Source organism: Erinaceus europaeus, chromosome 2, assembly GCF_950295315.1.
Source record: "Erinaceus europaeus chromosome 2, mEriEur2.1, whole genome shotgun sequence".
Lineage (NCBI taxonomy): Eukaryota > Metazoa > Chordata > Mammalia > Eulipotyphla > Erinaceidae > Erinaceus > Erinaceus europaeus.
In genome coordinates, this window is record NC_080163.1 from 131744541 (window position 1) to 131816629 (window position 72089).

A 72089-nucleotide genomic window follows, 5' to 3' on the forward strand; every position below is an offset into this window, starting at 1 on the left:
GGGTCTTCAGTACAGGGAAGCCTGGCCGGCATCCTGATGACATCTGGAACCTGGTGACTGAAAAGAGAGTTAACATACAAAGCCAAACAAATTGTTGAGCAATCATGGACCCAAAGCTTGGAATAGGGGAGAGGAAGTGTTAGGGGGATACTCACTGCAAACTCTAGTGTACTTCTGCTTTCAGGTATATATTTTGCAGTAGTTTATGGATATGTGTGAACATATGCTCTCTCTCACAGAAACTGGTGTATATTCTCTATCCCTCTGGGAGCATGGATGCAGGGTCGTTGTGGGTAGCAGAAGGTGGAAGGTCTGGCTTCTGTAATTGCTTCCCTGCTGAACATGGATGTTGACTGGTTGGTCCATACTCCCAGTTCGCCTCTCTCTTTCCCTAGTAGGGTGGGTCTCTGGGGAAGCGGAGCTCCAGGGCACATTGGTGGGGTCTTCAGTCCAGGGAAGCCTGGCTGGCATCCTGATGGTATCTGGAACCTGGTGACATTTCCCGTCGATGTGGTCAGAGCTCAAGCCACTAGCAGCTGCTCAGTCCACCATCTTCCAGAAACCTCTATAAATATTTATTTTTTAAAAATAGCATTAAATGGCATAAACCATGGTAAGGTCTTGTATGGAACCTCTGGGGCTTTGCTCATTTTCCTTCATGCTTCTTTTAATCCATACCATGTGATAGTACATCTGCTGCTCTCAACCACATCAATGCAACCAGTACCACTTTGACATGTATCACTTTGTACAGTGTCCAGAGACACCAGGCCTGTGATATCAATGCTCCAGCTCCAATACTCCAATACTCAGGTGAGACCTTTCCTAGCTCATAGGACACTTCAAATCCATTTCAGGTAGCACACCTCCAAACAAATTTATAGACCAGGGCCCATGAGATAGAGCACATGTGCACGTGTCCCTAATTAAAAATATGATGAGCCTAGACCTCTAACAGATCCCTCTTTACACCATCACTGGGCATCTCATCATAAACCCTTTTCTTTTTTTTTTTTAATTTTTTTTTATTGGGGAATTAATGTTTTACATTCAACAGTAAGTACAATAGTTTCTACATGCATAATATTCCCCAGTTTCCCATATAACAATACAACCCCCACTAGGTCCTCTGAATCCTTCTTGGATCTGTAATCTCCCCACTTTGGTGCGATACGCCAATTCCATTTCACGTTCTACTTGTGTTTTCTTTTCTGATCTTGTTTTTCAGCTTCTGCCTGAGAGTGAGATCATCCCATATTCATCCTTCTGTTTCTGACTTATTTCACTTAACATGAATTTTTCAAGGTCCATCCAAGATCGGCTGACATGAACCCTTTTGTGGGCCTCTAAAGGTCCTTGCCCTCAATGTAGAGTAACAGCAGTAGAAATTGCCCCACTTTTATTGTCAACCGTAAAACATTAATCCCTCAATAAAGAAATTTTTAAAAATTGCCCTACTCTCCAAAGGGTGGCTGGGTCAACATACTCTACCACTCAAGGAAGATTGGTCCTAATGAGTGCAGCCTAGAATGTTCCTAGTATGACCATGAATGTGAGCTCAGATTGACAGAGATGCAGAGATTATACAGGCTGCTGGGCTGAATATGAATAGACATGGGCCCCAAGTCAGATTGATGGGCTTTATAGTTAATGGTATTTATATACTTCTCCCATATTTGGGAACTACTACTCTCTGCCCTGATCCAGCCTTCTGGTAATTTTCCCAGCTCTGACACAATCCTCTCAGACAATACTTTTAGCCCATCTGCACGTTAGCTATCAAGCTCATGCAAAAATTAGTAGTCATGGGCTCCTTGGAATATACCTAAAATAAAACTTACTAGCTTCTTCCAATATGAAGACCCCAAATCTCATATACTCTATTCCTACCTTTAGGTTCCTGCTTATTAAACAATTTGTTCTCCTTTATATCTTAATGCTTTTCAGCCAACAAGTTGCAGATGCTACCATGACCCCAATCTGACTTCCCTGGGCAGATAACTTCACCAATCTGTCCTGGAACCCAACTTTCCCAAGTCCCTGACTAGGGAAAAATAGAAGCAGGCTAGGGGTATGGATCAACCTGTCAAAGTCCATGTCCAGTAGAGAAGCTATTATAGAAGCCAGACCTCCCACTTTCTGCACCCCATAAAGAGCTTTGATCCATACTCCCAGAGGGATAAAAAATAGGGAACCTTCCAATGAAGGGGATGGGATGTGAAACTCTGGCGGGAGGAATTGTATGGAATTGTACCTCTCTTATCTCACAATCTAATCAATCATTATTAAATCACTAATAAAAATGTAATGATTTTCTTTTGGGATTAAATGTCTAATGCAAACTCAAAGTAAATAAAAATTTGAAACCAATATACAAATGAAATTAATTCAGATTAGACACAAAGGAGGTGGTGATGTTTTCTTTTTTAATCTGATTAATAAACTCAATGGTTTTAGAAGAAAAGGCAAGGCAACAGTATGTACTGGAATTTGTCACTGTACCTCCAAGAGCTTCTTAGAAACTATTTCTTCTCTTAAAGAGTCCAGAAAAGCAATAAATTTAGTAAAACACAGGAAAACATTTAGGAGTTCAAGAATATAAACCACTTGCTAGAGCAGAGTAACACTAAGAAATACCTGTTCTTACCTTTTATTGCAGATAAGATTCTTCAGCAATGACAGATATTTTTTTAATCTGTAACCAGTCACAAATAATTCCAATTTAGAACCAAGGTGAGGGCTTGGATCCTCAACTACTCTACATAATGAAGTATTTTTCAGATTTGTTTCTATGATAATCCTTTGTCATAGAAGTAATAAGAATTGTTCCCATGGGCAATGGATATCTTCTGTGAAAATAAAGTTTATATGCATGCTCTGTCCTTATCCAGATTCTTAAACACTAACCATTCCTCTCAAAATTGTTAAAGATATTGCAAACTTTGTCATGTTAACATAGGAGTTGAGAAGCTTCTTGAAGTTTTGTCTGTTCCAAAGTGTCACATTTACAAGTTAATATGGAAAGGTGATGAGACTCTGTTTCTGGGAATGTCTGTATGTCAGCAACCCCAGTTCTCAGAATCCATAAGTGTCTAGGGCTGCCATAGCAAGCACCAAAGGATAAATAATAGAATTTTATTTCCTGACAGTTTTGGAAACTGGAAGCCCAAAATCAAGGTGTTAGCAAGGTTGATCTTCTGAGGTATCTCTCCTTGACTGTACATGACCATTTTCTCCCTATTTCTTCACATGTTCAGACCTCTGTATACACCTATGTCCAAATCTACTCTTTCTATAAGGTCAGCACTTATACTGGATGAGCATCTACCTTAGTGGCTTTTTTAGAAAAAAAAAATATGTATTTAATCTATTTATTCCCTTTTGTTGCCCTTTTGTTGTTTTTTTTTAATGTTTTATTTAAGAAAGGATTAATGTTTGCAGTGAGTACCTTTTGTTGTTTTATTGTTGTTGTCATTGTTGTTGTTGGATAGGACAGAGAGAAATGGAGAGGGGAGGGGGAAAACAGAGGGAAAGAGAAAGATAGAGGCCTGCAGACCTGCTTCATGGCTTGTAAAGCGACTCCCCTGCAGGTGGGGAGCCAGGGCTCGAATTGGGATCCTTAGCCGGTCCCTGTGCTTTGCGCCACCTGCGCTTAACCCGCTGCACTACAGACCGACTCCCAAGGCTTTTATTTTATTTTATTTTTTTTATTTAAGAAAGGAGACATTAACAAAACTGTAGGATCAGAGGTGTATAGCTCCACACAATTCCCACAACCCGATTTCCATATCCCATCCCCTCCCCTGATAGCTTTCCCATTCTCTATCCCTTTGGAAGTATGAGCCCAGGGTTGTTGTGGGTTGCAGAAGGAGGCTCTCTTCAATAAATGGTGCTAGGAAAACTGGGTTGTAACATGCAGAAAAATGAAATTGAACCACCTTATCTCACCAGAAACAAATATCAACTCCAAATGGATCAAGGACTTGGATGTCAGACCAGAAATTATCAAATACCTAGAGGAAAACATTGGTGGAACATTTTCCCACCTAAACCTCAAGGGCATCTTTGATGAAACAAACCCAATTGCAAGGAAGACTAAAGCAGAGACAAACCAATGGGACTACATCAAATTGAAAAGCTTCTGCACAGCCAAAGAAACTGTCATACAAAGAGACCCCTCACAGAATGGGAGAAGATCTTCACATGCCAACGTCAGACAAGAGACTAATCACCAAAATATACAAAGAGCTCAGCAAACAGCACTAAAAGCAAATCACCCTATCCAAAAATGGGCAGAGGATATGAACAAGACATTCACCTCAGAGGAGATCTAAAAGGCTAACAAACATATGAAAAACTGCTCCAGGTCGCTGATTGTCAGAGAAATGCAAATAAAGACAACATTGAGATACCACCTCACTCCTGTGAGAATGGCATGCATCAAAAAGGACAGCAGCAACAAATGTTGGAGAGGCTGTGGGGACAGAAGAACCCTTCTGCACTGCTAGTAGGAATGTAAATTGATCCAGCCTCTCTGGAGAGCAGTCTGGAGAACTCTCACAAGGCTAGGCATAGACCTTCCATATGGCTTTTTTTTTTTACCAGGTGGCATGAAACTATATTTATAATGTCTTTTTCTTTCTTTCTTGGGGAGATTAATGGTTTACAGTCAACAGTAAAATACAGTAGTTTATATATGCATAACATTTCTCAGTTTTCCACATAATAATCTAACCTCCCCCAAGGTCCTCCTCTACCATCATGTTCCAGGACCTGAATACCACCACCACCACACCCAGAGTCTTTTACTTTGTATATGTGCTGCCGAAGCAAGCACCAGAGCCTTTTACTTTGGTGCAATACACCGGCTCCAGTCCAAGTTCTGCTTTGTATTTTCCCTTCTGTTCTTACTTTTCAACTTCTGTCTGTGAGATTACCCCATATTCAACCCCCTAATGGCTTCTTAAAGACCCTACATTCTAGAGACCAGGAACTGACTCAGCATAGAAAGTGTGTGCCCAGTCATGCATTAGGTCTAATTCCTAATACCATATAGGAGCACCCTGGATGGCACCAAAGGAAACTTAATGGATGGTGGGATGAATGGTACTTTGATGTTTCTCACTCTCTCCTCTTCTCACTCAAAAAAAAAGTAGAATTTTTTAATTAAAAAATTGTAAAAGGGGCTAAGGAAACAGGGTAATGACTATGCAAAAGACTTTCACGCGTGAATCTTTGAGGTCCCAGGTTCAGTCCCCAGTATGACTGTAAACCAGAGCTAATCAGTACTCCAGATGTTCTCTCTCCCTCATATATATATATATATATATATATATATATATATATATATATATATATATATATATATGAAAAAGCCATCCTAGAGAAGTGAAATTACACATGTACAAGGCCCTGGTGTATGGAAAAGAAAGATCAATGGATAGAAAGAAGAAAGGAAGGAAGGAAGAAAGGAAGGAAGACTTAAAATAGAAAATACCTTCATCAATTCAAAGAATCAAAATAAAATTGGAAAGGAAAGATTATACATAAATCAGTACAGCCCTCCTAAAACTCAAAAATGATGTTGATGGTGCTCTTGCTATTTATAAATAAAAGAAAAGGAGGCTCATTACCCTCACTTGTGCTCACTATGCATCCTCAACAGTCTAGACTTTCTGTTTGCACAGTTTGATCCAAAGTAATTCAGGTTCCTACAATATGAGTCACTGTTGCATGTCACTAAAGCTAGGTCTATCTAAGGACAGCCACAGCATGTTAGAGCTGTAGAGGACTTATACTCATCAAATCTAATATATACTGGATTCAACTGGTCATGCAGCGTTAAAAGATTTCTCAAAATAATTTTATAGTCAAAAAGTTTAGAAAATGCAAACTTTACATTGTCAGCTAGTGGTAGTTTATTGTTTTGACCTAAAAGATTTATAGTTTTTAAAATCTAAAGGCGTCTACAGATAATTTTCTTCCTTTTTTCCTTTAAATTTCTTTTTTTTTGCCATAAATCAGGCAAGAGTTTAATAACCAACATATATAGAGAGCTTGCCAAATTCAACAACAAGACAACAAATAACCTCATCCAAAAATGGAGGGAGGACATGGACAGAATATTCACCACAGAAGAGATCCAAAAGGCCGAGAAACACATGAAAAATGCTCCAAGTCTCTGACTGTCAGAGAAATGCAAATCAAGACAGCAATGAGATACCACTTCACTCCTGTGAGAATGTCATACATCAGAAAGGGTAGCAGCAGCAAATGCTGGAGAGGGTGTGGGGTCAAAGGAACCCTCCTGCACAGCTGGTGGGAATGTAAATGGGTCCAACCTCTGTGGAGAACAGTCTGGAGAACTCTCAGAAGGCTAGAAATGGACCTACCCGATGGTCCTGCAATTCCTCTCCTGGGGATATATCCTAAGGAACCCAACATATCCATCCAAAAAGATCTGTGTACACATATGTTCTTGGCAGCACAATTTGTAATAGCCAAAACCTGGAAGCAACCCAGGTGTCCAACAACAGATGAGTGGCTGAGCAAGTTGTGGTATATATACACAATGGAATACTACTCAGCTGTTAAAAATAGTGACTTCACCATTTTCAACCGATCGTGGATGGACCTGGAAAAAAATCATGTTGAGTGAAATAAGTCAGACAGAAGGATGAATATGGGATTATCTCACTCTCATGCAGAAGTTGAAAAACAAGATCAGAAAAGAAAACAGAAATAGAACCTGAAATGGAATTGGCGTATCACACCAAAGTAAAAGACACTGGGGTGGGGGGGGTGAGAAAAATAAACAATCCATGAGACAGCTTCTGGAAATCACTAGGCAATATAGCAAGGGTTCAGGTTATATAATCACTTTACAAAAACCAGTGGCATTCCTTATACACACACTAAGTGAGAAGAGGAAGCTATCCAAAAATCACTCCCACACACTATCACAGCAAAATCAATAAGTTAACTAGGAATAAACCTGACCAAAGAAGTTAAAGACTAATATACAGAAAACTATAAGCTGCTATTCAAAGAAGTAGAAAATGATCTAAATAAATGGAAAGATATGCTCTTGAACTCAAAGAATTAATACCATCAAAATGAATATTCTCTGCAGAGTCATATACAGATTTAATGTGATACCCATCAAAGTTCCACAAAGCTTCTTGAAGGGAATAGAGAAAAAATTACAATCATTTATCTGGAACTGGAAAACATCTAGAATCACCAAAGCACTCTTGAGGAAATGAAATACTTCCAGATCTCAAACTAAATTATAAGGCTATCATAATGAAAACACACTGGTAAAGGAATAAAAATAGGTACAAAGGCCAGTGAAAAAGAATTGAAATCACAGAAACAAACCCCCAAATCCTACTTTTTGATAAGGGGACTCAAAGTATTACATGGAGGAAGGAGGGTGTCTTCAATAAATGGTTCTAGTTCTTTTTCCAACTCTGACAGCATCTCCCCAGACAATCAATACCTTTAGCCTACCTGCCTGTTAGCTGACAGGCTCAGGCAAAAATTAGCAATGTCATGGGCCCTTGGAATATACTTAAAATAGATTATTAGCGTTTTCAAAAATGAAACATATGTGCTCAACCTGGCCCTGGCACAGTGATTTATATAAGAGACGTTCACACCAGAGGCATGCTGGTCTCAAGTTCAATCTTCAGCACCATAACTGAGAATGAAACAGTACTCTGAGGCTTCCAAGACCAGGTTCAGTCCCTCACAAGCCAGAGCTGAGCACTTCTCTTTGTTTACTTCCATGCAAGATATGCTGCCCTTTGGTGGAATGTTCTTGTATCTTTTCTATTGAAAGAAAGTTCCTCAAGTTTTCACACATCACATCTCTGTAGAGTTTCATCTCTGAAGGATTCAATAGTGCCCACTCCTCTTGAGTGAATATCACAGTTACATCTTCATAGTCACTGAGCCCCAAGAAACTGCCATCTCTTCCTCTTTCCCTGAATGTCTTTCAGGCCAGAAAATAGAAGGTCAATCACAGCAATAGCTTGAAACTCTGTTTTAAATCTAGCAGCACAGCCTCTTCACTGGACAGTATGGCCCCTGACGCTGCCGTGCAAGAGACTGCCTCCTTTAAATTTCTTAACCTTGAACAATACATTTGTAGTCTAATTTCTATATATTAAGAAGCAAGAAATGATTGACATCACATCCAGGATGTGATGACACAGGACATATATACCCTAATTCCCAATATCCTTTGTTTTATACCACTGAACTAAATGCTGATCCCTGGGATGGGACAGAGGTTCTGTGAGGAATCTGAATATCCAAACTGAATAAATTATATCTTGTGTTGGAAAGTAACATAATGGTTATGCACAGTTTTTTATACCTGAGGCACCAAAGGTCCCAGGTCCCAGGTTTAATCCCCAGCACCACAAGCCAGAGCCGAGAAGTACTCTGATATAAAAACAAAAAATAAAAGCAAAGCAAATAAAATAAGTGAGGGGGCCAGGATCCCACAAGGATCCCAGTTCAAGCCCTTTGCTTCCCACCTGCAGGGAAGGTCACTTCACAAGTGGTGAAGGTCTGCAGGCGTCTTTCTCCCTCTCTATTTTCCCTTCCCCCCTCAATTTCTCTCTGTTCTATTAAAAAAATTGAGGGGGTCGGGCAGTAGCGCAAAAGGTTAAGTGCACGTGGCACAAAGCACAGGACAGGCTTAAGGATCCCGGTTCGAGCCCTGGCTCTCCACCTGCAGGGGAGTCACTTCACAGGCGGTGAAGCAGGTCTGCAGGTGTCTGTCTTTCTCTCCCCTCTCTGTCTTCCCCTCCTTTCTCCATTTCTCTCTGTCCTATCCAACAGCGAACGACATTAACAACAAGAATAATAACCACAAGGCTACAACAACAAGGGCAACAAAATGGGGGAAAAAAATGGCCTCCAGGAGCAGTGGATTCCTGGTGCAGGCACTGAGCCCCAGCAGTAACCCTGAAGGCAAAAAAAGAAAAAAAAAATCGAAAAAACGTCTGCAGGAGCAGTGGATTCGTAGTGCAGGCAATGAACCCCAGCGATAGCACTGGAGGCAAAAAAAAAAAAAAAAAAAGAATGGAGGCAAAATAATAAAATAATAAATATCTTAAGTTCTCAGAAAGTATTTTTGTGCAAAAATGCTTCATAACTTTTCTGACAACCCAATATGCAACAAATACTGTAAAAACTTGGGACTTATCTTGTGATACTAAAGTACTGTTATAAACTCAATAAGCTTAAATTCTCTCATAGAAAAAAAACTTTTCATAGATTAACATAGTCTGTTTATCATATTATTATGGACTGTTCTTCATGTAAGTGAGATGGAAAACATGAACAAAAAAAAAAAAAAAAAACCTACCTAAAGCACAAAATACTCAGCCAGGATATCTACCTCCTTGTTTTGTGGCTATGTGAAAAGTGTAACTTCAACTTATTTTTCCATTAAAAATAAGACTACCTTGTAAAGTACAGATGTTCAGTTAAATTTGAATCCTAGGGCACCTGGTGGAGCACACTGATTACCATGCTCAAAATCCCTGGTTCAAGCCCCCAGACCCCATCTTTAGGGGGTGGGGAGTGTCATGAACAGTAGACCAATGCTTCAACTCTCCGTCTCCCTCTCTCTCTCTCTCTCTCTCTCTCCTCTTAGAAAGAAAAAAAGGGGGTGGTCATCAAAAGTGGTGGAGTCATTATGCAGGCATCAAACCCCAGCAATAATCATAGTGGCAAAAATAAATAGTAAACAAAAATATATCTGACCACTTCCATCAGGAACAACATCATACTTCTGTGGGCCTCTTCTGGACATTACACTCACTACTAAAATAAAGCAATGGTTGTTGTAACTTAACTTAAAAAGAGGTAGGGGATTGGAGTAGGGCACCAAAGAAAAAACCCTGGGTGGAGGGTGAGGGTGAATGTTCAACTTCATGGGATAGGGGTGGGTGGGATGGGACACAGTCTTTTGGTGGTGGGAATATTTATGTATACTCCTATCAATTTGCAGTCATATAAATCACTATTTAATTAATATAAGAGAAAAGTAAAAAAAACAAAAGGGGGGGTAGGGGAGCTGCAGCACATATAAGGATTCACAGCAGGAGCTGGGAACAGGTTTAAACAATACAAGGTTTATTTGGGCATTACAAAAGCATGGGGCGATTCGACTTCCGGAGGCAGAGCTACGAGCAGCAGATCGCTTTCTCTCCTCTCCTCTCCTCTCCCTGATCAACTAGGAATACCAAAGGAGACCACCCGGACCGAAACAAGACAGGACTAGAATGACCACAGAAACCCAGTAAATCACCCGTGAGTACAAACACGCGTGGCTGGTGACAGAGAGGAGAGAGGGGCCTAAGGAGAGATTAAGTGACTGCTAACAGTTCGACAGTTTGTCAGTGGAGACACCACCTCCAGTCTGCTCCACCAACAAGGGGACAGCTGAAGGGAGGAAAGGACTCCCCAGAGACTCACCAAGTACAACTCTGAGTCTCCATTGCTACTACCCTCAGAATCTGGAGCAGCAACAGGGAGGGACACCAGGGCACAGAGATCTAACCGGGAAACTCAGGAGAAGACCTATACCTCGGTGGCATAGCTGAAGGGCTGTGAAAGTCTCTTTGCATAACCACTGGATTATCTCTGCCACACCCTGCTTTATCTCTTGGTGAGGAGTCATTGATTAAGCCAAGAAGCCTATTGATAGTTTAAAAGCCCTCAGGCTACCATAGCCTACAGGGGAAAAAAAAAAGGCTTTTACACCACTGAACTCCAACTCAGGGATTGAAAAAACTGTTAACTTATATAAAATGGTTAAAACAACAAGAAAAATAATGGAGACTCGAACCAGGACAAGAGTCCAGCTAAAAGTCCTCCAGAGGGCGAAGCACAAAACAACGAGTTCAACATCCAAACATTAGCTAAGGAAATAATAACAGGAGTGAGTAAAGAATTTGAAAAAATTGTAATCAGAACTGCAGGAACAACAAATGAGAATATGGAAGAAAATTCTAATAATCGCATGGTTATTAGAGAGCTGAAAGCTGAAATTGCTGAGCTAAGAAGGCAACTAGCTGAACAAGCTAAAACAGTATCAGAGCAGGGCAACAAAATAGATGAACTCCAGAAAGCAGTAGAGGGCAGAGAGAATAGAATCAATGAGGCTGAAGACAGAATTAGCAAGATTGAGGATGAATTAGAGACAACTAAAAAAGAAGTAAGAGATCTCAAAAAGAGATTAAGAGATGCTGAAAACAACAACAGAGTCCTATGGGATGACTTCAAAAGAAACAATATACGCATTATTGGCTTACCAGAGGAAGAAAGAGAAGGGGAGGAAGAAAGCGTTCTCCAGGCCATAATAGCTGAAAATTTCTCTAGTCTAGAAAACACCAAAGACATAAAGATTCAAGAAGCCCAGAGGGTCCCAAACAGAATTAACCCAGACCTAAAGACACCAAGACATGTCATACTTAGATTGGAAAGGAATAAGGATAAAGAAAGGATCCTGAAGGCTGCAAGAGAAAAACAAAGAGTCACCTACAAAGGAAAACCCATAAGATTAGCAGCAGACTTCTCCATACAAACACTACAGGCCAGAAGAGATATCTATCGAGTGCTCAATGAGAAAGGCTTTCAGCCAAGAATACTATATCCTGCTAGATTGTCATTCAGACTAGATGGAAGCATCAAAACCTTCTTAGACAAGCAACAGTTGAAGGAAGCAACCATCACCAAGCCTGCCTTGAAAGAAGTTCTGAAAGGTTTCCTATAAACAACCAGACCACCACAAATAGAACATATATCAAAACACTCTAAAACTCTACAAGAATGGCGTTAAAATATCTTCAATCTTTGATATCAATAAATGTGAATGGCCTGAATTCACCTATTAAAAGACACAGAGTAGGAAGATGGATCAGAAAACACAACCCAACAATATGTTGTCTACAGGAAACTCACCTAACGCAACAAGACAAACACAGACTTAAAGTGAAAGGATGGAAAACTATCATTCAAGCCAATGGCCCACAAAAAAGGGCAGGAACAGCTATTCTCATATCTGACATGATAGACTTTAAAATACATAAGATTAAAAAAGATAGGAATGGACACTACTTAATGCTCAGAGGATCAGTCAATCAAGAGGACTTAACAATTATTAATATCTATGCACCCAATGAGAAGCCATCTAAATACATCAAACTTCTACTGAAAGAGCTACAGCAATATATTAACAGTAACACAATCATAGTAGGGGACTTCAACACCCCACTATCTCAACTTGACAGATCATCCAGGAAGAAAATCAGTAAAGACATAAGGGAGCTAAATGAAGAGATAGATAAACTAGAACTATTGGACATTTTCAGAGTCATTCATCCCAAGAAACTGGAATACACATTTTACTCAAATCCACATGGATCATTCTCAAGGATAGACCATATGTTAGGCCACAAAGACAGCATCAGCCTATTCAAGAGCACTGAAATCATCCCAAGCATCTTCTCAGACCACAGTGGAATTAAACTAACACTTAACAATCAACCAAAGATTAGTAACAGTGCCAAAATGTGGAAGCTCAACAGTACACTTCTTAACAACTTCTGGGTCAAAGAGGAAATCAAGGAAGAAATCAAAATGTTTCGAGAGTTCAATGAAAATGAAGACACAAGCTATCAAAATATTTGGGACACAGCTAAAGCAGTCCTAAGAGGGAAGTTCATAGCTATACAAGCACACATTAGGAAACAAGAAAAGGCACAAATAAACAGCCTAATTGCACATCTTAAAGACCTAGAAGAAGAACAACAAAGGAACCCTAAAGCAACTAGAAGGACAGAAATTACTAAAGTTAGGGCAGAAATAAATAACATTGAGAATAGGAAAACCATACAAAAGATCAATGAAAGTAAATGTTGGTTCTTCGAAAGAGTAAACAAAATCGACAAACCTTTAGCCAGACTCACAAAACAAAAAAGGGAGAAGACCCAAATAAATCGGATAGTAAACGAAAGAGGAGATATCACAACAGACACTGCAGAAATTCAACATATCATGCGAGGCTTCTATGAACAACTATATGCCACCAAGTTAGAGAACCTGGAAGAAATGAATGATTTCCTAGATACCTACCTACTTCCAAAACTAAGTAAAGAGGAAGTGGATAACATGAACAGGCCCATCACAGCTAATGAAATTGAAACAGTTATCAAAAATCTTCCCAAAAATCAAAGTCCTGGACCAGATGGTTTTACAAATGAATTCTACAAAACTTTCAAAGAAGAATACCTCTACTTTTAAAAGTCTTCCAGAAGATTGAAGACACTGGAATACTCCCTGCCAGCTTCTATGAAGCCAACATCACCCTGATACCAAAAGCAGACAGGGACACAACCAAAAAAGAAAACTACAGACCAATATCTCTGATGAACATAGATGCGAAAATATTGAACAAAATTCTAGCCAACCGGATACAGCAGTATATCAAAAAGATTGTCCATCATGACCAAGTGGGGTTTATCCCAGGCATGCAAGGTTGGTTTAATATACGTAAATCAATCAATGTGATCCACCACATCAACAAAAGCAAGACCAAAAACCACATGGTCATATCAATAGATGCAGAGAAAGCCTTTGACAAAATACAACATCCCTTTATGATCAAAACACTACAAAAAATAGGAATAGATGGAAAATTCCTGAAGATAGTGGAGTCTATATATAGCAAACCTACAGCCAACATCATACTCAATGGTGAAAAACTGGAAGCATTTCCACTCAGATCAGGTACTAGACAGGGCTGCCCACTATCACCATTACTATTCAACATAGTGTTGGAAGTTCTTGCCATAGCAATCAGGCAGGAGCAAGGAATTAAAGGAATACAGATTGGAAGAGAAGAAGTCAAACTCTCCTTATTTGCAGATGACATGATAGTATACATGGAAAAACCTAAGGAATCTAGCAAGAAGCTTTTGGAAATCATCAGGCAATACAGTAATGTGTCAGGTTATAAAATTAACATTCAAAAGTCAGTGGCATTCCTCTATGCAAACACTAAGTTAGAAGAAATTGAAATCCAGAAATCAGTTCCTTTTTCTATAGTAACAAAAACAATAAAATATCTAGGAATAAACCTAACCAAAGAAGTGAAAGACTTGTATACTGAAAATTATGAGTCACTACTCAAAGAAATTGAAAAAGACACAAAGAAATGGAAAGATATTCCATGCTCATGGGTTGGAAGAATTAACATCATCAAAATGAATATATTACCCAGAGCCATCTACAAATTTAATGCTATCCCCATCAAGATCCCAAGCACATTTTTTAGGAGAATAGAACAAATGCTACAAATGTTTATCTGGAACCAGAAAAGACCTAGAATTGCCAAAACAATCTTGAGAAAAAAGAACAGAACCGGAGGCATCACACTGCCAGATCTCAAACTATATTATAGGGCCATTGTCATCAAAACTGCTTGGTACTGGAACATGAACAGACACACTGACCAGTGGAATAGAATTGAGAGCCCAGAAATGAGGCCCCACACCTATGGACATCTAATCTTTGACAAAGGGGCCCAGACTATTACATGGGGAAAGCAGAGTCTCTTCAACAAATGGTGTTGGAAACAATGGGTTGAAACATGCAGAAGAATGAAGCTGAATCACTGTATTTCACCAAATACAAAAGTAAATTCCAAGTGGATCAAGGACTTGGATGTTAGACCACAAACTATCAGATACTTAGAGGAAAATATTGGAAGAACTTTTTTCCGCATAAATTTTAAAGACATTTTCAATGAAACGAATCCAATTACAAGGAAGACTAAGGCAAGTATAAACCTATGGGACTACATCAAATTAAAAAGCTTCTTCACAGCAAAAGAAACCACTACCCAAATCAAGAGACCCCTCACAGAATGGGAGAAGATCTTTACATGCCATACATCAGATAAGAGTTTAATAACCAACATATATAAAGAGCTTACCAGACTCAACAACAAGACAACAAATAACCCCATCCAAAAATGGGGGGAGGAATTGGACAGAATATTCACCACAGAAGAGATCCAAAAGGCTGAGAAACACATGAAAAAATGCTCCAAGTCTCTCATTGTCAGAGAAATGCAAATCAAGACAACAATGAGATATCACTTCACTCCTGTGAGAATGTCACACATCAGAAAAGGTAACAGCAGCAAATGCTGGAGAGGGTGTGGGGTCAAAGGAACCCTCCTACACTGCTGGTGGGAATGTCAATTGGTCCAACCTCTGTGGAGAACAGTCTGGAGAACTCTCAGAAGGCTAGAAATGGACCTACCCTATGACCCTGCAATTCCCCTCCTGGGGATATATCCTAAGGAACCCAACACATCCATCCAAAAAGATCTGTGTACACATATGTTCTTGGCAGCACAATTTGTAATAGCCAAAACCTGGAAGCAACCCAGGTGTCCAACAACAGATGAGTGGCTGAGCAAGTTGTGGTCTATATACACAATGGAATACTACTCAGCTGTAAAAAATGGTGACTTCACCGTTTTCAGCTGATCTTGGATGGACCTTGAAAAAATCATGTTGAGTGAAATAAGTCAGAAACAGAAGGATGAATATGGGATGATCTCACTCTCAGGCAGAAGTTGAAAAACAAGATTAGAAAAGAAAACACAAGTCGAACCTGAAATGGAATTGGAGTATTACACCAAAGTAAAAGACTCTGGGGTGGGTGGGTGGGTGGGGAGAATACAGGTCCATGAAAAATGATGAATGAAATAGTGGGGGTTGTATTGCTAAATGGGAATCTGGGGAATGTTATGCATGTAAAAAAAAAAAAAAAAGTAGAAACGCAAAGCAGAAATTGAGTCTGGAGTATGGCACCAAAGTAAGAAAGCAGAAGTATACTAGAGTTTGCAGTGAGTACCTCCCTAATACTTCCTCTCCACTTTTCCAAGCTTTGGGTCCATGATTGCTCAACAATTTGTTTGGCTTTGTATGTTAACTCTCTTTTTAGTCACCAGGTTCCAGGTGTCATCAGGATGCCGGCCAGACTTCCCTGGATTGAAGACACCACCAATGTGTCCTGGAGCTCAGCTTCCCCAGAGACCCATCCTACTAGGGAAAGAGAGAGGCAGACTGGGAGTATAGACCGACCAGTCAACGCCCATGTTCAGCGAGGAAGCAATTACAGAAGCCAGACCTTCTACCTTCTGCAACCCTCAATGACCCTGGGTCCATGCTCCCAGAGGGATAGAGAATGGGAAAGCTATCGGGGGAGGGGGTGGGATATGGAGATTGGGCGGTGGGAATTGTGTGGAGTTGTACCCCTCCTAAAATAAAAAAAATTAAAAAATAAAAAAAAATAATAATAATAAAAAAAAAAGAAAGCATGGGGCATATATTTAGATACACAAAATAGGCAATTATCATCAGAGGTTAAGAGTACACTAGGTCCATAAAGTCTGAGTATAGTTATCAAAAATTTAGTAGCATAAGATAAACAATTATCAGCTGAGGTATAGGTTGTTCATGGCTATAGAGGGGTATCAAAAGTTTACCAGCTAGCAGAGTCACACATATTCAGTTTTCAGGAGAAGTAGCCATGGTGGATACCTGAAGCACCTCCACTGAGATGCTTCTGACCAGAAGAAGCAGCAGCCAAAGAGAGCCAGCTGCTCCAAGTCAGTTCTTTTATACATTCCCTTCTCTATGTGTCCAGCCTCAGGCTGACATCATTCATATGCTAATAGTCCCAAACTCCTATTTGGGTCACAACAAATGGTAAGGACTGACCCACTCTCTGATAGATCATCCTACTCTGTCACTTGAGGAAGACCAGCCCTGAAATGAGTGCAGCCTAGCATGTTCCCATCTGTGACCATGGACTATGAGCTTAGTCTGGCAGGGACTATACAGGCTCCTATACTAAATATGAATAGATATGGGGCCTGGATTAGATCAATGTGGTTAACAGTTCATTATATTCATTATAATTAACTTTCTTCAAATTTGGAAGCTAATCTTTGTCCTAACCCTGCTTCCTAGTTCTATTCTCAACTCTGACACCATCTTCCCAAATAATACTTTTTTTACTCCACCTGCTTATTAGCTATCAAGCTCAAGCAAAAATTACTAAAGTCATGGGTCCCTAGGAATATACCTAAAATAGATTCCTAGGTTCCTTCCATCCTAAGATCCCTATTCTTAGCTGCTCTGTTCCTACTTTTGGGTTCCTGTTTATTAAATATTTTGTCCTGCTTTGTATAGTATGAAGTTCAATACAAAGATGCTGCTATGGTTCCATCCTGATCTCCCTGGGCAGATGGCCTCACCAATGTGTCCTGGAATCTCAGTGCTCCAGAGCTCTACCCCACTAGGGAAAGATAGAAACAGGCCATGGTATGGATTGACCTACCAATATCCATGTCCAGTGGAGAAGCAATTACAGAAGTCAGAACTCCCACCTCCTACACCCCAAAAAGAATTTTGGTCCATGGAATAAACAATAGGAAAGTTTCCAGTTGTTTGTTCCAAGTGAAGGGGATGAGACACAGAACTCTGGTGGTGGGAACTGTATGGAATTATGCCCCCTACTATAATTATACCCCTTTACAACCTTGTAAAGCAATATTTAATCACTAGTAAAAAATAAAATATAGTTAATTGTACTTATATATGTTCTTCAAGTTTGGGAGTTACTCTCTTCTCTGATCCAGCTTTCTAGTCCTATTCTCAACTCTGATATCATTTTCCCAGACAATGTTTCTTTTTCTCCTCCAGTGTTATCACTGGGGGTTAGTATCAGCACTATGAATCCACTGATCCTGGTGGCCATTTTTTTTTTATAGTACAGAGAGTAATTGATAAGGGAGGGGGAAGCAGAGGGGGAAGAGAAAAATAGATGCCTGCAGCCCTTACTCACCATTTGTGAAGATTCCCACCCCTGCAGGTCAGGAGCTGGGGGCCGGAACCAGGATCCTTGCTCAGTTCCTTGCCCTTTGCCCTTCATGCTGTGTGCACTTAACCAGGTGTGCCAACCCCTGCCCCCCTCCATCCCCCAGACAATGCTTTTAGTCCACCTACAGATTAGCTATCAAGCTCCAGAAAAAATTCCCACAGCCATGGTCCCCTAGAAGCATACCTAAAACAGACTTCCTAGCTTCTATCCACCCTAAAATCCTTATTCTTATATACTTGATTCTGACTTTATGGTTCCTGTTCATCAAATATTTTGCCTTATGTTATATCTTACTGATTTTCAGCCACCAAGTTATAAATGCTACTAAAATTTCATCCTGCACTCTCTAGGCAGACAACCTGACCAATATGTTCTGGAATCTCACCTCTCCAGAGTCCTACCCCACTCGGGAATGATAGAAACAGATGGGGGTTGGAGCAATCTGCTAATGCCCATGTCCAGCAGAGAAGCAATTATAGAAGCCAGATCTTCCACATTTTTGCACCCCATAAAGAATTTTGGTCCATATTCCTGGAAATTTAAATGTTAAGGGAAGATGACTACAGTGCCCTGAACTCCAATTCCATCAGGACACAGAGGGAGAAGAGAGAAATTAAAAAAAGAAGAGAAAGAAGAGGAAGGGGGAAAGGGGGAAGTGGGGGAGAAGATGTAGTTAAGACTTAGAGAGGAATAAAAGGTAGGACCATAGAAAAAATGGGCAGATATATGTAAATATAAATAGACAGTTATAGAAATAATAGTTAACCCATATATGTGGCTTTGGGAGAAGTACTACAGTTTCCAATAGAGGGAATAGAGATACAAAACTCAGGAAAGGTGTGGAATTATACCCCTGTTATCCTGTTACCTTATAATTTTGTAAATAAATATTAAATCACTAATAAAAAATTTTAAAAGGGAATATAATAAAAGAAACAAGCTGAGGGTATGAATTGACCTGTCAACATCCATGTCCAAGCAGATAAGCAATTATAGAAGACAGAACTTCAACCTTCTGTACCCCAAAAAAGTTTGGTCCATATTCTAGGAGGGATAAAGGATAAGGGAAGAAGACCAGAGGGCTCTGAGGCCCAGTTCCACCAGGATGAAAAGTGCTTGTCACCAGGAATCTTGTTTTTATACCATCACTGAAAAGGAAGCAAACCTGCAAAACACCAGAGGAGCCAGGCACTGCTTATTTTACCTGAGAGAAAAAAATGAAGAAACAGAAGGACACTTGGAAGTAGTAATAGGTATAAGTGTGACTCACAAAGGAAGTGAAAGCAGGACCATAGGAAAAATGGACCAAAAAAAGATAGATAGAGACATATAGTTATATAGTTATCTGTAACCTTGAGAGAACTACTGTAGTTTACAATGGAAAAGGATGGGGACACAGAACTCTGGTGGTGGAAACATTATGGAATTAATACCCCTGTTGTCTTATAATTTTGTAAATCAATATTATATCACTAATACAAATGCAAATTATAAAATACTTTTGACAAGATGAAGACAAAATCTAGAAATTGATTTGATTTAATGTAAACAGTTCTCAAATGCTACTTAAAATTTATTTATACCACATTTCAATTTTCTAAGTCTGCCAATTCTAATAAAGATACACTTAGTGAAAAGACCTTAAAGTAAGCAATAGATTAAAAAGTTATTAGAAGGGGAGTCAGGCTGTAGTGCAGTGGGTTAAGTACAGATGACACAAAGCACAAGGACCGATGTAAGGATCCCAGTTCGAGCCCTGGCTCCCCACTTGCAGGGGAGTTGCTTCACAGGCGGTGAAGCAGGTCTGCAAGTGTCTATCTTTCTCTCCCCCTCTGTCTTCTCCATCTCTCTCCATTTCTCTTTGTCCTATCCAACAATGATGACAACAATAATAACTACAACAATAAAACAACAAGGGCAACAAAAGGGAATAAACAAAATAAATAAAAATAAATAAAAAGTTATTAGAAGGTAAAAACTAACAGTAAGGACCAGAGAGCTCATCAGACAAGCATAGGACTTACATATCTGAGCCCCCATTAGCCTCAGGTTCAAGCTTCAGTATCACCATAGGTCAGAGATGACTAATACCCTGATTCTCATTCTCTCTCTCCTTTTTTATTTTGCATAAATAACTACATAGTTTCAAAATAAATAAAAGCTGACAATAGATAAAAATGGGAAAGCAAAATAACTCACAGGACTGTACACTGCTTTGCCTTGTATGGAACCCAAGTTCTAACCTGTCTCAGACTATGCTGATAGAAGCTTCAATGACATGGTTCCTTTTTATCTCTGTTTTTCACCTTACCTCTCTATTTCTCTGTTGAAAGGAAGGAAGGAAGAAAGAAAGAAAGAATGAGAGAGAGAGAGAGAGTAGGAGAGAGAGAAGAAGAAGAAAAGAGTACTCATCAGTTAATAACTTTGGATCACTTAGGAAATTTAAACTCAGGGTGATAAAGAGTTAAGTGACTTAGGAGTCATTTTATGGGTGATATTCCTTTCCCTACATCCCCAAATGGGGACTTAACAAAAACTATCAAATGCAAGCCTGTGTTTTAAAATGTAAGTTTGTATCTACATCACAGCAAATAAGAAATTAGGGCCATTATATGTGGGTTTTTTCAGGTCTAATTGAAACTGGCAAAATTACTCCAGATTATGGTCTCCTTGAGCCTGGCAAATGTTAGCATCAAGTAAATATTAAAGCAGTAAATGAAAAGAGCACATTGCAGTTTGTTTTTGCATCAGCATCTCTGGTTAAAATCAAAGAGAAAAAGCTAATATGTTTCCATGGCCCAGACAGGTAATATATGAAAAGATAAACTAGAAGATACTTTAAGTAGTGTTGAATATATGGTAAACTGTTATAATGCTTGCCTCTCATTCATCTGTGAATTCAATGCAATATGTGCAATATAGAGGGAAGATAAGATATGAAACTGAACAACACAATTAATAATAATTTATCAAGTGTACTTTTTGACCCTAAATTTAAAAGGTCTTAACACCTGCTACCACACTTTTGAAAGGGGTGAAATTAATTGGACGGGGTGAACAGTCAGAAGTATATTGCTACAGGGGAAATAGCATAACAATTATGTAAACATACTCTGATGCCTGATGTTCTGAGATCCCAGGTTCAACTCCAAACCATCATAAACCAGAGCTGAGCAAGTGCTCTGGCAAAAATAATAATTATTGATTAATTAATAGTATATTGCTAAAATAAATTGAAAACCAGTAACAATCCACACTCCAGAAATAGTCATGACATATTTTTGCATAGGAAAAATGCAAAATCTTTTGCATAGAAAAAAATATGTCATGACTTTTCCAACAGCCCAATAGTTTATCATCTGTCTTTTATGCCAAGTAATAAAAGATATAAAACTTATAGGTACTAGAAACTCATATAATTTAAGAGGGACATTTGCACCCCTAGAAAAAAAATGCCCAATCAGAATGACAGTTTCCAAATACCACAGAGAGACTTAACTGTATACATAAATCTAGAGCTTGATAAAGAACCAGACTGTCTTTCAGATCTTGGCATAATTGTTAAGAGATATTCAACCAGACCAATGGTTAAAAGTTGCTTGTCAAATGAATTTCATGTAAAGTAAGAATGTGCCAACACTAGTAACCTCCACCATGTTCAGTCTTGACTAAAAGCAGCCCAAGAGAAACATGGTCTCAGCATGAATATAATGGAGGAACCAATGTGATGGCATCTGGAGCTGTCAATCAACTATGTTCTGGGCAGCAGGGACTCTTGATGGAGATCTTTAAAGTGCATGACTATGGTCACTGCATCATCACAGACATATGTCAAAGTGTCGAGGGACAGTGGATAAAATCACAATGTATGCTGGGACATCTCAAATGTCACAAGACATTAATGAAAACTTTGCAAGACATAGTAACTAAAACTGATTCCTGAAACAAACAATGCAAAACAAGTCACTATTTGCCAGATTATTTAGTGTCTTTTCTTTATAAGGTTAAGTATTAGACCCTGAGGTAACACAATAACATCCTCAGGGACTAATGATGTGTATTTGTTCTTCCACTAAATGATAAGTCTAATAACTCTTCTGGTAACATTTTTTGTCATTTTGTAGTTTCATATTCCCCCTCTAACTAGCAAATGACCATCTGTTCCTGCTTTCCGTAGTGTAGAAATGTTCTTTATTCCATAAACCTTACCTGTTTTCAGTTCATCTTTTAGGTTATTTTTATATAGAAGCTTTCATTTGAATTCCAATGCAAAGAATAACATTAATGAATGAATTCCCATATAACTGCCACACCACTTTTATACTTATTAACACTAGGCTAACCTTGTTTTATTTAGAAAAAATCTGGAAGATATCTTTTCTATTTTTTATTAGTGATTTACAAAATTACAAAATAATACCCTTCCTATCACTAGAGTTCTGTGTCCCCATTCCCTCCATTGGAAACTGCAGTGGTTCTCCCAAGGTCAAATATATGGGTTGATACATATACATATGCCCATTTTTTTCTATGGTCATGTCTTCTGTTCCTTTTTTAAATCACAGCAACACCTATTGCCACTTCTGAATGTCTTTCCTTTTTCTTTCTTTTCTATCTAGGTCCTGATGGAATTGGGTTTCAGAGCCCTCTAGTCATTTCTCTCCCTCTGGGAGTATGGGCCAAAATTCTTTGGGGGGAGTAGGATTTCTGGCTTCTGTAATTGCTTCTTCACTGGACATGGGCATCCAACACCATTTACTAAAGAGACTCTGCTTTCCCCACTGAGTTCATACCTGGAATCATGGAAGGTTTGTTACCTGAGAAACAGGCATGACTCTTGCAGGGTGCCTTGGCAGATGTTCTGGTAACAAGATCAAGATGTAAGAGGGATACAGCCAAGTCCACAGGAAGGTGGTGCTTTTTCTAGGTTTATAGCTGGGACCATATTTGGTAATTTTATAGCCTGAGCATGAGCCTACCTTCTCGAAATAGTCTACATTGGTCTTAGACTTCACTGGGATTTCAGTTTCCTTACCTAAATCCCAAATCTCCCGTAAAAATACTTTTGTCCAGAGCCAACTGACAAATTATTGTTGAATGAGACACCAACAGGGGGCATCTATCTTGTTGTGAAAAAAATTGTCAAAATAGAGGGAACTAGAGGTGATTATGCTAATTGAAATAAGTAGAAAGGTGAAGGACAACTACCTGGTGGTTTCACTTATATGTGAGATATAGAAGACTAAAGCAGTGGGTAGATAGCATAGTGGTTATGCAAAGAATCTCTCATGTCTGAGGCTCCGAAGTCCCAGGGTTAATCACCCACACCACCATAAGCCAGAGCTGAGCAGTGCTCTGGTGTTACTCTTTGTGTCTTTCTCTGCAACTCTCGCAAAAATAAAATAAATAAAATACTTTTAAAAAGAAGAAGACTAAAGCAAATGAACATGGGGGGGGAGGTAACCAAATGGTATCTTAGACATTATGAGAACTATATTGGTTGATAGGGATGGCACAGAAAACTGGTGGAGGATGTTGTGACTTTTATGCACCATGTGTGGGTTTAAAATTATATCTCTAAAATCTTGTAATTTTGTAAAACACTGCTAAAAATCGGAAAAAATATTTGTTTTAAAAAACTGTGTGAAGCACCTGGGAATGTACTCAGAGTATTTCTTCATATGCAATACTACTAAGCAACCTTCGGCATTTAATTTTTTTTATTAAAAGGGAGAGATATATAGGGGAGGGGAACACCAAAGCATTGTTCCGCCATACATAGAGTTCATATGTCCATATGTCCAAGTGGTATAGAACCTTGAGTATTATAAGATATGTGCTTTCCTGAGTGAGTTATCTCCTGGTCCTGCTAGATATTTTTATTACATATTTTAGAATCATTTTGTGTGATGTGTCTTACCATCTTATTTCAAGTCTGGGCAGAACTTGAGGAGATATTCTATACAAGTTAAAATAAACATCCCTTATTAGTGAAGCCAAGAACATGGTTTCTAACTTCTCTAAAATGTCTTTAAAAAAAAAAAAAAAGACTAAAGCTTGTATATATCAGAAAGCAGAAAGCTCTGCAGACTAGCATTATCTAAAGCAAATCTTAAAAGATGAGGATAGGGCAACAAATGGGTAATGAACCATGTAGAACTTGCTTTGAGAAGCACCCAGTTTGAAAAGAGCATTGTCAAGCTGACAGAAGTATTTGTCTCGGTAAATATTCTTCTTCATTCCTAACCCATTCAACCATGAGAAGGTGAGCACAGACAGCAATCTAAAAGTCTCTAATGAAAACTTGCAACACAGAAGCTGAAAAATTCTTGATCTATCCTCCCTTTTGTGAAAAGTAACAAGAGACAGAGATGGGGTTTAAAATGAGGGAAAGGTTTCTACTTCCAACTATGATGGGTCAGCCCACAGCCAAATCAACCTCTCACCAAGAAAATCTCCAAGAGATGATTAAAATACAAAAGACATCAGACTAAAGCTGATTAGGCTCTAGAAACCACATCTGCAGGAGAAACATGGAAGTTCAGAACAGTGAAATAAACATTCAGGGCCACTCCCCCTCCAGCATTTGATGACTGATGAGGATTTTTAAATACAAAGTAAAGAGGAAAGGTTAAGGCAATATATCTGTGGAAAACCACAGTACTAGTGAAAATAAGACTCCAGCACTGCATAAGTCAAAAGTTGAGCAGTGCCCTGGTCTCTCTTTCACACACAATCTCACTCTCTTATATAAAATAATAATAATAAGTAAATAAAAATAAAGAAGAAACATGCTAGATTTGGTTAGAGAACAAACTGTCTTTCATATTGAAAACTAAAAAGGACATTGTGAGAAAAGAGAATTAAGGGATTACTATCCATCATGAACATAGTTTCAAAATTGATTTCAACACAATTCATACATAAATAAAATAACTAATATATAAACTCCATTTGTATTTATTCTAAGAATGTCAGGTTATTTCCTGCACTAGATAAACAAAACAATTCACACTAAAAGTAGCAGGAAGAGGAGGAGCAAGAGGAAGAGGAGACGGAAGAAGAAGACAAGGACAAGGAGGAGGAGAAAATGCTCCTAATAAGTACTGAAAGTCACTCAAATACATTTTAAATTTTTTGAGAGAGGGCTGGGGAGATAGCATAAATAGTTACACAAAATGACTTTCATGTCTGAGGTTCTGAGTGCCCAGTATCAATCCCAAGCACCAATAATTGAGAATTCAGCAATGCTCTAGTAAAAGAAAAAAATATATATATATATATATATATATATATATATATATATATATTAAGAGAGGGGGCTTAGGGTTTGGGCAAGGATTGTGGGGAGGCTTAGGGGTTCTGGTGCATGGTGAGGGTGAGAATATATTGCAGACATCTATCACAGGGAGACGAAAAATCGCACCCATGTGTCAGCAACTGTACTAAATTCCATTAAACACCCAGTAAAGTTTTTTTTTTTAAATAAAAGGGGGGGGGAAGAAAGAAAGGAAAGGAAAAAGGAAAAAAAAAACTTTAACAATCAAAAATCTGAAGAGTCTGGTATGAACTTGTTATCAAGGGTCTATAAACTGCCTTCAACAAACATCATACTTAATGGTAAAAGATGGAAGCCTTACCTACTGAAACCAGGACGATGACAAGCACCTTTCTCACCACTTCCATTCAACATTGAAGTCTAGGTCTTCGACTGAGCACAGAAGTAACTAAAGTCAGAATGATAAAGTTGCATTGTTATCTACCAGAAAGAAGTTGAAAATTAGTTTTGTAATGATACTTATAAAATCTTACAAACATTTCTCAGAAAAATGAAAAACCTTGTTGCAAGAGAATGTCAAAAGAACCAAACAGAAGACAAATATCTATGAATTACAAACCAAAATAATGTAGTAATAATAATTCCTTTTGAATTGAGATATGTCCTCAATACAATCCAAAGGAAAGCCTCAATTGGTGTTTTGATGTTGTGGAAAATGAAAGTCTGCTATTAAAAATACACACGTAAATTTAAAAGACTACAAGTACCTGAGACAATTTTGAAAGTAAGCAAAGTTTAAGGAGTCACATTAACGGGTGTTAAGGCTTACAACATAGCTACAGTAGTTAAGACACTAGCATGAGGGAGCCAAGTGGAGGCACACCCGGTTAGATGCACACATTACTGTGCACAAGGACCCAGGTTCAATCTCCTGGTCCCCACCTGCAGGGGAAAGCTTCACGAGTGGTGAAGTTAAGGGCTGCAGGTCTCTCTCGCTCTTTCTCTCCCTCCCTCTCTCTCTCTCTCTCCCTATTTCTCTCTGTCTCTATCCAATAATAAGTTAATAAAGATTAAGAAATATTTTTTTAGTTTTTTAACAAGACACTAGTATGATACAAGGCTAGAAAAAAATCCAATTAAACAGGATAGAGTTCAAAATTAGAATTACACAAATTTGGATTGTAGATTTTTTTAAAATTTCTTTATTGGGGAATTAATGTTTTACATTCAACAGTAAATACAATAGTTTGTACATGCATAACATTCCCCAGTTTCCCATATAACAATACAACCCCCACTAGGTCCTCTGTCATCCTTCTTGGACCTGTATTCTCCCCACCCACAACCCCCACCCCAGAGTCTTTTACTTTGGTTCAATATGCCAATTCCATTTCAGGTTCTACTTGTGTTTTATTTTTTTTTTCTGATCTTGTTTTTCAACTTCTGCCTGAGACTGAGATCATCCCATATTCATCCTTCTGTTTCTGACTTATCTCACTTAACATGAATTTTTCAAGGGCCATGCAAGATCGGCTGAAAATGGTGAAGTCACCATTTTTTATACCTGAGTAGCATTGTGTATATATACCACAACTTGCTCAGCCACTCATCTGTTGTTGGACACCTGGGTTGCTTCCAGGTTTTGGCTATTACAAATTGTGCTGCTAAGAACATATGTGTACACAGATCTTTTTGGATAGATGTGTTGGGTTCCTCAGGATATATCCCCAGGAGAGGAATTGCAGGACCGTAGGGTAGGTCCATTTCTAGCCTATTGAGAGTTCTCCAGACTGCTCTCCACAGAGGTTGGACCAATTTACATTCCCACCAGCAGTGTAGGAGGGTTCCTTTGACCCCACACACTCTCCAGCATTTGCTGCTGTTACCTTTTCTGATGTAAGGCATTTTCACAGGAGTGAAGTGGTATCTCATTGTTGTCTTGATTTGCATTTCTATGACAATCAAAGATTTGGAGCATTTTTTCATGTGTTTCTCAGCCTTTTGGATCTCTTCCGAGGTGAATATTCTGTCCATGTTTTCTCCCCATTATTGGATGGGGTTATTTGTTTTCTTGTTGTTGAGTTTGGCAAGCTCTTTATATATGTTGGTTATTAAACTCTTGTCTGATATATGGCATGTAAAGATCTTCTCCCATTCTGTGAGGGATCTCTTGGTTTGGGTAGTGGTTTCTTTTGCTGTGCAGAATCTTTTTAATTTGATGTAGTCCCATAGGTTTATGCTTGCCTTAGTATTCTTTGTAATTAGATTTGTTTCATTGAAAATGTCTTTAAAATTTATGCAGAAAAGAGTCCTGCCAATATTTTCCTCTAAGTATCTGATAGTTTCTGGTCTAACATTCAAGTCCTTGATCCACTTGGAATTTACTTTTGTTTTTGGTGAAATAGTGTTTCAGTTTCATTCTTCTGCATGTTTCAACCCATTTTTTCCAATACCATTTGTTGAAGAAACTTTGCATTCCCCATTTAACAGTCTGGGCACTTTTGTCAAAGATTAGATGTCCATAGGTGTGGGGGTTTACTTCTGGGCTCTCAATTCTATTCCACTGGTCAGTGTGACTAGACAGTTTTTATTACAGTAGTTCTGTAGTATAGCTTGAAGTCAGGAAATGTAATGCCTCTGGTCTTGTTCCTTTTTATCAAGACTGCTTTGGGAATCGTGGGGATTTTTTTGGTTCCAGATAAATTTTGTAACATTTGTTCTATTCCTTTAAAGAAGCTTATTGGTACCTTGATGGGGATGGTATTAAATTTATATATGGCTCTGGATAGGATGGTCATTTTGACTACGTTAATTCTTCCAATCCATGAGCATTGGATGTCTTTCCGTTTATTTGTAGCTCTTTCTATTTGCTTGAAGAGTGATTGATAATTTTCAGTATATACATCCTTTACTTCCTTTGTTAACTTTATTCCCAAATATTTAATTGTTTTGCTGCTATAGTGAAGGGGATTTGTTCTTGTATGTTTTCTTATTCTACTTTAGTGTTTGCATAGAGGAATGACACTGATTTTTGTATATTGATTTTGTAGCCTGCCACTTGATTATGTTGCTCAATAATACCCAGAAGTTTTCTACTGAAAATGTCTGCAAATAGGGACAGTTTAATTTCTTTTATTCTAATCTGTATACCTTTGATTCCTTTCTTTTGCCTGATTATTATGGCTAGGACTTCCAAGGTAATGTTGAATAGGTGTGGTGATAATGAGCAGCTTTGCCTTGTACCTGACTGAATGGGAAACACTTTCAATTTCTCACCATTGAGTATGATGTTGGCTGTTGGTTTGCTATATTCAACTAATACAAGAAATTTCCCATCTATCCCCATTTTTATTGTTATTTAAATTTTTTTTATATATAAAAAGGAAACACGGACAAAAACCATAGGATAAGAGGGGTACAACTCCATACAATTCCCACCACCAGAACTCCATATCCCATCCCTTCCCCTGATAGCTTTCCTATTCTTTATATCTCTGGGAGTATGGACCCAGGGTCATTATGGGGTGCAGAAGGTGGAAGGTCTGGCTTCTGTAATTGCTTCACTGCTGAACATGGGCATTGGCAGGTCGATCCATACTCCCAGCCTGTCTCTCTCTTTTTTTAAGTGTTTTGGTCATGAAAGAATGTTGAACCTTGTCAAAGGCTTCCTCTGGATCTATTGAAATGATCATGTGATTTTTGGTTTTACATTTCTCGATGTGGTGGATTACACTTATTGATTCATGTATACTGAAGCAGCCACGCATCCCTAGGATAAAATCTACTTGACTGGATTCCTCCCACCCCCAGAATTGCACATTGGGGCTGATGAAGGATGAGAAAAGACCACACAGCAATGGAACTATTAGAAGTATAGAGCACAGTGGTTGGGGGCAGAGTGACTGTCCTAGCACCACAATAAGAGTCCTGAAAAGGCTCACAGAAACCTAGGTTCTGAGGTACCCAAATGTAAAAACACATTAAAATCCATTGTTAATCTGCAGCCTCTCCTTTTATTCAACATGTTTCACATTAATGGGGGCTAGGGAGGATTGTAACACTAGTTAGTTAACATAATTAATAGTGTATAATAGGTCAAAAATAATGTATAATAAGTCACATTTTCACTGTAGAGTCACCTGGATCAATCAAATGTCACCTGGCAAGTCATCAAAGGTTATAAATGGAGACGTGATTTATAACAAGAATGAAAACTAGGGAAAGCAGAAAAGAGACAGTAACCCAAAGTTGTTAGTAACTCCACAAAAAATAATTGGTAGCTGTGGAGCTGGAATAAAAGGGGTGTAGTGGTGTAGTGCCATGATGTCAACAGGAGAGGTTGCTTTAAGGTTGACTAAATTGCTCCAAATGTTCCCTGAAGATAAAGAGGGCATGTAAATTCCAAAAAGCCCCTTGCATTCAATGACATAGAAGAACCTGCTAACCTTAGCCAAAGAGGGAAAACATGATGGCTACTCACAAACACAGGGTCTCAGGAACCAACCTGAGAATACATGGGAAATCAATAATGTGGATAACTTGGCTTTGAGAAGAGATGGCAATGTTTTTAAATCAAAGGTTTATTGATCTGATATGGAGGCTGAAAAGGGAGAAACTAGCATATCTAACCCTTTTCCTTTCTTAAGACTGTCTTACAAACAACACTTGGTTCAATTCCACTTTTATTCTAGGAAAAAATGCCCTTGAGAAATAGGAAGTAGGTTAACCTTCCCTAAGTAACTCATTCTACTGTTTAACCCTAGCTTTCCAAACTAATGCCCTTAAATCCTAGGTAAATCCTCCATACTGCAGGCTATTTTAGGACCATAATCTCTGCTTACTGCAGGATCAAACCAACTATCTCTTCAAATACAGTTAAGTTTTATTTTGCTTTTTAGTATATTTACATTGAAGACAAAATGAAAATCTACAAAGGCAGTTGCACATGACTACACATCTATCAGTAATTTCAAAAAAATTGCATAGACCATAATTTGTTACACATTTGCAAACATTACTTTTTGTTGCTCATAGTGCACTAATTGTTGTGTTGTCCAAATACTTATAAATTTTCTAGCTCTGCTCACCTACCTCACTTGAAATTTACTGTTACATTATTTTATAACCTCTAATCATCTCCTTGTGATTTATGATTAGTAAAGTAGCAAATCAGAACAGGGGTAGGTAACATAATGATTATGCAAAGAGATTCTCATGCCTGAGGCTCCAAAATTCCAGGTTCAATCCCTCTCACCACCATAAACCAGAAATAAGCAGTGCTCTGGTTAAAAACAAAAAAGTAGCGAATATATAATGTGTAATGATATAAATCTATGATATCACTGATAAATACATTCTTGTATCTTACTTTTCCCACCCACACTGAATACTGTATTTGTTAATTCCAATTTTTCCATGTTAAAAAGATAAACATAATCTGTATCTCAACTCAAAGAATCAGTCATATTGATTCTTAAAAGATATTTTCATTGTCTACAATACTGAAATTGTTTGAACCAAATAAAAATAACATGATTGTCATTTGCCTTATTCATTCCTCTATCTGGCACATAGTATGTACTTAATAACTATGCAAATGAAAACATCTCAGAAACTTTTGGCAGACTGTGCACTGGTCTAACTATTCTGATACTAAAGTGGAAAAGTAATTTCTATGTGTATTTAGAGGTTATTTGTTTAAATTATAATTATCTTACAGACATTTCTTTCTTATGATTGAGTAGAAATAGATAAATTGAGAGGGAAGGGGAAGAGAGAGAGAGAGAGAAACCTGCAGCACTACTTCGCTACTCATGAAGCTTCCCCTCTGCAAGTAGGGGCTGAGGCATTGAACCCAGTTCCTTTTTCATAATAGTGTGTGTACTCAACCAGGTGTGCCACCATTGAGCCCCTTACAGACATGTGTAAGATGATAAGCCAGTTCTATATCGCATTGTACAGTATGTTATTCATTAGTATCATTTAACTACCGAGCACTTGCAATGTGGCTGGTGCACAGAAGTACTGTAGTTTTGATTTTTTTTTTTACTAATGTTAATTTAAATGACTAGGTAGATTACTCAGTGTTAGAGTAACTGCCTTACATGCATGAGGTACTGGGTACAATCCTTGACACCATGTGAGAAAGGCTCAGAATTTGTTAGTTGATAGAGCAGCGCATCTCTCTCTCTCTCTCTCTCTCTCTCCCCTATAGATAAATATATATATCCTTCTCCTATAGATAAATAAAATTTTAAAAAATTAACTGGGACTATTTCTTAGCAATATAATATATATATATATATATATACATATATATATATATATATGTAAGACCTAGAGTTTGATTCCCCTGCACCATAGTTATCATAATAAACAGTGTTGTTTGTAATCAAACAGTACGTGTTTGATTCAAAGTATTTGGGTTCCCTTAAAAACTTAAAATATTGTCCTGAGAGATCCATCCAAAATTAAAATAAAACAGGTTCTAACACAGTGTTTATGCCCGTTTTAAACATCAAATGTTAATGTAGAGATTAAAGGAGTTGTGATTGCCACTCCCCTGTCTAACTCCTCTTTCTCATGGTTCCACCCTTGTTTTGGGATTTACAATGTTTGCAAGATCTTTCTTCAAGTTCTAGGCCTGAGTTTCATTAATTTCACTGTCTCCATCTCTGATACACAGAGCCGTTATGGAAGAATCCAGTGAATGCATAAAAAACAATATGAACTCTGCTTTTTTTTTTTTTTTTTTTGGTAAAAGTAGGTTTGTGCCCTCTAACAGATCCCTCTCTCCAACATCACTGGTCACTTCCATCAGGAACATCATCATAAACCCTCTTGTGGATCGCTACAGGATCTTGCCCTCAATGTAGATGCCCCACTCTTGTAAGGGAGTTTAAGAAAACTACTCTGCCACTCGAGGAAGACTGGTCCTGAAATGAGTGCAGCCTAGAATGTTCCCAGCTGTGACCATGGATTTTGAGCTCTGACTGACAGCGATGCAGAAGTCACGCGGGTTCCTGTGCTAAATATGAATAGAAATGGGTCCAAATTCAAATCGATAGGGTTTACAGTTAGCAATATTTATATACTTCCCTCATATTTGGGAGCTACTCTCTGCGCTATTCCAGATTTCATTTATTTATTTATTTATTTATTTACCCTTTTGTTGCCCTTTTTTATTGTTGCTGTAGTTATTATTGTTATTGCTATTGATGTTGTCTTTGCTGGATAGGACAGAGAGAAATGGAGAGAGGAGGGGAAGACAGAAAGGAGGAGAGAAAGATAGACACCTGCAGACCTGCTTCAGTGCCTGTGAAGGGACTCCTCCGCAGGTAGAGAGCTGCAGGCTCCAACCAGGATCTTTATGCGGTCCTTGCACTTTGCGCCTCCTTGCACTTTGCGCCATGTGCATTTAACCCACTGTGCTACCGCCTGACCCCCACTAATCCATCTTTCTAATCTTATTCTCAACTCTGACAGCATCTTCCCAGACAATACTTTTTTTTTTTTTGCCTTGAGGGTTATCACTGGAGCTCTGTGCCTACACTATGAATCCACTGCTCCTGGCGGTTATCTTTTCTTACATTGTTTTTGTTACTATTGCTGTCAATGTTTTTGTTGTTGCTATTGTGGTTGTTATTGTATAGGACAGAGAGAAATTGAGAGAGGAGGGGGAGATAGAGAGGGAGAAAGACAGACACCTGCAGACCTGCTTCACTGCTTATGAAGCAAACGCCCCCCCACCCCCGCCCAGTTGGGGAACCTGGAGCTAGAACTGGAATCCTTCTGCAAATCCGTGATCTTTGCACTATGTGGGCTTAATCCGGTGCACTACGGCCCACCACCCCCAGACAATACTTTTAGCCCACCTGCACATTAGCTATTGGACTCAGTCCAAAATTAGTAAAGTCATGGGCCCCTTGGAATATACCTAAAATAGACTTCCAGCTTCTTCCCACAAAAAGATCCTTAGTTTCTGTTTTTCCCTAGCGTTCCAGGACATATTGGTGAGGTCATCTGCCTAGGGAAGTCAGGTTGGCATCATGGTAGCATCTACAGCTTGGTGGCTTAAAAGCATTAAGACATAAAGCAGAACAAATTTTTAATAATCAGAGACCTAAAATAAAAGTATAGCAGATGAAATTTGAGGTCTTCATACTGGAAGGAGCTAGGAAGTCTATTTTAGGTATATTCCAAGGGGCCTATAACTTTACTAATTTTGGACTGAGCCCAAGAGCTAACATGCAGGTGAACTAAAACTATTGTCTGGGAAGATGGTGTCAAAATTGAGGATAGGACTAGAAAGCTGGATCAGGGCAGAGAGAAGCTAGCAAATATGGGAAAAGTATATAAATACCATTAACTGTAAACCCATCAGTTTGACCTAGGGCCCATCTCTATTCATATTTATCACAGGAATGTGTGTAACCTCTGCATCCCTCTCAGTCTGAGCTTAAATTCATCCTGCTTTATATCTTAATGCTTTTCAGCCATCAAGTTGCAGATGCTACCATGATGACATGATGTCCCTGTGCAGATGACCTCACCAATGTGTCCTGGAAACCCACTTCCCCAAACTCCTACCCTACTAGGGAAAAATAGAAACAGGTTGGGGGTATAGATTGACCTGCCAACGTCCATGTTCAATGGAAAAACAATTACAGAAACCAGACCTTCCACCTTCTGCAACTTATAAAGGATTTTGGTCCGCACTCCCAGAGGGATAAAAAATAGGGTAACTTCCAATGTACACTAGATATATTTATTAACTACAGTATGTCCCTAGTTAGTTAAAGAAAATAATATCAAAATGTAAAGACCACCTAGTTTCTGTAAAATTTACATAATTTGACTTAAGTCATAATTAGAAAGGAATTATGCACTAAATTAAGACTAAATTACGGAATTAAACCCTCCTGGCCACCCTGTGGGCTGCAAACTACACCAGAAAAAGTTAAGAAACTACTTCAACTGGAACCTGAAAACACCTAGAATTGCCAAAACCATCTTAAGGAAAAGAAACAGAAATGGAGGCATCACACTCCCAGACCTTAAACTATATTATAAAGCCATCATCATCAAAACAGCATGGTACTGGAACAAAAATAGGCACACAGACCAGTGGAACAGAATTGAAAGCCCAGAAGTAAATCCCAACACCTATGGGCATCTAATCTTTGATAAGAGGGCCCAAAGGATTAAATGGAAAAAGGAGGCTCTTTTCAATAAATGGTGCTGGGAAAACTGGGTTGAAACATGCAGAAGAATGAAATTGAACCACTTTATCTCACCAGAAACAAAAATCAACTCCAAATGGATCAAAGACCTAGATGTCAGACCAGAAACAATCAAATACTTAGAGGAAAACATTGGTAAAACACTTTCCCACCTATACCTCAAGGACATCTTTGATGAATCAAACTCAATTGCAAGGAAGACTAAAGCAGAAACAAACCAATGGAGCTACATCAAATTGAAAAGCTTCTGCACATCCAAAGAAACTATTAAACAAACAGAGAGACCCCTCACAGAATGGGAGAAGATCTTCACATGCCAGACATCAGACAAGAAACTAATCACCAAAATATATAAAGAGCTCAGCAAACTTAGCACCAAAAAAGCAAATGACCCCATCCAAAAATGGGCAGAGGAAATGAACAAAACATTCACCTCAGAGGAGATCCAAAAGGCAAACAAACATATGAAAAACTGCTCTAGGTCACTGATTGTCAGAGAAATGCAAATTAAGACAACACTAAGATGCCACCTCACTCCTGTAAGAATGGCATACATCAAAAAGGACAGCAGCAACAAATGCTGGAGAGGATGTTGGGACAGAGGAACCCTTTTACATTGCTGGTGGGAATGTAAATTGGTACAGCCTCTGTGGAGAGCAGTCTGGAAAACTCTCAGAAGGCTAGACATGGACCTTCCATATGATCCAGTAATTCCTCTCTTGGGGTTATACCCCAAGGACTCCATAACACCCAACCAAAAAGAGATGTGTACTCCTATGTTCATAGCAGCACAATTCATGATAGCTAAAACCTGGAAGCAACCCAGGTGCCCAACAACAGATGAGTGGCTGAGAAAGCTATGGTATATATACACAATGGAATACTATGCAGCTATCAAGAACAATGAACCTACCTTCTCTGACCCATCTTGGACAGAGCTAGAAGGAATTATGTTAAGTGAACTATGTCAGAAAGATAAAGATGAGTATGGGATGATCCCACTCATCAACAGAAGTTGAGGAAGAAGATGTGAAAGGAAAACTAAAAGCAGGACCTGATCAAATTGTAAGTAGGGCACCAAAGTAAAAACCCAGTGGTGAGGGGCAGACATGTAGCTTCCTGGGCCAGTGGGGGGTGGGAGTGGGCGGGAGGCATGGGTCACAGTCCTTTGGTGGAGGGAATGGTGTTTATGTACACTCCTAGCAAAATGTAGACATATAAATCAGTAGTTAATATGAGAGGGGGAAAATCAATTGTATGTCTCAAAGTTTCTCAAAACACAAACTGAATCCTTTTAATATATAGGCTGTGTATTTGATACGTGGACTCTCTCAAAAGCCTAGACCAAGTAGATTAGAAGCATCCAATAGCACAGCTATATACAAGATACTGGATACTGTATAGCAAACCATACAAAGGGACTTTTCAAAGTTAACCCAATTACCAAATAATGTGATGATAACATTGACTATCGATTGTCTTTTTGAACCCTAAGACAGCAGGAACCTCACATCTCCACTATAGAGCCTCTACTTCCCCCAGTCCTGGAACCCTTGGATAGGGCCCACTTTCCCATATGCATCTCCCAATCCAAACCAAATAATATTGCATCCGCCGATCACAACCTAACCAACGCAATGATTGCCACCTCAACATGCTTCACCTCAGACTGTGTCCAGAGACTTCAAGTGTGGAATGACAACCCTTCAGCTTCATTACTCGGGTGAGACCTTTCTTTTTATAGTACACTCTAATTTCATCTCAGGCAGTTCACTTTCTAACAAAGTCCCATAACCTAAATATACACCAGTTTCTGTGAGAGAGAGCTTATGTGCACAGGTATCCATAAACTACTGCAAAATATATACCTGAAAGCAGTAGTACACTAGAGTTTGCAGTGATTACCTCCCTAACACTTCCTCTCCACTATTCCAAGCGTTGGATCCATGATTGCTCAACAAATTGTTTGGCTTCGTATGTTAACTCTCTTTTCAATCACCAGGTTCCAGATGCCACCAGGATGCTGGCCAGGCTTCCCTGGATTGAAGACCCCACCAATGTGTCCTGGAGCTCAGCTTCCCCAGAGACACACCCTACTAGGGAAAGGGAGAGGCAGACTGGGAGTATGGACCGACCAGTCAACGCCCATGTTCAGCGGGGAAGCAATTACAGAAGCCAGACCTTCTACCTTCTGCAACCGTCAATGACCCTGGGTCCATGCTCTCAGAGGGATAGAGAATGGGAAAGCTATCATGGGAGGGGGTGGGTTATGGAAATTGGGTGGTGGGAATTGTGTGGAGTTGTACCCCTCCTACCTTATGTTTTTGTTCATTAATCCTTTCTTAAATAAAAAATTTAAAATAAAAAAAAAGAAAGAAACTACTTCAAAACCAGAAGCAATTGTTTCATACAAAGATACCTTTAAACTTATCTATTCCCAAATTACCTAGGAAATCAGACCAGGGAAATAACATAGTGGTGCAAAAAAGACTTTCATGCCTAAGGTTATGAATTCCTAGGTTCAATCCCCAGCACCATCATAAGCCAGAGCTAAACAATGCTCTGATTTAAAAAAATTAAAAAATAATTCCTGTATTGAATATTATACATGCTAATTTGAAATGTAATTGCATGATCACATCAATATAGTCATAGAAATGTGGTTTTTACAAAGTATAATCATTTTCTAATTACCACTTAAGAACTCACCACAGTTTATTTGAAAATAAAAGCTTAGATTCATTTGATGAATGACAGTATGTGAATTAGCTCAACTGTCCTCTGGAAGCCCTCGGGTGACAGAAGTATAAGTGATTCACTGTGAGATTTTTAGTTCTAATTAGTATCTTAAAACTAAACTTTATGCCCCGTGCCTCATACTTTCTCATCTCCACTACTAGTTCGCTTAATACATGCCACAGGGGAGAATACTGACTCCAGTGACCCTGCTCAGAGTCACTTTGCTATAACTTCCAATGGAAAACCAATAATAAGAAATGTCAGTTACCCACATTCATTGTAGCATTATTCACAATAGCCAAAAACTAAGAAACAACCTAATTTCCATTAGGCAGATCATGGGATAAAATATAGGGGCCTTAGAATGTACGTTACAATATGAAGGTACTCAGGTTTAAGCCCCAGGTCTCTACCTGCAGGAGGAAAACTTTAGGAGCAGAGAAACAGTGCTGTGTCTGTATCTCTCTATCTCTCTACCTATATCTATCTCCCCTTCCCTTTTAATTTCTGTCTCTATTCATTAAATAATTTTTGAAAAATGATATGTAATATATTTACACAGTTGAATGCTACTTGGATTTTTTTAAAAAGAATTATTTATTTATTCATGAGAAAGATAGTAGGGGGAGTCAGGCGGTAGCCAGCGGGTTAAGCGCACTTGTCGCAAAGTGCAAGGACTGGCTTAAGAATCCTGATTTGAGCCCCCAGCACCCCACCTGCCGGGGAATCGCTTTGAAGCAGGTCTGTAGGTGACTGTCTTCCTCTCCCCCTCTCTGTCTTCCCCTTCTCTGTGTCCTATCTAACAACGACCACTATAATAATAACTACAACAATAAAAAAGGGCAACAAAAGGAAATAAATAAATAAATAAAATAAATTTTAAAAAGAAAAAGATAGGAGGAGAGAAAGAACCAGACATCACTCTGGTATATGTGCTGCTGGGGATTGAACTCGGGACCTCATGGTTGAGAATCCAATGCTTTATCCACTGCACCACCTCCAGGACCACAGCTTTGCTATTCTTTATCCCTCTGGGAGTATAGACCCAGGGTCATTATGGGGTGCAGAAGGTGGAAGGTCTGGCATCTGTAATTGCTTCCCTACTGAACATGGGTGTTGGCAGGTAGATCCAAATTTCCAGCCTGTCTCTCTCTTTCCCTAGTGGGGCGGGACTCTGGGGAAGCGGGGCTCCAGGATATATTGGTGGGGTCATCTGCCCAGGAAAGTCCAGTTGGCTACTTGGATAATTTTAAAAAATGATGGTGGGGGTGGAGAGGCTGGGGGGGGCAGTGGTACACCCGGTTAAGTGCACATAGTACTAGGCACAAGGATACACACAAGGACCGGGTTTAAGCCCCTCTGCTCCACCTGAGCGGGGATGATTTACAAGCAGTGAAACAGGTCTGCAGGTATCTTTCTCTCTTTCTGTCTACCTCCCCCTCACCTCTAAATTTCTCTCTGTTGTATCAATAACCCTGGTGACCAAAAAAAAAAAAAAAATTATCAGGACCGAGGAGACAACATAGTGGTTATGCAAAAAACTTTGATGCTTAAGGCTCTGAGGTCCCAGGTTCATTCCCCACCACCACCATAAGCCAAAGTTAAGCAGTGCTCTTTTTCTCTGCATCTCTCTCATTAAAATATAAATTAAAAAATATTTTTTAAATTATGAAGCTCTACCATTAGCAACAAGATAGCTGGAGATAGAGGTCATTATACCGAGTACAGTAAGCTAGATGAAGAGAAACAAACATGGACTAGTTCATTCACACACAGATGAAGAAACAAAGCAAGTAGATAAAACAAAGTCCCAGACTCAAGAATAAAATAGTCGTTTCCACAAAGGAAGAGGAGAAATAAGGGTATATAAATCAGGTTAAAAGGGTCAATTATGTGGTGAAGAATGGACACTAGACTTTTAGTGGTAAACATAATGTCATGTATACAGATGTTGATTTGTATCTCAAAGCTTTATATTGTTTGACTAAACCAATTACTTAAAAAACTTTTTTTTTTTGCAACACCAAGGAATGAATTCAGGGCCTTGTGCACATGCACTACTACTAATGGGTGGTGTCCTTGGGCTAATTTTCTCATTATTTTAGAGGAAGAGGAGGTAGGGGAGGAGCAGAAGAGCCACTACAACAATACTGTGTCATCCTTGGAAATTGCCATCCCCTGGTCCCTGTCGGTGCCATCCACAAAACTCCCATGCAGTGCTGGGACTCAGTCTTAGAGCTTCACATTTTAACTCTTATCACTTTTTTCCCCTTCCACAGTGAAGTTTAAAGTATTACTAAAAGTTCCTGAGCAGCAAGTTTAAAGACATAAAAAAGTTGTCTAGACTTTGGTGGTGGGTGCAGCATGAAACTATACTTTTTATACTCTTAAAATTTTGTAAATCACTAATTTTTTTAAAAAGTTGCCTAAGGCTAACAAAATAGCTCATCAGGGTAGTGCCCTGCATTGCCAAGTGCATCACCCAAGTTTGTCCAGCCCCACCATAATGAAGGAAGCTTGGATGCTGTGGTTTCTTGACCTCTCTGCCTTTCTATCTGAAACAGCTGAAGTAGTCAAGGTCTGGTGATAACTTTAAAAAGTGATCTACAATCCAAGAAGGATGACAGAGGACCTAGTGGGAGTTGTCTTGTTATATGGAAAACTGGGAAATGTTATGCATGCACAAATTATTGTATTTACTGTCGAACGTAAAACATTAATTCCCCAATAAAGAAATTTTTAAAAAGTGATCTATATTTAAATAATGCACAAGCCATGGGTGAGCAATCAGAATACCTTGGCCTCTGAGCTTCATTCTCATTCTTATCACTACCACTTTCTGCTAGACTATCCAAATCACAAGTTCTACATGTAAAAATTAAAATTATGCCAGAATTCCACATCATGAACAGTTAGTAGGGAAACACATGAACTAAAGTAATTTTATTTTTTTTATTTATTAGACAGAGACAGAGAGAAAATGAGAGGGGAGAGGGAGATAGAGAGGGAGAGAGATAGAGAGACCCCCTACAACCTGCTTTACCACTCATGAAGCTTTCCCCCTGCAGGTGGGGACCAGGGGTTTGAACCCAGGTCCTTATGTACCTTGTGCTCTTAGCCAGGTGTGCCACCACCAGGCCTCCACATGAACTAAAGTATATGGAAGTGTTCTATAAATTAATTCTCATGATGTACATATCACTATGTATTTAAGGTGGTCTTTACATAGATTCCTCTAGTAATAGAAGTCCTTTCTCAAGGTGTCAGAATGCTCAGTAGAATTGACAAATGTCAGTTGATAATCTGATGGGCCTCTGTTTCATTAGTCTCATAAAGCAGTGTGAGAGAACTATGTCTGTCTTCAGAGTTTCTAAACCAGCCCTGTAACTTCCTGCCTCTAACTGTTCCCAGATATGCCCTCCCCCCCACTCCCACCCTCAAAAAATATTTCTGGAGTGATCTTCCTTGCTATGTCAACCACGGAAATTGTGTGTGTTTCTCTGAGATGAATCAAAAGAGTTTTATTTCCTACTGCCTCAAAGTTACAAGACATTTCACACTACCTCACAAAGTATCTTTGTCACAGTCTCTAGCTTCTATTCCCATAAAATAAAGTAAAAAAATTACAAATAAAACCTGGGGGTCAGTCAGTGTTGCACAATGTTACTATGTGCAAAGACCTAGGTTCAAGTCCCAGTCACCACCTACAAGGGGAAAACTTCATGAGTAGTGAGCAGTACTGCAGGTACCTCTCTGTCTTTCTCCCTCTCTCCCCTTCTCTCTCCACTTTTCTGTCTCTATTGAAAAGAAAAAAAGAAAAGAAAAGAAAGTGTGTGTGTGTGTGTGTGTGTGTGTGTAGAGAGGGAGAGAGAGCCATCAGGAGTAGTGGATTCATTGTGCTGGCACTGAGCACTAGCAATAACCTTAGTGGTAATAAAAATAAAAAATAAAAATAATGTAAATCCCTACTATTGTGACTGTGTGATCAGTCATGCAAGAGTAGGAAAAGCTTTGCTGGTTACTCATTTCCCCAGGATAGGATTTTTCCTTACACAACCTCTCAGTTCATACTCAGAATCAGGAAATGTCCTTCCCCAAGATTAATAATAAAAATAAAAATAAGTAGATATTATTCCACTCCTAGGTGTGATGAGAACACAGCAGGCAAGTGTGCCCATTATCCACCCCCACCCAAAAAATCTAATAAAAATGTAAAATACAAGTTATGGAGCTACAGGAATTAGATGAACCAAAGTTCATATTAAGAACATATTAGAGGTGAGAAAATGGTCACTATCTCTTTGTAGTTCTGGGTTTTTTTTTTTCCCAGAGCACTGTTCAGTTTTGGTTTATGGTGATACAGGAAAGTGAGCCTGGAGCCTTAGAACCTCAGGCATGAGAATCTCTTTGCATAAACATTACGTTTTCTTCCCTATCCCTGGTCTAATATATTCCCACATTTCTTCTAAGTGTATTTTAAAATTACACCTTGATTTTATTTAAATGCTAAAGTCCAGGTTTCTAAGAAATGACATTCAACCTCAGATTCTAATTGATGGTTTAAAAAAAAACAACTTTATTATCGCGATAGAATTTCTAGCTCAGAGAAATTGACACCAGGGATGTTTAGCTTTGTTCATGGGATAATGTAAAAGGTTCTTTTTGACATTGCCTTTTAGAAAAGATATTAATCATGGAATTATCTTTAGATGTTATGACATCTTCTCCATAGAAGTAAAAATAAAATTGAACATTCCACCTAATGCATTATTAAATCATGTGAGGTAGTTCCCTCTATGCATCTTAAGAAGAAATATGAGTGTATAACAGTAAAATGAATTGCCCAGGAGTATAGAATTACTTAATGGAAATATTAAAAAATAAATTAACTCACATTCAAAGATTGTCCTTTGAGGACTGGCTCCTACCTCTGTTAATGAAGTCAACGCCCTCCCAGAAGAAATGATCCAGTCTTTCTAGTGTAGATAAGTAATTTGTTTTGATCTAGTTCTATCAAATTGTTTATTCTATAGCTCCAAGTAAGATCAGCAAAAGAAATAAGTACAAGCATACAAAGACCTCCATTCTGTAAGGAATCTCCTTGTTTGAATGGTGGAAACTTCAATCCAGTGTAGTCCCACTGGTTCATTTTTGTTTCTCATCCTTGCAGTTAGGCTTGTATCATTGAAGATGCCTATAAAATTTAGATGGAAAAGAGTTCTGCCAATATTTGATATATATGTGTAGTGGAATACTACTATGATATTAAAAATTATGGATTTACCTTCTTCACCTCATCTTGGATGGAGCTTGAAGGAATCATGTTAAGTGAGATAAGACAGGAAGGATGAATATGAGTTGATCCCACTCATAGAGAGAAGTTGGAAAACATCATAAACCCTCTTGTTATTGATGTCGTTGTTAGATAGGACAGAGAGAGAAAAGGAGAGAGGAGGGGAAGACAGAGAGGAGGAGAGAAAGATAGACATCTGCAGACCTGCTTCACCGCCTGTGAAGCGACTCCCCTGCAGATGGGGAGCTGGGAGCTCGAACCATGATCCTTTTCCGGTCCTTGTGCTTTGCACCACATGTGCTTAACCCACCCGACTTTCAGCATTACGCAAATTTTAAGCCAAAGCCTTTTAAATCAACAACTGTCCTTACTTCACTGTGTTCACGATCAAAAAAAAAAAAAAAAATCTAGATTCCCTGGGCAGATGACCCCACCAGTGTGTCCTGAAGCCCCACTTCCCCAAAGCCCCACCCCACCAGGGAAAGAGAGAGACAGACTGGGAGTATGGATCGACCTGTCAACACTCATGTTCAGTGGGGAAGCAATTAAGAATCTAGACCTTCCACACCCTATAATGTCCCTTGGTCCATGCTCCCAGAGGGATAAAGAATAGGAAAGCTATCAGGTTTTTGTCAGTGTTTCCTCCTTTTTATAAATAAAAATTATTTAAAAAAAGAAAAAAAGAAATTCCTCAGAAAACTAAAATAGAAATAACATGATTCAGTTATCCCACCTCTAGAGATCTATTCAAATAATATAGAGAGATAATGTGGGTGGCTTCTTTTGCCAGTACTTTTTTCCTGGAAAAGTAAAGAAAGAGTTCTTTTAACTAACATCTGGACTTAAACATTTCACAAATGGCAAAATAACTCAAATACTGCTGGATCAAATACATATATATATATATATATATATATATATATATATATATGCCAAGAGTGATATGGCTGCTTTATGCTTTACAGTATCATCAATTGTTATCTAAAGCACTTATAGAAACCACAAGCTAGTCTTTGATGAGGCAACAAAAAGGACCACAGAATATTTGAAGAGATAAAAGAGAGGTGAGGTCGTTGGCACCTAAAAATAGATGCTGTTTCAATGCAAGCTTTGAAAAACAAAGAACAAATGAGGAAGGTGAGGTTTAGAAAGCCATTGCAGCAATTACAAACCAGGGGCTTGGGTAAGGGGCTGAGGTAGTTTTACTTTTCAGTTCTGCTGACAACTGGCATGAATTACTTTAGAGTTTAAATCATAAAAACATAGTTTTTTTTTTTGCTTTCTGAGAAAACTATTGCAGCCTTACTAAAAGCCTTACTTGTTCATAGCATGCTACCTATTCTGCTTTAAAGTCCCATGTAAAACCAAAAGTGAGACAAAATATTTTGTTCAAGAAAATTATTTTTATATTATGCCTCCCAAAGCTTCAGTAGACTTTGTGTGAGTAATAAGATGAATACTTGTTCTTTTGGAACATTGCAATTTAAAGGATTGCCTAGGATTTTATTGCTTTTCAAGAAGTCACTGCTAAAAACCTTTAAGTGTAAATATTAGGGCCAGAGATGGCACAGTGGTTTACATAAAAGACATTCATGCCTGAGGTCAGAGGTCCCAGGTTCAGTCCCTGGCATAACCATGTCAGAGTTGAACAGTACTCTGATGATGATGATGATGATGATGGTGTGTGTGTGTGTGTGTGTGTGTTTGTGTGTCTTAGCAAATGAGCTATAAGAAAAGTATTTTATTGGCTATGAAGATTGCCAGTTATGTTATCAATCTTTGGGGTAAATAACCATGTCTTTCTACCTTTTACTCTTTTTCTTTTATTTTTCTACCAGGTTTATCATGGGAGCTCACACCTACACCACAGTTCCTCTGCTCCTGGTGGGCTCGCTCCATCTATCTATCTCTCTCAAGATATAGCATGAGAGACAGAAAGGTAGAGAGAGAAAAAAAATGGAGATAATACAGTACTGTTCCACAGCTTATGAAGCTTCTGAATTCAGGTGCTCCCATGAAATGATTAAGGGCTTGAACCCAGGTCCTCATGCAAAATAAAATATGCACTCAACCAGGTGAACTATCTCCTGGTCCTCTGATTGATAACATATCCCTAATCATATGTAGTTCTTTGAGAAGTAAACAGAAAGCAGAACACTAATATCATGAATTTATTGTTACAGGGTGCATTTAACAAGATACTTCAAAGACAGAGTGTCTGATGGGAAAAATAGCATTTGTAAATAGAGATATAAGGGTACTGAGGAAGTCCAGAAATTCTAGAAGTTGCACCTAGCAATCTAGAAGTTTCTATGGTTGAGAAAATTCTAGAATTTGCTTCTTCTAGAAGCATTTCATTCCCAGCTAGTGACAGAGTAAAGTGTAAAGAATCCTAATTCTTACAGTCATTAGTTCTCTCCATACATCGACTTAAAAGCAGTATTTGAAATAATATGTCATTCCTTCAAAACACTTCTTTCACTTGGCTTCCAGATACACCTACTTTCCTAGTGGGGCTCATGTGGGGTGGCTTCAGCCAGGAGGCAAGCCACCAATATTCCCTCACTAGCTCAAGGGCTCAGTGATTTAGAAAGGAAGACTTGGGGAGTATTTTAGTACAAACATTCATTTTATTTAGGTGCGGGCTTGGGTTTATATAGAAAGTTAAGCAAAGGACAATTTTCAAATATGTCAGAAAGTACAGGTTTCTTACAGGTCAGCTTGCCCCTATGGTAGGGGGCTAGTATGGCAAGAATTGATGCAATACATAAAGGTCAGGACAATTATTCTCCATGATGCAGACAAGTTAATTATCCAAAGGCATCTGAGAGAAGCATAGGGGTTAAACAAGAAGGTGAGATAGAGAGAAGAAAACAAGGCTTGATGTAAATCATAGATCTCAAAAGGCATAAGGAAATAGAAGTTTGGGGGGGTTCTCTGTCTGGTGTTTGAGGTATATGATAGAGTGTGTTCTCCTTTGTGATCAAAAGGTGAAATGGATGTGTGAACTTTGAGAGACTATGTGAACTTGAGTGAACCTTAAAGCAGGCAGCCTTTTGGCAGCTTGGGGAAATAAGTGTGAAAGGCCTGTAGGATTTCTGTGAGCTTGACAGAATAACAAGGAGAAACTGAGTCTGGGAGACTTTTCCTTCTTGGCTCATCTCTATAAGGAGAGAGGCTAACAATTGGGGTGTCTTTCCAGACCTCCATCCAAGGATGGGAGAGCTTCCCTAAGCTCTACCAAGCTTTCACATAGTCCTACACTTTCCTGGTTTTTTGTTTGTTTGTTTTTGCTTTTTTCTTCACTGATAAATTTTGTTTTCTCACCTCCTCAACCTCTTAACTTTACCCAGGGAGATCTCCCATATCAATAAGTATTCTATTCCATGAGATTTCATGGCTCCCCAACACCTCATGTACTTTGACAAGTCCCAAGTCCTGACCAAACTTCTGTGTACTTGACATTCTACTTGGATTGCAACTAGACATTTCAAAGTTTATGTTCAAAATTGAGTTCATATCCCCCTCAAAAAGACTAATACCTAATCCCCCAAACCTACTCTTCCATCAAATTTCATATATTAATAAATGGAAATTGCAGTCTTCAAGTTTAGTTTCAAAGCTGTACATTTTTTTTATGTTATCAGGAGTTTAACAGTTTACAGCACAGCTGTATACACATGAGCACAATTTCTCAGCTCTGCATGATAAGTGTCTGAAAAATACTCTTACCCCCAACTTAGGACACCAAACACCCCCCTCCCCATACACTTTCTTTAATTCCTTCTCCAGAGTCCCTTGCTTTGGTGCAGTACTCCACCCCCAGTCCAAGATTCACCTTGTGTTCTCCCTTTCTGACTTCTAAGTTCCAAGCCAAGGCTAAGACTGGGATTTTAGAGTTTCTGGTCTAATATCTAGGTCTTTGATAGTTGGCCTTGGTTCACCAAGATTGGTTATATTCCTAAATGATCACCTCATCTAGAATTGGAGTTCATTTACTTACATGTGGGAATCTTTTCAGTAATTCTTGCACAGCAGGATTAGTTGTGATGAATTCCTTAAATTTCTATATGTTTGATATTTTAATTTCTCCTTCATTCTTGAAGAACAATTTGGAAGAATAGAGTACATATCTGACAATTCTTATCTTTTAATACTGTAAATATGTCATTCCATTCCCTTCTTACCTCTAGGGCTTGTGGTGAGAAAGTTGATGAAAGCCTGATGATTCTACATCTGTATGTTAGATTCTTCCTTTCCCTAGCAGCCTGCAACATTTTTTTCTTACCCTTGCTTTTAGATAGCATGATCTGTTGTGATGCTGGATGTCTATATTTTGAACACTGCCCACATATGGAAATTTTTTCTGCTATGATTTCTTTGAATATGTTCTCTGCTCCTCTCTCCTTCTCTTTATCCTCAAGTATTCCAGTAACTCACAAATTCTTTTTTTTTTTTTTTACAGAGTCTGATATTTATAGAGAATTGCTTCATCTTCATCCAACAGGTTTGTACTCAGATAGTATGGTGTTTTTATATTTTAGCCCTGATATCTTCACCTGAACCCACTGTCTTGGTCTGGGCAGGCCACACAGTTGTAGTTTCAGACCAGTTTTTTCCCCACCTTCTCAGAACTAAGTCTGTGTTGTACTGTGTGGCTACCAAAATGATGCTAGCTGCTGACTACTGGCTTCCAGCCCCACAGTTCAAGGTGGTTTTGTCTTGAAAGTTTATCCTGCACCCCTTGCCAAATGCTTCTGCACTCACCTATGGCTCAGTGAATTTCTTCAAGCATTCAGTTGAAATGTTGTGAGATTCCAGGTTTTTTTTTCTATTGCTTTATCAAATTGTTATAGGAGTAATCTTTCAGACCTTTCAGCTACTTCATAGGAACATCTCCCTGAAAGTCCCAAAACTATAAATCTTGGTGACCTTCTTGTCTGCCCCAGAGAAATTCACATCCGATTTATTAGCAACCCAATTAACTTAATTTTTTCAGATATATCAGGAATCTGGGAAATAAATCAATGCCTTCTCACTACCTCTTCCATTAACATCACCCCTTTCCATAATTACAATCACAATCTCCTAACATTTCTCTTTACTTCCTCCCTAGAATCTATTCTCAACATAAAAGACAGGCAGATTCTTAAAAACACAAGTCACACCTGTCATCTTACAGGTTCAACACTCCAAAGTGATTCTCAGTTGACTCAAAGAGTAACCCATGGCCTTTCAATGACTTACAAATTTCTGACTTCACCATGTATTTCTCAACACTTCCTTTCTCTTTACTGCTATATTCTTTTCTCTATCTCTTGCCACCTACAAAATGTTACTCAAATGTCATTTTCTTTTGTCAACTTTTTTCACTGTAGCATCTCCAGCACCTAGACTTCCATTATGTTTGAAAGTCTACATACAGAAATAAGCACACTCATTATCAATTCTGTTTCTCAGGAGATTCAAAATGGTGTTAACTTAGAAGGTATCAGAGACTAAGTACAGATACCTCATAACTAAGTTGCACCCCAAGACAAAACAGCACAATGTCTGTGGGTCAAAGCTAAGAGACTGCAGAGTTGGGGAGACAGCAAAATGGTTATACTAAAAATTTTCATGCCTGAGTCTCTATATCTTTCCCTCTGTATCATTTTCATTAAAATACAATAAATTAAATTACATTTTTAAGACCTGGTTTAAAAAAAATAAAACAAAGAGACTTCAGAGCTAACAAAATAGCTCATTTAGTGTGTTTATTTGCCATGTGAGCAACCCAGGTCCAAACACAGCCCCCACCTCATTAAATGAAGCATTGGATCAGTGCTGTGATCTCTGTCACATTCTCTATCATCTATCTATCTATCTATCTATCTATCTATCTATCTATCTATCTATCTATCTACCGTCTCTACCTGAAAAAGTAATTACAGAGCGGCAAAGCCCCAATGATGACCAAAAAAATAAACAGAAAAAAGAGATACTTCATGGGGAACCATAACACTCCAGGACTTTTCTCTTCTTCATTCAAATCTATACAAAAACACACATATATAAAAGCATACATAAGCACATATATTCATATGCATCTATATCTTAAGATTCAGTTTACCCTAAGAAACCATGCAATAATAGGTATCAGCCCTTTGGGGCTTTGATTTTTTTTTTTTTTTTTTTTACAAATTCAATACAGAGGCTAGAATCAGTAACACCTAAAAATACACAATTTTCCTTCCAGTACTTAAGAATAAGATAACTATTTTATATTCCAGCACTGCTTCGGAGATTCATACAAAAACAGACATTTGCACCCTTAAGCAAATATCATTCTTTGGATCCCCTACATTTGGCTCTGCAAATCAGTTGCTAATGATCCTGCTCTTTCTATGGTGTTTTCTCCTGACACCAAGAAAATCATTCTTCCTAATATCTCCAGACTCTCCACACCCATTCTTTCAGATGTTTTTGCAAATTGCTCTGCACTAGTTTTAAGATTAGATTTCCATTTCAGAATTCATATTGCAGTTTAAGGAAAACTAAATCCTCTTAAAAATCATGTGTCAACAACCTGAATACCAGCATGGTTGAATGTAATAAACTTAGGAAGATAAGTATATGCTCCTAAAACTTAGTGAAACCACTAACAGCATCTCACAGTTGATATGCTCTGATAGACAGGTACTTAACATTACGTGGGAAATCTCAATCTTAAATCTTGTCTTTTTTGCTAATGGACTCCCTCACAATAAAATAGGGAACAGAATTCAGAACTAAAGGAGACATTTTCATCACATCATGCCTTTTCTTGCTGTTCATAATGGGTTTTTTCCTTGTTGCCAAATTCAGTATGTGTTTTAGTTTAATGTACTTGGTTATCAGTAAGTCCAAACTCAAGTGCATTTTGCATTAGCTAGCACGTTACCTAAAGATGGCCAGACTTCATTTAGTTAGCCACCCAGGCATACCAAGTCAGAGACCATCCAGTTATGCCAGCTATCCTGACTATGAATCTTCCTCTATACACTGTTTTCAATAAACACTGCTGTGTTGGAATCAGTGACCTAGAAAGGCACATATATTGCAAGCTAGCTGAAATAAGTAAACCTCTGTTACACCCTATAGTTGTTCTGATACTACATACCCAATATAGGCAGTGCATAAGAAGAAAGTGGAATGTGAATGTCCATTTGTCCTAACTCTATGCTTTGCTGGGGTAATTATAAATCCGTACCCCTGGTGTGAAAGGAATACATGATGCTCAAAATGATACTCACTTGGGGGAACCATTACATTTATTTTATAACCACTCTATCCACATAAAGTAAGCCTTCCTATCATTAGTCTGCTGAAACAGCCCATCAAACTCTGTCAGTTGAGCTAGAAGAAACATTTACTCTAACACACAGTCTTGGTCATTCCACCTTTAAAGCTCAAACATTTTCCTTTTATGTGCACTCATGCACCACTGACATCCACATCTTTTGTATCCCTTTGTCATATCAGGGTCATGGCAGATAACCTTTTAAACAATCTATATAGAGTTGCAACAAATATGAACAAACCCATACAGCTGGTAAACGGGAATTGAGAAGTTCATTTTCTGTAAGTTAGTAGATCCATTTAATGCTTTATTTCCTTTTTACTGTTCTCAGTCATTTATTTTACATATTGAACATAAACTGGTTTGTTGCATTCTTTGACAGCTGGGAGGAAGCTAACATGCAAGTTATGGTGATATTTTACTGTCTTCCCCTCTATTTCCAGTGATTGATCCTGGAAGAATTCTTGAGAATTTTACTAAATATGGTTCTGAAAGGAGCCAACACCTATGACCTTTTCTCATGCTGTTTTCCTTTTTTGTTGGCAAGTCAGTTCCCAAAGAAAACTCCTATGGTAATGAATGGGCTTTTTCCATAAAACCAATAGTATACTGCAGCATTTTAGATGGTAAGCCTTAGATATTTCATTATAATTTAATTTTATATTTATGGAAGTACTTCTCCCAATTGTTGTAGAAGTTTTCTTATCTCAGACTTCCTGATACTTGTTATTAGAATTCTTACTGAATCGTAACCTTGTCTTATGCTAGTAAAATATGTGTTTTGCTTGTTATTTGTCGACAAAGTACCTTTGACTAATTTACCATGAGGCCTGTATTTTACGCTTTGTCCCATTGTCACAAAATCTTACTCTAAAGTGAAATCTGGATATTTCAGACTCCTGAAATATAGCAATTATGCATACATTTGAACTTCTGGATGCTGCCTTGAGGGTCTAGAGATTGTTCATGGAACAAACTAAAAATATTATGGCATTAAAAGAATGTACCTGACATGACATTTGGATAATGATAGTTTTAGTATCCTTACCCTAATGTTTTTTTCCCTTAGAAATGTATTCTGATGTTTGTCTTTGTAATGTATAATCACCTGTTGTCATGTCTGGACAATGTAAAATAATGCACAAGTTTTACAAATAATACTCCTTGAAACTTGGATTAGGAAACATACACTTGACACTGTCCTAGCTAAGGATGCCATATATGTGTTTGTTCCCAACTGACCTCTTCTGATCAACTGTATGGTAACTGGCTGTGCTTACTTTCTCTCCACCCTGGGATGCATCTAATTAATACCTGGGCCCTGGTAATAGCTAAGATTCTCCACCTGTGGGAGTCAGGCAGTCATGCAATGGGTTAAGCGTATGTGGCACAAAGCACAAGGACTGGTAAAGATCCCGGTTCAAACCCCCGCCCCCCGGCTCCCCGCCTGCAGGGGAGTTGCAGGTCTGCAGGTATCTGTCTTTCTCTCCCCCTCTCTGTCTTCCCCTCCTCTCTCCACTTCTCTCTGTCCTATCTAACAATGATGGCATCAACAACAATGATAACTATACCAATAAAAACAAGGGCATCAAAAGGAAATAAATATTTAAAAAAAAAAGATTCTCCACCTGCATATTCTCTATACCCAATTAATTCTAGTTTCTTTTTTTCATTTTCATGTGTATATTTTTTACATTTATTTTATTCTTTTTTATTTCTTTATTGGGGGAATTAATGTTTTACAGTCAACAGTAAATATAATAGTATGTACATGCATAAGATTTCCCAGTTTTCCACATAACAATACAACCTCCACTAGGTCTTTTGCCATCATGTTCCAGGACCTGAACACTCCCCCCCCACCCCAGAGTCTTTTACTCTGGTGCAATTTATTCTAGTTTCTTAAAGGCATCTGATGATTTTATTTAAATTCATTTTAGCTTAGCATTGAGTAGGGGCTATATAAATATAAAGAATGAAGGCATGAGTGGAAAAGTGTGTCTTTGTTGACTAACTTCTTAGGTGACTTCTTAGATGCTTTTATTTTTTCTTTGTGGAATACTCTGCTTCACACACCCTGGCATGCATGTTTGTGCATGCATGCAAAAGTGTGTGTGTGTGTGTGTGTGTGTGTGTGTGTGTGTGTGTGTGTGTGTGACAGAGAGAGAAAGAGAGAGTGTTTACATAAACATGCAAATGAATTTCTATTTTACTTCATACTATAGTCTGCTTCTGATCTGCAAGACTCCTTACATCTGATCTTGAGGGGCATTTTGTCAAATACTTAATTCTCATCCTAGGTGCCAAACAGCCCTTCCTAGAGTCTCTTTCCAATATCTTCACAAGTTCCAAAACTAAAGACTACAAAGCCCTGGCTAACCAGAGATTCAAAAAAATATGGCATGAACTCAGTAGATAAGAAAGAGAAGGAGGGGCTAGGTGGTGGCACACCTGATTGAGCGCACATGTCACAGTGCGCAAGGACCCAGGTTCGAGCCCCTGGCCCCCATCTACAGGGGGAAAGCTTCACAGTGGTGAAGCAGTGCTGCAGGTGTCTGTCTCTCTCCTTCTCTATCACCCCCTTCCCTCTCAATTTCTGACTGTCTCTATCCAGCAAATAAATAAAGATAAAAAAGTTTAAAAGAAAGAAAGAAAGAAAGAAAGAAAGAAAGAGAAGGAAATGGCTATAAAAATAGTTCTCATAAAATTGTTATTGTACGAGGCTGTGTGATGGTGGATCTGGCTGATCGCACATGTTACAATACGCAAGGACCCAGGTTCAAGTCCTCAGTTCCCACCTGCAGGGGGAAAGCTTCACAAGTGATGAAGCAGTGCTGCAGGTGTCTCTCTTGCTCTCTATCCCCCCTCCCTCTCTATTTCTGGCTGTGTATATCCAATAAAAAAATAAAGATAATAAAAAAGTAATCTTATAAAAATTGTTATTGTGCAGCTAGCAGTTTAGTAACACCTTTATACTAAATAGCCTTTTTGCCCCAAAATTATTTTTGTAGAAAGGACAAAGTACCCTGACAACCAGGCATGAAAACATTTTGATTCTCAAATAATAGGACTGAATCTTCCCTTAAAATGTAAGGAGCATAAAGTGAGTTCTTGGTTTTACTGCACAGATAACTGTTCCCTAAGAGCAATTACACATAAACTTCCAAATGTCTTATGCCTATCCACTTTATAATAATCCCACTTAATTAAAGTTGTTGTTATTGATTTTTAAATACATTTTTAAGAAGTAGAAACATAAACCCAACAAATAAATAACTAAATTTGGGATGATTTAATGTGTTTAGAATGTTGAGAATCTATTTACATTTTAATAAAATAATTTCTTCAGTACAAGTCTTACAGATAAATCTCCAAAGAGATGAGGGTAGGGCACAGAATTTAGAAGAAAGTGGTGTCCTTGACAATTTAGGGAAAAGGAAAAATAAGCAGAGTGGTGTTTAATAGAAACAGATGTCAATGTAATCCCATTGGAAAGGAAAAAGTTGTGCAGATAAAACATTAAAGGAGAATAAATAGTTTAGACACATATAAAGGAAAAAAAACTAGGATGCTTTGAGAACTCAAGCTAAGAAAGAGTTCATGACTCAGACGTAGTTCTAATTCACAGCCCAACGACTGGTGTGTTATGTGGATAACTTGAAGAAAGACATGGTGTTAAATGCAATATGTTATTTATAAGAAAAATTAGCAGGAGTTTCTGTAAGTGGCAATGAAAGGCTGAAAAAAGAAGGCTGTATCAGCCTAAAATGTAGATGTTATTTATATAGTCACAGATATGTAATTGCTAGCCTGCACATCTCTAAAAACTAGCAGGGAAGATTTGAGTCACCAATAATGAAAGCCTACTTGCTAAAATTTAAGCGTTGTAATGAAGTCGTAGAACCCTACTAACTCCATTTTAAAATGACCACCTATAGTTCTACAATGTTCTGCATAGCTTGCAAGAATATAAAGTAAGTGTAGAGTTACAATTGCACCATCAGTTAATAAATGGTTACCAGTTCAGTGGTAAAAAGAAATTAAAGAAAGCTGAGTATGGAAAAAAAATGTCTTCCAGAATCCACTGAGCCAGAACAGAACTCCTTCACTCTTTAAGTATAATCTCACTACTACTTAAAAAAAAGTAGGGAGACAAAGAGAGAGGGCTGGGCGGTGGCACACCAGGTTAAGCACACATAGTAAGAAACGTAAGGACACTTGCAAGAATCCTAGTTCGAGCCCCCAGATCGCTACCTGCAGGTGGGTCACTTCACAAGTCGTGAAACAGTTCTGCAGATGTCTATCCTTCTCTCTCCCTCTCTATTTCCCCCCTTCTCTCTCAATTTCTCTCTGTCCTATCCAATTTAAAAAAAAATGGAAAAAATGGCCACCCAGAGCAGTGGGTCTTAGTGCTGGCACCAAGCCCCAGCAATAACCCTTAAGGTAAGAGAGAGAAAGAAAGAGACAGAATTCCTTCCCCTTGTGTTTACATTTTCTTTAATTTTAAGGAGACTATGATTCCAGTCTTCCACCTTTCTCTAAAGAAAAACTGGTGAGTGAAAAAGCTAACAAGAAAAACTTCTACAGTGGTCACCTCACAGGCAGTGAAGCAGGTCTGCAAGTATCTATCTTTCTCTCCCCCTGTCTTCCCCTGCTCTCTCAATTTCTCTCTGTCCTATACAACAACAATGATAGCAATAACAATAATAATAATAACAATGATAAACAATAAGGACAACAAAAAGGGAAAAATAGCCTCCAGGAGCAGTGGATTTGTAGTGCAGGCACCGAGCCCCAGCAATAGCCCTGGAGGAAAGAAAGAAAAGAAAAATTAAAAATATATAAGTCTATCCACAAAGGCCTATACTGGAAACACACACACATACACACACACTTGAGGGCATCCAATTCATAGTCATAGCTTTGCCTAGAGGGATAAGAAGTGGGAGGTGGGGAGGGTTCTGTATATAAGGTACTTTGTAAAATAAGACAGGGCTGTAGGTAAATCCTCATTTTCTGTATCAATTTTTCTCATTTTTTGAATCTTTTCATTCCTTTGTGTGGATCTAATCTTCCACCTGCCATCATTTCTATCACACTGTGAGAACTTTAACATTTCTTGTAGCATAGGTCTGCTGGTGACAAATCCTATATGTACTTGTCTGAAAAAGTCTTTATTTGGCTTCAACATTGAATGCTATTTTGGTGGGTTTAAAGTCCTAAATCATGAGTTGGTTTTTTCCCCTTTGTTTCAGCACTAAGAAGATATGATTCCATTGTTCTCTGACTCACAGCACTATTAAGAAGCCATCTGAAATTAATTTAATTGTTTAATATGTAATATAACTTTGATTGCTATAAGACATTTGTTAATCATTGGGTTTTAGAAATTTTATTATGTAACTCCATCTGTTTTCTCTTTTGTATTTATCCTGCTTTATTGCATTCATTGGAACTTTTGGAGATGTTAGTTTATAGAATTTAGAACTTTAAATTCTGTTCCACTGATCTGTGTATCTGTTTTAGTTCCAGTACCAAGCTGTTTCATTATATTAGCTCTGTAGTATAGTTTAAGGTCAGGAAGTATGATGCCTCCCTCTTATCTTATTCTTTTTCCTCAAGATTGACTTAGTAATCCTAGGGATTTGGGTTTCCAGATAAATTTTTGTAGCTTTTGTTCTATCTCCTTAAAGAAATTTGGTGATATCTTGATGAGGATAGTGTTAAATCTGTATATGGCTCTAGGAAGGATAATAATTTTGATTTGTTAACTCTATGCACAAGCATAGATTATCTTTCCATTTCTTTTTATCTCTTTCTATTTCCTTGGAGCATGACTCATAGTTTTCAGAGTACAGGTCCCTCACATCCTTTGTTAACTTTCTAAGCATTTGGTGGGTTTTGCTTCTATAGTAAAGGGGGTGGATTTCTGGATGTCTTCTTATTCTAATTTAGTGTTCATGTAGAGTAACACCACTGATTTTTGTATATTAATTTTGTAGCCTGCCACTTTATTGTATTGTTCAATAGTTTCCAGAAGCTTTTTTTTAATCTTTATATATATATATGATCATATCATCTGCAAATAGTGACAGATCAACCTCTTCATTTCTGATCTGAATGCCTTTAACTCTTTTCTCATGCCTGATTGCTATGGCTAGGATTTCCAACACTATGTTAAATAGTAATGGTGACAGTGGGCAGCCCTGCCATGTGCCTTATTGGAGAGGAAAGGCTTTTAGCTTCTCACCATTGAGTGTGTGATGTTGGCTGTAGGTTTGATGTATATAAACTCAACAAGTCTGAGGAACTTCCCATATATCCCCATTTTTTTAATGTCTTGATCATGAATGGGTGTTAGATCAGTGGAACAGAACTGAAAGTGCAAAATTAAGCCCCCATATCTATGGGCAACTCATTTTTTACAAATGGACCAAAAACATTAAATGGAGAAAGGAGAGTCTCTTCAACAAGTGTTGCTGGGAAAACTGGGTTGAAACATGCAAACAAATGAAATTGGACCATGACATATCACCAAGCACAAAAGTCAACTCCAAGCGGATCAAAAGCATGGATATTAGACCATTGATTATCAAATACTTAAAAGAAAACATTGGCAGGGCACTTCATGACATACGCTTCAAAAATATCTTCAGAGATTTAAATCCAACAGCAAAGAAAGAAAAAACAAAAATAAATCATTGAGGCTACATCAAACTGAAAGCTTCTGCAAAGCAAAGGGTATCACCAAACTAATAGAAAGACATCCTATATTATGGGAGATCTTTATATAACATACTTCAGATAAGGATCTAATAACCAAAATTCATAAAGAGCTCAATAAATTTAACACAAGAAAACAAACAACCTGGTGTATTGCACCAAAATAAAGGTCTCTGTGGGTGGAGGGGAGTGTTCATGTCCTGGAACATGATGGTGAAGGAGGACCTAAGTAGAGGGTTAAAGTTCTGTGCAGAAAGCTGAGATATGCTACACATGTACAAACTACTGTAATTATTGTCAACTGTAAGCCATTGATCCCCCAATAAAGAAAAAGAAAGAAAACAAACAACGCTATAAGAAATGAAGTGAGGACATGAACAGAATCCTTATAGAAGAAATCCAGTGTCAACAGACACATGAGAATTCATTAATTTTAGAAATTATTCAACCATGGTTTTTTTTTTTTTTTTTTACCAAAGCACTGCTTAGCTCTGGCTTTCAGTAGTGCAGGAAATTGAACCTAAGACTTTAGAGACTCAGGCATAAGAGTCTCTTTGCATAACCATTATGCTATCTACTCTCCCCACCCTCAATCATGTATTTGCTCAAGCATTCTGAACTTGTGCTTCTGGGACACTGGTTAAATATAAATGAAGCCATTTGGTACCTGGGTCTTTGTCTTTTTTAATGAGCCAAGCCAGGACAATTTCACACTGTACAATTCCAGAGTTGTCTTTCCCCATGCCATAGTACTCCTCTCTGGTCCAGGACTCAAACCTAGAACACATAGTAAGGCAAAAATCCAATCCAATGAGCTATTCTTTCAACCCTCTTTGTCCTTGTGTGTGCACTTAGGTGAACATTTACTCTTGTCTGTGCATATTTTTTTTTGCTTTTTTATTTTATTTATGTGTTATCTTTATTTTACAAAATTACATGTAAACAGGGGTTTAAATCCACACCATTCCCACCACCAGAGTGCTGCATCTTCAGTTTCCCCACTGCAATCCACCACAGTTCCTTTAAGGTTGTAGACATGGGCCAACAATCATCTCTACAACTCTCTGTCCACATTTATACATAATCTGTGCTTAATTCATATCACTACTATTTGTACATCTTCAAAGTCACTGATCTTTCCTTATTTAATGACTGCTACTAGTCCTATACTCTAAAATTTTCATTTTGTATTTTGTACTTCTAAGTTAATTGGTTCAAGGTTTATTTTTACATTTTCCATTTCTTTCTCTATTGTGTTTAAAATGAAAATTTTAAGCATAATAGCTTAAGATGACTATTTCAAAGCACTTAAGCAAATCTCATCTCCATTTTTAAATTAATACATTATATATTATCTAATTTTCTATGTTAACTATAATCATGAGTACACATATGTGTATGTGCATATATAAATTACCCATATATTATAAACAATATAGTCTTATATTTCCTATTTTATATAAATGCGTGTTTTCAGGTCTTTTAATTCTTTTTATATATTAAGTGCTTCATGGTTGTGTCAGTTTTTTTCTTTCTTTAAAGAATGCTAAAATTTTGTTTGGCAGGTAGTAAAGTACTTTGAGATCAGTTTATGGTTAAGGTTTTGTTTTTTTTTTTAAGAAAGGATTAATTAACAAACCATAGGGTAGGAGGGGTACAACTCCACACAATTTCCACCACCCAATCTCCATATCCCACCCCCTCCCCTGATAGCTTTCCCATTCAAGGTTTTTTTTTTTAATTTTTTATTTATAAAAAGGAAACATTGACAAAACCATAGGATAAGAGGGGTATAACTTTGCACAATTCCCACCACCAGATTTCCATATCCCATCCCCTCCCCTGATAGCTTTCCTATTCTTTAACCCTCTGGGAGTATGGACCCAATATCATTGTGGGATGCAGAAGGTTGAAGGTCTGGCTTCTGTAATTGCTTCCCCAGGTTAAGTTATTTTTAGGACTGGATTAGAATAACATTTACCCTAGGACTTATTTGGCCTTACTGCTAAGAACTGAATTTTGGGGCCAGGTGGTGGTGCACCTAGTTGAGCACACATGTTACAATGTACAAGGACCTTAGTTCAAGGCCCCAATCTCCACCTGCAGGAAGAAAGCTTCAGAAGTAGTGAAGCAGGGCTGCAGGTGTCTCTCTTCTCTCTTCCTCTCTGTCTCCCCCTTTCTCAATTTGTGGTTGTCTCTATCCAATAAATAAAAATATTTATAAAAGAAGAACTGAGATTTAGCTGTCTCTACTGAAAAAACACCCAGATTTCTCTGGTATGCCTCTATTATAGCTGAATAGGTCCTGTCTCTCAACCAGTGAGTTCTAGAAACTTATACTCACTCAGTTGGTCCCATGTTACTTCGTAGAGCACATTATCATACATATGAAATCTAGTATTCAGCAAGTTTCAAGAGGACCATTTGAGATTTAAATTTTAGAATCATGTTTTACATAATTCTCCCTTTCCCAGTACACATTGTCCTGCAAATTGCACCTACTTCATCCTCCCCCAACTCTAATCTCTGTCCTCTTAATTCAGTGACAATGCCATAACTCTACCTGAGTTGTCCTTTGCTGTGCCCTGATCCACAAAGGATCTCCTAGTAGTCACAGGCAGTACAATTGTAGGGTTTGTACTGTACAAGTACAATTGTAGGGTTTGTACTTTTCTCTGGATTGCAATCTTGTTTGTTTCCTAGTTTCTTTTTTTGTTTGTTTTGCAATTCTTTTTTTAAATATTTATTTGTTGTTGTAGTTATTATTGTTGTTGATGTCGTCATTGTTGGATAGGACAGAGAGAAATGGAGAGAGAAGGGGAAGGCAGACGGGGAGAGAAAGACACCTTCAGACCTGCTTCACCGCCTGTGAAGTGACTCCCCTGCAGGTGGGGAGCCAGGGGATTTGACCTGGATCCTTCCGCTGGTCCTTGCTCTTTGCACCACGTGTGCTTAATCCCCTGCGCTACAGCCTGACTCCCGAGAAATATTTTTTCAAATTATCTTTTTAAATATTTTATTTATTTTATGTAGATGCAGACAGAGAGAGACACAGAGAGAAACACCAGAGCACTGCTCAGCTCTGGCTTATCGGTTTTCTAGTTTCTGAAAACAACTGTTTCATGCTTTTTTGTTTGTTTTTTACTTTTTTCAAGTTTTCTTTTTTTTTTTAATTTATTTCTTTATTGGGGAATTAATGTTTTACATTCAACAGTAAATACAATAGTTTGTACATGCATAACATTCCCAAGTTTCCCATTTAACAATACAACCCCCACTATGTCATTTATTGTCCTTCATGGACCTGTATTCTCCCCACCCACGCACCCCAGAGTCTTTTACTTGGGGGCAATACACCAATTCCATTTCAGGTTCGACTTGTGTTTTCTTTTCTGATCTTGTTTTTCAACTTCGGCCTGAGAGTGAGATCATCCCATATTCATCCTTCTGTTTCTGACTTATTTCACTCAACATGATTTTTTCAAGGTCCATCCAAGATCGGCTGAAAACGGTGAAGTCACCATTTTTTACAGCTGAGTAGTATTCCGTTGTGTATATATACCACAACTTGCTCAGCCACTCATCTGTTGTTGGACACCTGGGTTGCTTCCAGGTTTTGACTATTACAAATTGTGCTGCCAAGAACATATGTATACACAGATCTTTTTGGATGGATGTGTTGTGTTCCTTAGGATATATCCCCAGGAGGGGAATTGCAGGGTCATAGGGTAGGTCCATTTCTAGCCTTCTGAGAGTTCTCCAGACTGTTCTCCACAGAGGTTGGACCAATTGACATTCCCACCAGCAGTGCAGGAGGGTTCCTTTGACCCCCACACCCTCTCCAGCATTTGCTGCTGTTACCTTTTCTGATGTATGACATTCTCACAGGAGTGAAGTGGTATCTTGTTGTTGTCTTGATTTGCATTTCTCTGACAATCAGAGACTTGGAGCATTTTTTCATGTGTTTCTCAGCCTTTTGGATCTCTTCTGTGGTGAATATTCTGTCTAAATTTAATGCTATCCCCATCAAGATCCCAAGCACATTTTTTAGAAGAATAGAAAAAATGCTACAAATGTTTATCTGGAACCAGAAAAGACCTAGAATTGCCAAAACAATCTTGAGAAAAAAGAACAGAACCGGAGGCATCACACTCCCAGATCTCAAACTGTAATATAGGGCCATTGTCATCAAAACTGCTTGGTACTGGAACATGAATAGACACACTGACCAGTGGAATAGAATTGAGAGCCCAGAAATGAGACCCCACACCTATGGACATCTAATCTTTGACAAAGGGGCCCAGACTATTACATGGGGAAAGCAGAGTCTCTTCAAGTTTTCATATTTTTATAGCAAAAGAAGAAATGCAGTACCAGTTACATCAACATGGCAGTAGAAAATCTGTAGTTCGAGAACAAGTTGAGTGGTATTCCTGACTCCTAAGATTGCAGTTGGCATTTGGGCTGGACTAAAATAATATGAAGACTGGAATGGAGCTGGAGGATCAACTCCAAAGTAACTAATGTAGATGTTAAGTTCACACTGTTTGCAGAAAGTCTTAGTTCCTTATATCACAAACACTTCTATCAGGCTTCCTGAGAATCCTGATGGCAAAGCAGCTTGGTTCTTCAAAAACACATTCAAGAATTATCTATGCTTTCTATAACCACTAACACAGACAAAACAGAAAAAGATAGCACCTTTGACTTTTAGGAAATGACCAACCATTCACATTTCCTTTAATACAAGCCACTCTCAGCTACATCCAGCAACACACATAAGCACATCCCCAAAATTCTTCAAGTATTCACTTATGAAAAAATTAACCAAAATTCAAGTTGGTAAAAATAAGTGCAGCCCTCAAGGAAGGTTGAATATCATTTCAACAATCACTGTTATCCCTTTCTCCTTTTCTCTCTTCCTCCATTTTAGAAGAAGGTTGTTACATTATTTCATCAGAAACTGTTCCCCCAAGACACTTAGGTGGTCTGTAGGTGAGTTTTTTGGCACAGAGTGTCAGCACTTCTATGCCTGATAAATCATAGCCTACAGGTTCAGTTTCCAGCACAGTCATATGCCAAAGATGAGCAGTGCTGTGGTTTCTCTCTTCTTTCATTCTCTATCATAATAAATAAATATTTTTAAATATTATTTATTTATTTACTTACTTACTTACTTTGGATAGAGACACAGAGAAATTGAGAGGGAAGGGAGATATACCAAATGACAGAGAGAGACACCTGCAGCACTGCTTCACTGCTCATGAAGCATTCCCCCTGCAGGTGGGACCAGGAATTTGAACCCAGGTCTTTTCACACTGTAATGTGTGTACTCAGCTAGGTGTGTTAACACCTGTTCTCAAGTAAAGAAATCTTTTTTAAAAAATGTCAGAGCGTTTTGTTTTGTTTTGTTGCCACCAATGTTATCACTAGGGCTTGGTGCTTGCATGACTTTTCTGATGCTCCCAGGGGCCATTTTTTCCAGGCTTTTTTGTTTTTGTTTTTCATTTTTTCTTGATAGGACAGAGAGAAATTGAGATGAGAGGGAGAGATAGACAGGAAGAGACAAAGACATATACCTTACTGCTTATGGGGACCAGGAGCTTCAACCTGGGTCCCTGGCACGGTAATGTGAGTACTGGTGTGCCAGCCCTTGACCACCACAAACTTCTTTCTAATACATATGTGTGTGTGTGTGTGTGTGTGTGTGTGTGTGTGTGTGTGTGTGTGTGTAATTTTTATTAGTGATTTAATAATGACTGACAAGACTGTGTGGTATAAAAGGGGTACAGTTCCATACAATTCCCACCACCAGAGCCCCATATACCTTCCCCTCCACACAAACCTCTAAGAGCATTGTCAATCCATGCCAATACTTCAGACACTTCTCTTACTCATATAAAAAAAAAAAAAGAAACCCATTTCCAATAAGGAATATGCCAAGTACTGAGAAAAATGTGATCAAACATATGCTGACTTCTCTGTTGCTACAGACATGATCAGTTTAATGAAGCACATGACTGCTTTAGCTTCTAAGTGGAAGCAACTTAAAAAATCACATAACATTTTAAAACATGCATTTCCTTAGATTTTTTTGCATATTCATTCATTTCTCTTCCAAGGGTATAAGACTCATAGTTCTTAGCAACATTTAACATTTACTATGCAGAAGCATAAGCCATGAAGAAGTCAAAAAAGAGGAGATTCATACAGATTTTTTTGGCTAATACAAAACTGAATGCATTTTATATATAAATTGATATTCATACTATTCATATAATTTCCATTTAGCTTTTCTTGATAAGAATTACAGAAATAAGCAGATGCAAAGTCTATAGTCAGAATGGTGGAGACAGATGGTGAACTGTGTAGCTTCAAGAACCATTGACTAGGCAATGCATATACTTACTCTCAACTAGTCGACATATATCTAATTATATACACTACGTGGTAGACACTGTCAGACACTGAGAGTCCAAAAAAAAACAAAGAGTCTGCCTTTAATATAGTTCACACAGAATAACTCTGAACTGGAAATGGGCCGTTGAGAGAGGCAGTGATGCCACTTCTATGATTATCTAGGGATTAAAATATATGTATAAAGTAGCAAGTGTTGGCAAGTGTGTGTGTGGGGGAAGATACTCTAGTGGGAAAGATAGCATAACAGTTCTACAAATGACTTTCATGCCTAAAGGTCTAAGTTCCCAGGTTTAATCCCCGGTACCACCAGAAGGCATAGCTGAGCAAAGCTGTGGGGAAAAAAATTAAATAAATAACATGGAGAAAAAGATACTCTGGTATGCTTATTTATAGAAAATTGGTGCAACTCTTATGGAAAACAGTATGGAAATTCCTTATGGAAATAATTTATAATCCAGCAATACCACTCTTAGGCCTATATCCAAAGGACATGAAAATAAAAATGAACACTAATTCAAAAGGATGTGTGTATCCTATGTTGGCACCTATTCACAATCCACAATATCAAAGTAAGGAAGCAACCCAATGTCCAATGACAGATAACTAGATAAAGAAGCTATGGAATATGTTCACTAGAATACTGTTCTACAATTTATTTATTTTTAGAAATACTTTTAAGACTTTATTTTATTTGATAGAACAGAGAGAAACTGAGAGGAAGGGAGAGGGAGAGAAAGAAGGAGAAACACCTGTGGCCCTGCTCCATCACTCCTGAAGCTTTCCCCTTGCCAGTGGGGGCAGGGTGGGGGTGGGGCTTGAACTTGGGTACTTGTGCGCTGTAATGTGTGCACTTAGTCAGGTGTGCCACCACTCAGGCCCCTACTCTACAATTTTAAAAGATGAGATGGTATCATATGTAACAATGCAGATCAAACTGGAGATGATTATGTTAAATGAACTAAGAGGTGAACAACTACTAGATGACTTCACTCACATGTGGAATATAAATAACTAAAGCAAATGAACTTGCAAAATAATTGATAAAAAAATCTAGAGGCATGGAACTTTGGTGGTAGATGCAGCATGGAAGTATGCTCTTGTAATTCTAAAAACTATATGCCACCAAGCTAGAGAACCTGGAAGAAATGGATGATTTCCTAGATACCTACCAACTTCCAAAACTAAGTAAAGAGGAAGTGGATAACATGAACAGGCCCATCACAGCTCATGAAATTAAAAGGTTATCAAAAATCTCCCCAAAATAAGTCCAGGACCAGATGGTTTTACAAATGAATTCTAAAAAACCTTCAAAGAAGAACTAACACCTCTACTTTTAAAAGTCTTCCAGAAGATTGAAGACACTGGAATACTCCCTGCCAGCTTCTATGAAGCTAACATCACTCTCATACGAAAATCAGACAGGGACACAACCAAAAAAGAAAACTACAGACCAATATCGCTGATGAACATAGATGTGAAAATATTGAACAAAATTCTAGCCAACTGGATACAGCAGTATATTAAAAAGATTGTTCATCATAACCAAGTAGGGTTTATCCCAGGCATGCAAGGTAGGTTTAATATACGTAAATCAATCAATGTGATCCACCACATCAACAAAAGCAAGACCAAAAACCACATGGTCATATCAGTAGATGCAGAGAAAGCCTTTGACAAAATACAATATCCCTTTACAATCAAAACACTACAAAAAATGGGAATAGATGGAAAATTCCTCAAGATAGTGGAGTCTATATATATCAGACCTACAGCCAACATCATACTCAATGGTGAAAAACTGGAAGCATTTCTACTCAGATCAGATACTAGACAGGGCTGCCCACTATCACCATTACTATTCAACATAGTGTTGGAAGCTCTTGCCATAGCAATCAGGCAGGAGTAAGGAATTAAAGGCATACAGATTGGAAGAAAAGAAGTCAAACTCTCCCTATTTGCAGATGACATGACAGTATACATGGAAAAACCTAAGGAATCCAGCAAGAAGCTTTTGGAAATCATCAGGCAATACAGAAATGTGTCAGGCTACAAAATTAACATTCAAAAGTCAGTGGCATTCCTCTATGCAAACACTAAGTTAGAAGAAATTGAAATCCAGAAATCAATTCTTTTCACTATAGCAACAAAAACAATAAAATATCTAGGAGTAAACCTAACCAAAGAAGTGAAAAACTTGTATACTGAAAATTATGAGTCACTACTCAAGGAAACTGAAAAAGACACAAAGAAATGGAAGATATTCCATGTTCATGGGTTGGTAGAATTAACATCATCAAAATGAATATATTACCCAGAGCCATCTACAAATTTAGTGCTATCCCCATCAAGATCCCAAGCACATTTTTAGGAGAATTGAACAAATGCTACAAATGTTTATCTAGAACCAAAAAAGACCTAGAATTGCCAAAACAATCTTGAGAAAAAAGAACAGAACTGGAGGCATCACACTCCCAGATCTCAAATTGTATTATAGGGCCATTGTCATCAAAACTGCTTGGTACTGGAACATGAATAGACACACTGACCAGTGGAATAGAATTGAGAGCCCAGAAGTGAGCCCCCACACCTATGGACATCTAATCTTTGACAGAGGTGCCCAGACTATTAAATGGGGAAAGCAGAGTCTCTTTAACAAATGGTGTTGGAAACAATGGGTTGAAACATGCAGAAGAATGAAACTGAACCACTGTATTTCACCAAATACAAAAGTAAATTCCAAGTGGATCAAGGACTTGGATGTTAGACCACAAACTATCAGATACTTAGAAGAAAATATTGGCAGAACTCTTTTGCGAATAAATTTTAAAGACATCTTCAATGAAACGAATCCAATTACAAAGAACACTAAGGCAAGTGTAAACCTATGGGACTACACCAAATTAAAAAGCTTCTTCACAGCAAAGGAAGCTACTACCCAAACTAAGAGACCCCTCACAGAATGGGAGAAGATCTTTACATGCCATACATCAGATAAGAGTTTAATAACCAACATATATAAAGAGCTTGCCAAACTCAACAACAAGACAACAAATAACCCCATCCAAAAATGGGGAGAAAACATGGACAGAATATTCACCACAGAAGAGATCCAAAAGGCCGAGAAACACATGAAAAAATGCTCCAAGTCTCTGATTGTCAGAGAAATGCAAATCAAGACAACAATGAGATATCACTTCACTCCTGTGAGAATGTCCTACATCAGAAAAGGTAACAGCAGCAAATGCTAGAGAGGGTGTGGGGTCAAAGGAACCCTCCTACACTGCTGGTGGGAATGTCAATTCATCCTACCTCTGTGGAGAACAGTCTGGAGAACTCTCAGAAGGCTAGAAATGGACCTACCCTATGATCCTGCAATTCCTCTCCTGGGGATATATCCTAAGGAACACAACACATCCATCCAAAAAGATCTGTGTACACATATGTTCTTGGCAGCACAATTTGTAATAGCCAAAACCTGAAAGCAACCCAGATATCCAACAACAGATGAGTGGCTGAGCTAGTTGTGATAATATACACAATGGAATACTACTCAGCTGTAAAAAAAAAAAATGGCGACTTCACTGTTTTCATCCGATCTTGGATGGACCTTGAAAAAATCATGTTGAGTGAAATATGTCAGAAACAGATGATGAATATGGGATGATCTCACTCTCAGGCAGAAGTTGAAAAACAAGATCAGAAAATAAAACAGAAGTAGAACCTGAAATGGAATTGGCGTATCGCACCAAAGTAAAAGACTCTGGGGTGCGTGGGTGGAGAGAATACAGGTCCAAGAAGGATTCAGAGGACCTAGTGGGGGTTGTATTGTTATATGGAAAACTGGGGAATGTTATGCATGTACAAACTATTGTACTTACTGTTCAATGTAAAACGTTAATTCCCCAATAATAAAAAAAAAAATTAAAAAAATAAAGAAAAACAAGATCAAAAGGGAAAACACTAAACAGAGCTTGGACTGGAGTTGTTGTATTGCATCGAAGTAAAGTAAAGGATTCTGGGGGAGTAGGGCAGTAGCGCAGCGCGTTAAGTGCAGGTGGCACAAAGTACAAGGACCAGTGTAATGATTCCTGTTCGAGCCCTGGCTTCACAACTGCAGGGGAGTCACTTCACAAGCGGTGAAGCAGGTCTGCAGGTGTCTAATTTTATCTCCCCCTCTCTGTCTTCCCCCTCCTCTCTCCATTTCTCTCTGTCCTATCCAACAATGACATCATCAATAATAACTACAACAATAAAACAACAAGGGCAACAAAAGGGAATAAATATATATTTTTTAATTTTTAAAAAGGATTCTGGGATTGGGATGGGGACGGTAGGGGAGGGCATGGTAGGGTTCAGGTCCTGAAACATAATGGCAGAGGAGGACCTAGTAGGGTTTGAATTGTTACATGGAAAAATGGTAAATGTTGTGCATGTACAAACTACTACATTTTACTGTCAACTGTAAACTGTTAATCCGCCAATAAAGAAAAATTTTTTAAAAAGTAAAATCCATGTCTTTCGTACTGCTATTTTCATTTCAAATGTTACCTGGCCACTATATTATAGAATATTCCTACAATATTAGCAAATTCCTGATAGTTCTTTATAGTCTTTTTATAGTTTTCTAATATGAGATGATCCACCTCCAATCCACATTACAATTGTCAAGCATGCTTCTACAGCATTTCATAATTTTATAAATGAGGAAACATTTGTACTCTAATGAACAAACTCACTGTTATTTACCTTAAGATTATTTTTAAAATAATTGATAACAAACATGTTTCCTTGTTAAGTGAGATAAGCCAGAAAGAAGATGGATATGGGATGACCCCACTCATAGAAAGAAGCTGAAAAATAAGAACAGAAGGAGAAACACGAAGTAGAACTTGGACTGGAGTTGGTCTCTTGGTGTACCAACTGGAGTTGGTGAAGGACTGCAGCGGAAGGGGAGTGTTCAGGTCCTGGAACACCATGGCAGAGGAGGACCTAGGGGTGGGCTTATATTATGATGTGGAAAACTGAGAAATGTTGCACATGTACAAACTACTGTATTTTACTGTCGACTGTAAACCATTAATCCCCCAATACAGAAAAAGAAAATAGGGGACAGGGCAGTGGTGCCCCGGGTTAAGTACACAAAGTAAAAGAGCAAGGACCACACAAGCATGGATCCTAGTTCAAGCCCCTGGTTCCCCACCTGCAGGGGGCTCTTTTCACAAGTGGTGTCTATCTTTCTCTCTCCCTCTCTAGCTCCACCTCCCCTCTCAATTTCTCTCTGTCCTATCCAATAAAATAGAAAAAATGGCCACCAGGAGCAGTGGATTAGGAGTGCAGGCAAACCCATAGCAATAACCCTAGAGGCAAAAAAACAAACGAACAAAACAAGGGCCCTATGTCATATTAATAATCATCTGTGCTTATCATCCTGTAATTTAGCAAAAAATATGTTACCAACTCAAGGACCTGGGCTCAAGCCCCTACACTCACCTGCAGGGGTGGGGGAAACTGCATGAGCAGTGAAACAGATCTGTAGGTATCTTCTATCTTTCTATCAACCTCTCTATCTCTCCCAACCTTCCCAATTTCTGTATTATCAAATAAAATAGGGGAAAAAAGGATAGAAGTTGGGCGGTAGCGCAGCGGGTTAAGCACACATGGAGAGAAACGCAAGGACTAGCATAAGGATCTCAGTTCGAGCCCTGGCTCCCCACCTGCAGGGGAGTTGCTTCACAGGCAGTGACGCAGGTCTACAGGTGTCTACCTTTCTCTCCTCCTCTCTGTCTTCCCCTCCTCTCTCCATTTCTCTCTGTCCTATCCAATAATGAACACATCAATAACAACAATAATAATAACGACAGCAACAATAAAAAACAAGGACAACAAAAGGGAAAATAAATAAATATTTAAAAATAAATATATTTTTTAAAGGATAAAATAGCCACTGGGAGTGATGGGAGTCACTACACCAAAATTAACTCAAAATGGAGACAGTTTTTCCATCCTGTGTTTGATCTCAGGTTTACTTTGATGTTCTTCTCTGTGTCCTAGATCCTCAATAAAGTCTGGTCTTGGTGTATTGCACCAAAGTAAAAGACTCTAGGGTATGTGAGGGGGAGAGTACAGGTCCAAAAAGGATGACAGAGGACCTAGTGGGGGTTGTATTGTTATGTGGAAAACTGAGAAATGTTATGCATGTACAAACTATTGTATTTACTGTCGAATATAAAACATTAATCCCCCAATAAAGAAATTAAAAAATAAAGTTTGGTGATATATCCATACTTTGGAGATAATTAAAAACTCTCTTCCTGGGAGTCAGGCGGTGGCGCAGCGGGTTAAGCGCACGTGGCGCAAATCGCCAGGACCTGCGTAAGGATCCCAGTTCGAGCCCCCCGCTCCCCCACCTGCAGGGGAGTCGCTTCAGAAGCTGTGAAGCAGGTCTGCAGGTGTCTGTCTTTCTCTCCTCCTCTCTGTCTTCCCCTCCTCTCTCCATTTCTCTCTGTCATATCCAACAATAAGGACATTAATAACCACAACAATGTTAAACAACAAGGGCAACAAAAAGGAAAATAAATAAAGAAAGAAAAAAGAAAAAAAAAACTCTCTTCCTGGTGTGGGAGACTTCTACACTTACCAAAACATTATACAGTGTTGGTGGGAATGTAAAGTGGTGCAACATTTATAAAAAAAACAATATTGAGAGTCCTTAAACATATACATATATATACATGTATATATCCAAAGGAAATGAAAGCAATAATTTGAAAGGATAAATACATCCCTATGTTCATGACTACACTAGTCACAATAGCTAAAATAGAGAAGCAACCTAAATGCCCAATGACGAATGACTGGATAACCCATATTAATATTCTTTTTTTTTTTTGCTGGAGACACTGATTTATTTATTTATTTATTTTAAATAATTTATTTCTTTATTGGGGAATTAATGCTTTACATTCAACAGTAAATACAATAGTTTGTACATGCATAACATTCCCAAGTTTCCCATTTAACAATACAACCCCCACTATGTCATTCATCATCTTTCATGGACCTGTTTTCTCCCCACCCACCTACCCACCCCAGAGTCTTTTACTTGGGGGCAATACTCCAATTCCATTTCAGGTTCGACTTGTGTTTTCTTTTCTAATCTTGTTTTTCAACTTTGGCCTGAGAGTGAGATCATCCCATATTCATCCTTCTGTTTCTGACTTATTTCACTCAACATTATTTTTTCAAGGTCCATCCAAGATCGGCTGAAAACGGTGAAGGCACCATTTTTTACAGCTGAGTAGTATTCCATTGTGTATATATACCACAACTTGCTCAGCCACTCATCTGTTGTTGGACACCTGGGTTGCTTCCAGGTTTTGGCTATTACAAATTGTGCTGCCAAGAACATATGTGTACACAGATCTTTTTGGATGGATGTGTTGGGTTCCTTAGGATATATCCCCAGAAGGGGAATTGCAGGGTCATAGGGTAGGTCCATTTCTAGCCTTCTGAGAGTTCTCCAGACTGTTCTCCACAGAGGTTGGACCAATTGACATTCCCACCAGCAGTGCAGGAGGGTTCCTTTGACCCCACACTCTCTCCAGCATTTGTTGCTGTTACCTTTTCTGATGTAGGACATTCTCACAGGAGTGAAGTGATATCTCATTGTTGTCTTGATTTGCATTTCTCTGACAATCAGAGACTTGGAACATTTTTTCATGTGTTTCTCAGCCTTTTGGATCTCTTCTGTGGTGAATATTCTGTCCATGTTTTCTCCCCATTTTTGGATGGCGTTATTTGTTGTCTTGTTGTTGAGTTTGACAAGCTCTTTATATATGTTGGTTATTAAACTCTTATCTGATGTATGGCATGTAAAGATCTTCTCCCATTCTGTGAGGGGTCTCTTGGTTTGGGTAGTGGTTTCTTTTGCTGTGAAGAAGCTTTTAAAGTTGATGTAGTCCCATAGGTTTATACTTGCCTTAGTCTTCTTTGTAATTGGATTCGTTTCATTGAAAATGTCTTTAAAATTTATGCAGAAAAAAGATCTGCCAATATTTTCTGCTAAGTATCTGATAGTTTGTGGTCTAACATCCAAGTCCTTGATCCACTTGGAATTTACTTTTGTATTTGGTGAAATACAGTGGTTCAGTTTCATTCTTCTGCATGTTTCAACCCATTGTTTCCAACACCATTTGTTGAAGAGACTCTGCTTTCCCCATGTAATAGTCTGGGCCCCTTTGTCAAAGATTAGATGTCCATACGTGTGGGGCCTCATTTCTGGGCTCTCAATTCTATTCCACTGGTCAGTGTGTCTGTTCATGTTCCAGTACCAAGCAGTTTTGATGACAATGGCCCTATAATACAGTTTGAGATCTGGGAGTGTGATGCCTCCGGTTCTGTTCTTTTTTCTCAAGATTGTTTTGGCAATTTTTTTCTGGTTCCAGATAAACATTTGTAGCATTTGTTCTATTCTCCTAAAAAATGTGCTTGGGATCTTGATGGGGATAGCACTAAATTTGTAGATGGCTCTGGGTAATATATTCATTTTGATGATGTTAATTCTTCCAACCCATGAACATGGAATATCTTTCCACTTCTTTGTGTCTTTTTCAATTTCTTTGAGTAGTGACTCATAATTTTCAGTATACAAGTCTTTTACTTCTTTCGTTAGGTTTACTCCTAGATATTTTATTGTTTTTGTTACTATAGAAAAAGGAACTGATTTCTGGATTTCAATTTCTTCTAACTTAGTGTTTGCATAGAGGAATGCCACTGACTTTCGAATGTTAATTTTATAGCCTGACACATTTCTGTATTGCCTGATGATTTCCAAAAGCTTCTTGCTGGATTCCTTCGGTTTTTCCATGTATACTATCATGTCATCTGCAAATAAGGAGAGTTTGACTTCTTCTCTTCCAATCTGTATGCCTTTAATTCCTTGTTCCTGCCTGATTGCTATGGCAAGAACTTCCAACACTACGTTGAATAGTAATGGTGATAGTGGGCAGCCCTGTCTAGTACCTGATCTAAGTGGAAATGCTTCCAGTTTTGCACCATTGAGTATGATGTTGGCTGTAGGTTTGCTAT